The following is a 72,089-nucleotide window of genomic DNA, read 5'->3' on the forward strand; positions in this document are numbered from 1 at the left end:
GATTTTGTGACCTCGGAAATATAAGTAGATTATTTTTTTAGTTTTTTTTTTTTTTTTTATTTACTTATTCATCATAGTCACACAGAGAGAGAGAGAGAGAGGCAGAGACACAGGCAGAAGGAGAAGCAGGCTCCATGCAGGGAGCCTGACATGGGATTCGATCCCAGGTCTCCAGGATCATGCCCTGGGCCAAAGGCAGGCACCAAACCGCTGCGCCACCCAGGGATCCCTATTTTTTTAGGTTTATTGGCAAACCCCTCACTGCATTTCCAAGTAAGGAAAATGTTTTCACTTTACAGAGATTAAATTCTAACAAAGAAAAGAATGAGAAGAAAACTGTCTTCTACAGGAATCAAAATAAGCATTTGGAGAAAATGATCCCTTGCTAGTTTCTGGGAAATATTTACATCATAGTTACATTTTTCTTTACAGACTTCAATCATGAACATGAAGACCACTCAAGCATCTTTTAAGTTAGATGTTAGGAAAGGTGACTACAGGAACAAACTGATTAGAAGGCAGGACAGTGTCATCATTTTTAGATTATGACATGGCCATACAAATGTTCTTTCAATTTCCTGTGTTTCAGTTTCAACCAATATTACAGAGAATTGATTCTTGCTGGGAAAAAAAAAACAACAAAACAAAACAAAACAAAACAAAACAAAACAACAAATACATCTTCATTGAGCTTTATGCCTCCAGACTTTCCCATGCAGGACTTCTCCCTCCATTCCCATGTTCCCAGGTAGCTTGGAAATGGCTGTGTCTTCACATGGTCATCCCTTTGTGTCTGTGTCCTAATTTCCTCTACTTATAAGGATGCTGATCATATTAGATTAGACCCACCCTAATGACCTCATTTTAACTTAATTGCCTTGTTAAAGACCCTATCTCCACATATACTCACATTCTGAGGTATTAGGGGTTAGGATATCAACATATGAATTTGGGATGGGGGAACACACACTTCACCCCAAAACAAAATTTATTGGGTTTGACTCAATGCTGCTATTTTTTTAGAGTAAGATGTAAGTGAGTAAAAACAAAAAAACAAAAAAGCAAAAAACAAAAAACCTTGGTACAACTAGGTACCTTTTTGGTCTTGGATCAGTCCTCTCTTTCTTTTCTTTCCTCCATACTCACATCCCTTAACCTTCAGTTTATCACATTTAAGCCACCTTGGACAGTTTCAGTTTGGGTTAAAATTTGTTTTTAAAAATTAATCCTTCTCTCATGCTTGAGGGTTCTGGATTTTAGCCTCTGGACAGCTTATTATTAAGGTTTTTATTTGGCTTTTGACATTTATCTAGCATGATACACCTTTAACTGTCAGCTTACTGTGCATCAAACCAAAGGTTATATTTGCCCTTATAAATTTCCTGCTCAAGCCTTTGCTTCTTTTCTCTCTTCCAGCAAAGCAGAGAGGAAACAGAGAAAAAGATCATGTCCATGTCTGTCCATGAACAACATGTATTTCTATGATAGTTTTCCCTCAGCAAAGAGTTTTCAAGTTATAATTTGCCTTTTCTCATTGAGAAAGGACTTCCTCTAACATGGGCCTCTATGCTGGTCTCTTGCTAGGCACCCATGGGACATGTTACCTTATAAACAGTAAATAGTGCCTCATTTAATAACATATAACTTGAACTTGTATTTTTAAAACTAGTTTGATGTTGCTAAATTTCCAGACCATAAATAAATATACCTTTTAAAATGTTATAGATTATAAGGTTGGGTCATCTGTGTGAATATTCTGGAGATGGGCATACGGAAGATTCCCAGGATGGGAAAGGACTAAAGATAGGCAATTTGTCAGATCAGAACACACTCATGACAAATGAGATGAATGGGGACTCTGGGGCAAAGGGTTTTCTGCCAGAAGAGTACTGTGCTGGGTGGAAAGCGCTAGGCCATGTACCACCATCTTGCTGAATTACTGGCCAGGACAACCCTAAGAAGAATGTGACTTCAGCTACCAATGCCATGCTCTGTCATTGGCAGAGGGCTTCAGGAGACAGACTCTAAAGAAGTCTGATAGCTAGGGTTTGTCACATTCCTCATAGCTGAACAGCATGTCCTTTTTCAGGGGAATCTGAGCAGCACAACTCAATGTCTGCCACACACACCTTTGAAAAAGTAAATCCAAAGTGATATCTTATTTTTCTATGTATTTTTACTTACACAAATGGTCATATTACTTACTATCCAAGGTAGCATCTTTTGAGAAAAAAGGAGTAGCTATTTAATTACACCAGGACTATGAGTATATACAATCAGTTTACTTATATACATGTCTACCTTATAACTCACAAACTTCTATCTCCATTCCTAGGAGACTCATCCATGAATCTGTCACAATCAATTCTCTCCACATTTACCAAATATTTAGTATTAATCAAAAAGTCAAACTTGGATATGTTATGGAGGTGCATTAAAGGAGTACATATAAAAAGACAGGCACTCTTGTACTCCCACCTCTCCCCTCTCCTCCTTCAATAGTGGTATTAGGACTCAATTATGCAGTCTCAGGCCTGGGATGCTGTGGTTCTGTGAAGAAAATTCCTATTGGCCCATATAACTTATATGAATTCATTTCTTAATTTTTTGTTTTCATTTGTGTGTGTGCACATGTGTGTATGTGTGAAATGATATCTTGTTTATCCTGAGTCTGTGATAAAGATCACTTGATAAAGTGATCAATTTCAAACTCCTGGAGAACTGATAAGTATAATTTTAGTCCAAATTAGATCAGTTTTTTTCAGGACTTGCTAGCAAAGTCACAAACCTCAACCTTACTCATTTTTGCCTAGGTACTCAGTCTACTTTTGTTCATCTACTCCAGGCCAGTCTATCTTCCCAGGCTATTTGCATTTCTGGAAAGTGAAGGGAGAAGGAAAAGGGAACACATATTCTTTTAATATCTATTTTCTAAGCCACATGACTTCCCTTTCTTTTAGCCACAGGAGCTGGAATACCTTTTCCTGTCAAGCTTTTCAGGCAAGTAAAGGGATCAGTGAAGAGAAAGCGTGATTAGTGAAGAAGCAGTGTTCTATGCTTCCCTAAAGCATCCTTGAGAGCTTATCATCTGTGTTTTCTAGCCATGCATTTCACTCTCTTTACATATCTACTGTATTCTAAATGGCAGTGAGTTCCACTTAAAAGTTCAAGGTCCATTCCTAACACATAGAAACAACACATTGAGTTAGATATATATGAGGAAACAGAGGAGTATGTCCCACCTGAAAGAATAGGACAAAGTCACAGCAAAAGAGCTAAAAAATGAAGATAAGCACTATGCTGGATAAATAATTCAAAGAAATGATCATAAAAATACTGGATTCAACAAAAGGGTGGAGAATTTCAGTGATACTTTTAACCAAAAGATAGAAAATATTAAAGTCAGTCAGAGATGAAGAATTCAATAACTGAAAAAAAATACACTAGAGGGAAACAATGGCATATTAGAAGATTCAGAAGAATGGATCAGTGATCTGAAAGACAGGGTACTAGAAAGTAACAATGGTGAACAGCAAAAAGGAAAAAGTATAATAATAAAGGAATTGGTTAAGGAATGTAGCAACATCATCAAGTGTAATAATGTTTATATTACAGGAATCCCAGAAGGAGAGAGACAGAGGAAGTGGCAAAGCTTATTTGAAAAAAAAAAAACATAGCTGAAAATGTTCATAATCTGGGGAAGGTAACAGACATCAAGATTCAAGAACAGAGAGCCCCTAACAAAATTAATCCAAAGAGGTCCACAGCAAGACATCATAATTAAAACGGCAAAATTTCATGATAAAAGAGAATGTTAAGAACAAGAGACCAGAAAAGAGTTATATACAAGGGAAACCTCACAGGGCTTTCAGCTGACTTCTCAACAAAAAATTTTTAAGCCAGAAGGGAATGGCATGATATATTTTCAAAGTGCTGAAAGATAAAAAAACCTCCAACCAAGAATACTGTACTCAACAAGGTTGTCATTCAAACTAGAAGGAGAAATAAAAAGTTTCCAAAAAACCCACAAATTTAAAAAAGTTCATTGCTACTAAACAGCCCTCCAAGAAATGTTAAAGGCAATTATTTGAGAGTAAAGAAAAGGCTGCAACTAGAAGAAAATTATGAAAGGAAAGAATTCCACAGGTAAATGCAAACATGTAAATAAAGATATTTACAAGTAAATTACCTACTCATAAGACCAGTGTGGAGATTAAAACACAAAAATAATAAAATCAAGAGGCACCTGGGTGGCTCAGCAGTTGAGCATCTGCCTTCAGCTCAGGGCATGATCCTGGAGTCCTGGGATCAAGTCCCACTTTGGGCTGCGTGCATGGGGCCTGCTTCTCCCTCTGCCTGTGTCTCTGCCTCTCTCTCTCTCTCTCTCTGTCTCTCATGAATAAATAAATAAAAACGTTTAAATATAATAAAACAATTATATCTATGAAAAGTAAGTAAAGGGATTCACAAAATAAAAGGGTGTAAAATATTACATCCTATACATAAAATGTTAGGGTCGGAGAGTGAAAATTTAGTGCTTTTAGAATCTGCTCACATTTAAGCAATCATCAACTTAATATAGGCTGCAATACCCAGAAGATGTTATACATGATCCTAATAGTAACCACAATTAAAAAACTTATAATAGATCCACATACAAGAAAGAGAAAGGATCCAACCATAATAATAAAGAAAGCTAATAAAACACAAGGTAAAAGAGCCAGAGAAGAAGAGAGGAAAAATGAAGAACTAGTAAAACAACCAGAAAACAAGAAACAAAAGGGCAATAATTACAAACCCACCAATAATTACTTAAAATGTAAATGAACTAGAGGTGCCTGGCTGGTCCAGTTGGTAGAGTGTATGACTCTTAATCTCAGTGTTGGAAGTTCAAGTCCCACATTGTTTGTAGACTACTTAAATAAAAAATAATAGTGCACCTGAACGGTTCAGTAGGTTAAGCGTCTGCTTTCGGCTCAGGTCATGATCCTGGGGTCCTGGGGTCAATCCCAATGTTGGGCTCTCTGCTCAGTGAGGAGTCTGGTTCTCCCTCTGCTCCCCATGTTTGTGCTCTCACTCTGAAATAAAATCTTTAAAAAATAAATATAAAATAAATGTAAATAGATTAAATGCTTCAATCAAAAGACACAAGGTGACTGAATGGATAAAAAAACCCAAGATCTATCTAACTATATGCTGCCTTTAAGAGACTCACTGCAGACTTAAAGACATGGAGACTTGAAGTAAAGGGCTGGAAAAATATTTGCTATGTAAAATGAAGCAAAACGGAAGCTGGCATAGCAATCCTTATATTGAACAAAATAGATTTTAAAACAAAAACTTTAACAAGAGATGAATAATGACACTTATTTGAAACAATTATTTGGATTGAAACAATCCAACAAGAGCATACAATATTTGCAAATAGCTATGCATCTAACATGAGACACCTAAATACATAAAGCAAATACTAACAGATTTAAAGTGCAAAATTGACAGTAATACAATAATGGTAGAGGACTTTAACATTCCACTTGCATCAATGGATAGAAAATCTTGACAGAAATCCAGAAAAAATTCCAGAAATCCATACAGAAAATTAACAAGTTCATAGTGGCTTTGCATGACACATTAGATCACACAAACTAAACAGATATAAAAACATTCCCTCCCAAAAAAACAGAATACACATTATTTTCAGGTGCACAATATACATTCTCCAGGATATATTACATGTTAGGTCACAAAACAAGTCTCAATAAATTCAAGACTAAAATTATATCATGCATCTTTTCTGACCACAACAGAATGAAATTAGAAATCAATTAATAGAAAAAATATGTAAAAAATACAAATACATGGAGGCTAGTAACATACTACAAAACAATGAATGGACCAATGAAAAAATCAAAGAGGAAAAAAATACATGGAAAAAAATTAAGATGAAAATGCAATTGTCCAGGCTTTGGGATGCAACAAAAGCCATTCTAAGAGGGAAGTTTACAACAACATAGGCCTACTTCAAGAAGCAAGAAAAATGTCAAACAACCTAACCTGATAACTAAAAGAGCTAGAAAAAGAACAAAGTCCAAAGCCAGGAGAATAAAATAATCAAGATAATAAGAATGGAAAAAGAAGATGTGAGATATATATGTATGTATAAATATATGTACATATAATAAATATGACATATATTCATTATTTTTGATGGCTGAGCTATACATTTATAATGACATAGAAGGAACTAGCTAAGTGAAATAAATCAGTCAGAGAAAGACAAATACATTAAAATTTTACTCATATGTGAAATTTAAGAAAAAAAAACTGATGAACACAGGGGAAGGGAAGGAAAAATAAGATAAAAACACAGAGGGAGGGACACCTGGGTGGCTCAGTGGTTTGGCACCTGCCTTTGGCCCAGGGTGTGATCCTGGGGACCCGGGATCAAGTCCCACGTCAGGCTCCCTGCTTGGAGCCTGCTTCTCTCTCTCTGCCTGTGTCTCTGCCTCTCTTGTGAATAAATAAAATCTTAAAAAAACACAGAGGGAAGCAAACCATAAGAGACTCTTAACTATAGGGAACAAACAGTTGCATGAGGGGAGGCGGGTATGGAGATATGGTAACTGGGTAATGGTCATTAAGGAGAGAGTTTGTGTAATGAGCACTGGGTGTTATATGCAAATAATAAATCACTGAATTCTACTCCTGGAACTAATAATACACTATATGTTAACTAACTCATTTTTAAATAAAATCTAAAAAAAAAAAATTTCTTTCTAAAAAAAAAAAAAAGATTGCATCATAAATAAATGAAATAGAGACAAAAAAAATTTAAAAAGATCAATGAAACCAGGAGCTAGTTCTTTGAAAATATCAATAAAATTGATAAACCTTTAGCCTGATTCATCAAGAAAATAAAAGATTCAAAATCATAAATGAAGGAGGAGAAATGACTGACACCACAGAAATACAGAGAGAATAAAAGAGTATTATGAAAAATTATATGTCAACAAATTGGACAACTGAGAAGAATTTGATATGTTCTATGAACCAAATAACTTTCTGAAATTGAATCAGGAAGAAATAGAAAATGTGGGACGCCTGGGTAACTCAGTGGATTAACATCTGCCTTCAGCTCAGGGTGTGGTCCTGGGGTCCCAGGATCAAGTCCCACACTGGGCTCCCCTTGAGGAGCCTGCTTCTCCCTCTGCCTGTGTGTCTGCTTCTCTCTCTGTGTCTCTGATGAATGGATAGATGGAGTCTTTAAAAAAAATTTTTTTAACAAGGAAGAAGCAGAAAATGTGAATAGACCAATTACCAGCAATAAAATTGAAACAGTAATCAAAAACCTCCCAAAAAATAAAAGCCCAGGATCAGATGATAAATTCTACCAAATGTTTAAAGAAGTGTTCATCTTCTTTTCAAACTATTCTTTTCAAACTTTTCTCTCCAAAAAATAGGAGAGAAAATTTCCAAATTCATTCTATAAGGCCAGAATTACCCTGGTAGCAAAACCAAACAAAGCACTACAGAAAAAGAAACTACAGGCCATCATGTCACTTACAAACAAAGATGCAAAAACCTTCAACAAAATAGTAGCAAACCAAATTCAAAAACACACTAAAAAAGTCATTCACCATGATCAAGTGGGTTATATTCCAGGGATACAAACATGGTTCCATATTTGTAAATCAATCAACGTGATACATCACATTAACCAGATGAAGATAAAAGCCACATGATTGTCTCAATAGATGTAAAGAAAAAGCATTGACATAGGACCTCCCGGGCTTCTATCTCTACCTCTCTGAGAACATTGACCACATTCTGCCTCTAAACTGGGTATTTGTGCCTTTAATCAACTCATTTTTAGGGGGAAGTATTTTACAAAAGCTTTTTCCCTAGACTGTGTGCCCAAGAAAAGTCATCTGAACAAAGGATTCTATGGTCAAAGCAACTTACATTCGTGTCAAAAATCTCTAAACAAAATAGGTTTAGAGGAAACCTACCTCAGTATAATAAAGGCCATAGATGAAAACCCACAGCTAACATCATATTAAATGGTGAAAAACTGAGAGCTTTTCCTTTCAGATCAGGGACAGACAAGGATGTCCACCCTCACCACTTTTATTCAACAAAGTACTAGAAGTCCTAGCTGTAGCTCTCACATCATAAAAGGTATCTAAATTGGTAAGGGAGAAATAAAACTGTCACTATTTGTAGATGACATGATACTAAAGAAAACCCTAAGACTCTATGAAATACTTCTAGAAATGACAAATGCATTCAGTAAAGCCACAAGATATAAATTAATATAGAGATATCTGTGACATTTCTATACACTACCAATAAAGTTGTAGAAAGAGAAATGAAGAAACAATCCTATTTACAATTGCATGGGAAAAATAAAACAAAGAATAAACTTAACCATGGAGATGAAAGACACGTACTTTGTAAAATATAAAATACTGATGAAAGAAACTGAGGAAGGACAACACAAACAAATGAAAAGATATTCCATGTTCGTGGATTGGAAGAAAAAATATTATTAAAATGTCCATGACACCCAAAGCAATCTACAGATTTAATGCAATCTCTACCAAAATTCCAACAACAGGAAGGCCTGTTAAGCAAATGCCTTTGGCTGGAGTCCTGATCCCAGGGTCCTGGGATTGAGCTGGCATTGGACTCCCTACTTAGTGGGAACCTGCTTCTCCTCCCGCTGCAGCTCCTCCTGCCTGTTTTCTCACTCTCAAATAAACAAATAAATCTTTAAAAAAAATACCAACAACATATTTCACAGGACTAGAACAAATAACACTAAAATTTGCATGAAACCACACAAGACCTTGCTTGAATAGCCCAAGTAATCTTGAGAAAGAAAAAACAAAACTGGAAGTATCACAATCCCAGATTTCAAGACTTACTACAAAGTTCTAGTAATCAAAACATTAGAGTACTGACACAAAAATAGTCACATAGATCAATGGAAGAGAATAGGGACCCCAGAAACAAACCCACAACTACACGGTCATCCTATCACGAAGGGGGCAAGAACATACAATGGGGAAAAGACAGTATCTTCAATAAGTGGTGCGGGAAAGCTAGACAGCCAAATGCAAAAGAATGAAACTGGATCATCTTCTTATAACATACACAGCAATAAACTAAAAGTGGATTAAAGACCTAAATAAGAGACCTGAAACCATTAAACTCCTAGAAAAAAAATAAGCAGTAATTTTTCTGACATCGACCACAGAAACATTTCTCTAGATATGTCTCCTCAGCCAAGGAAACAAAAGCAAAAGTATACTACAGAGGCTACACCAAAATAAAAATCTTTTTCACAGTGAAGGAAACGACTGACAAAACAGAAAGACAACTTAGTGAATGGGAGAAGATATTTGCAAACATTATATTAGATACGGTTAGTAACCAAAATATATAAAGAACTTATACAACTCAACACCAAAGAGACAATCCAATTAAAAAATGGGCAGAGAACCTGAAGCGACATTTCTCTAAAGAAGACATACGGATAGATGGTCAACAGACGCATGAAAAAATGTTCAACATCAAAAATCATCAGTGAAATGCAAATGAAAATCACAATGAGATATGACCTTTTACCTCACCAAATGGCTATAATCAAAGAGACAAGAAATAATAAGTGTTGACAAGGACGTAGAGAGAAAAGGAACCCTCATGCGCTGTTGGAGGGAATGTAAATTGATACAGCTGTGGAAAACAGAGTGGAATTTCCCTAAAAAATTAAGAATAGAAACACCCTATGACCTAGTAATCCACTATTGGGTATTTAACCAAAGAAAACAAAAACAATAATTTGAAAAGATATATGCACCCCTAGGTTTGTTGCAGCATTGTTCGTAGTAGCCAAGATACGGAAGCGGAAGCAAGAGAAGTGTCCATCAATAGATTAACAGAAAAAGAGGTACATGTATACAGTGGAATATTACTTAGCCATAAAAAGAATGAGATCTTGTCATTTGTAACAACATGTATACATCTAGAGGGCAGTATGCTGAGTGAAATAAGTCAAACAGAGAAACAGATGCCATATGATTTCACTCATATGTGGAATAGAAGAAACAAAGGAACCAAGAGGAAAAAAAAAACAGACTCAAATGCAGAGAAGAAACAGTTTCTAGAGAGAAGGTAGATATGGAGATGAGTGAAATAGATAAAGGGGATTAAGAGGTACAAACTTAAAAAAAAACTTAAAAGAGGTACAAACTTCTAGTTACAAAATAAATAATTCATGGAGATGAAAAATACAGCATAGGGAATACAGTCAATAAGGTGGTAGTAAAGCTGGGGACAGGTGGTGACTGTACTCGCTGTGGTGAGCGCTGAGCAACGTACAGAATTGGTGAATCACTACATTGTACGCTTAAAACTAATAATACCATATATTAATTATACTACAGTAAAGTAGTTTCAGGATCCAGCTCTATTACATTATCAGCTATGTAATATTAGTTACCTGCCTAACCTCCCTGAACTTCAATTTTAGTTATTTGGCATTTCTTTAAGGCTTACATTTTTTTAAATTTATTTATTCATGAGAAACACAGAGAGAGAGAGACAGAGAGAGAGAGAGAGACAGAGGCAGAGACACAGGCAGAGGGAGAAGCAAGCTCCGTGCAGGGAGCCCAACGTGGGACTTGATCCCAGGACCCCAGGATCGTGCCCTGGGCCAAAGGCAGGTGCTAAATCCCTGAGCCCCCCAAGGATCCCCTAAGGCCTACATTTTTATTGCCATAAGTGATGTGAATGTTTCGATTGCCATTATGGTCAGTTGCTACCGGCAGACAACCCTTCTACTGTGGTTTAAAATATAGGGGCTGCTTGTCTCATATAGGGATAGACAAGTGGGTAAGATAGTTAAGCATGTCACGGATGACCCAGGACCTTTCTGGGTTCTTTCACCACCATCACTGTTGACATTGTCATGATATCAAGATGTTTTTTCCTAGACAAATAATATGTGGCTTAGTGACATGATAAATACTACACAGCCGTAAGAATGAACCATTTATAAATATAAGCAACAAAAATCTCATACGAAGAATGTTGAGCAGAGAAGCCAGATACAAAAAAAACACTTCACGCTTGATTCCATTCATATTATGCCCCCAAATGGACAAAACTAATTTATGTTCTTAAAAGTCAGGATAATGCTTATCCGTGGGGAGGTAGTAACTGAACGGGAGCATGGTGGGGGCGCTTTCTGGATGCTGACAGTACTGTTTGTTGATCTGGGTGCTGGTAGTGTGCACCTGATCCATTCATGAAAAATCTCTCACTTATTATATATGTTACACTGAAGGCACTGACTCATTTTTCCTTTTAAAAGGGAGAACACCATGCCACAGGGGAAAATGATGAGATATCCCTGACTGCCCTACTCTTGTTTTCTGAGAAGCCTAACCTAGCAACTTCTATTTATATTTCATTAGCCATTCCATGATATTTGGTCATCTCCGGCCTCAAAGGAGCCTGAGGAAAGGATGTTTTAACTGGGCACAAGACCACCTTAAATAAAACAAGGGTTCTACTAACAAAGAGAGCAAAAAAGGAGTCAACTACGGTATTATATAAGGTATTACGTAAAACACATGGTACCAAGCCTGCACAGAACATGTTAGTTTATCCAAATATGCTCCTTCATAAAAAGTAAAATCCCACCTCATCTTTGAACTTTTCCTTTTTTTAAAATATTTTATTATTTATTCATGAGAGACACAGAGAGAGAGGCGGAGACACAGCCAGAGGGAGAAGCAGGCTCCATGCAGGGAGTCTAATGAGGTACTCGATCCCAGGACCCAGGGTCATGCCCTGAGCCAAAGGCAGGTGCTCAACCACTGAGCTACCCAGGTGTCCCTGAACTCTGTCTTACATTGTTTCATTCATAGGAATATCCCATATTTTCTCTTTTCCTGCAAACAGTATATTCATTGACTTTTGGAAGTTGGAAAAAAAAATCATCAATCAGGTGGCCCAGGTTTCACAAAAAATTCTGAAACCCAAGTGTGATACACAGTTGCACATATCACAGCTGGTTCCTGTTCACCCTTCTAGATCCAGCATAGCTGGACACGTCTGTAGCTATCACTTGCTAGCCTCAAATTTTACCTGAATTTTACCTTCTTCCAACTGTTGTCTTTAGAATCAATCCTATGTTATCTACCGTAAACACAAGATATTATTTAAATCTCTTGGACTCTTTTACAGCTTAAGTTAGGCACATATAAGGACAAGAAGTAAGGAAGTGTTAATGATGTATTTTACTTTTGTCACGATGTTTATATTCTTGAAATATTTATACATTGGAAAACAGAAAAGGAAAAGAAGTAAATAGATATGTTGCACACAAGCGGGACACAATGGCAAATTATGTAGTGTGTGAAAGGAAGGAAATTTACAAATCTCAGGAGAGAAAAGCGCATCTTTTGGAATCCACATCCGAATTCATTCACACACAAACACACACGGCAACTGTGACATCAGAGGGCAACATTTCTCAGTCTCCTAGAACATTGAATTACTTCACGTATGTTGCAGTGACATATTGTTTCACCCTCGTGAAGTGCTAAATGAAAGGTAAATGTATAATAATAAGAATTTGTATTTGTATAACTCACTTTCAGTTGACTAATTCCCTCTTCACACTGCTCATCTTTTGATCTTCACAATCCATATTAAAGTCACGTTCCCATTTACAACTTAAGCAACTGAGGCTTAGAGAAATAAGAGACTTGCCCAAAGTTATATACCTACATGTGAATGAGAGAAGACTTACAGTTTCAAATCTGGTCCTCTCTCTCCCCACCTCACCAATTCTTGACCCACTGGTAAAGACTATTTCCTTGAATTGAAAACTTCCAGGATTTACAATCATGAAATGGGCAAAAGACATGAACAGGAATCTCACAGAGGAAGACATAGACATGGCCAACATGCACATGAGAAAATGCTCCTCATCACTTGCCATCAGGGAAATACACATCAGAAGCACCATGAGATCCTACCTCACCCCAGTGAGAATGGGGAAAATTAACAAGGCAGGAAACCACAAATGCTAGAGAGGATGTGGAGCAAGGGGAACCCTCCTGCACTGTTGGTGGGAATGTGAACTGGTGCAGCCACTCTGGAAAACTGTGTGGAGGTTCCTCAAAGAGTGAAAAACAGATCTGCCCTATGACCCAGCAATTGCACTGTTGGGGATTTACCCCAAAGATACAGATGTTGAAACTCCGGGATACCTGCACCCCGATGTTTCTAGCAGCAATGTCCACAATAGCCAAACTGTGGAAAGAGCCTCGGTGTCCATTGAAATATGAATGGATAAAGAAGCTGTGGTCTATGTATACAGTGGGATATTCTTCAGCCATGAGAAATAATGAATACTCACCATTTGCTTTGATGTGGTTGGAACTGGAGGGTATGATGCTGAGTGAAGTAAGTCAATTGGAGAAGGACAGACATTATATGGTCTCATTCATTTGGGGAATATAAAAAATAGTGAAAGGGAATAAAGGGGAAAGGAGAGAAAATGAGTGGGAAATATCAGAAAGGGAGACAGAACATGAGAAGCTCCTAACTCTGGGAAATGAACTAGGGGTGGTGGAAGGGGAGGTGGGTGGGGGGTGGGGGTGACTGGGTGATGGACACTGAGGGGGGCACTTGATGGGATGAGCACTGGGTGTTCTTCTATATGTTGGCAAATTGAACACCAATAAAAAATAAATTTATAAAAAAATAAATAAAACTTTTAGGATTTATACACCATTTAGGGGAAAAGAGTGGCTTTGTCCACTTTTTACAAGTTAGGAATATGATAGTAATGGAAAGAAGAAACATTTTCAGGTTCAGTGGTATGGCTAAGGGCTCAAAGCAATACATTTGCAATGAGCCTGAGATTTCTAATCTGTGCGTTGTAGCTAGCAGAAGAGGGGAAATTCATCATGTCACTCACCTTCAATGAACCGCTTCAATTTTCTCAAGGAGCAAGCCAAGGAGACAAAAATCACGTACTTGTGATTGATACATTGGATTCAGAGCTGATCACTTTTTTCTAGATTGCTTTCCTAGGCTCACTCACTGTATTAAGGCAAAGATCTTTGACCTCATTCTGGCACGTTAGTCTGTAGGCTAACAAGTGTTGGGATAAACCAAAGTCTTTGAATCTATGAACTTTTCATTTACTGAATATTCTTTGAAGCCATGAGTATGGGTCCTGAAGTGTTCTACATGCTGAGAATACATGAAAGCAAAAAAAAAAAAAAAAAAAAAGACCAACACCGTAGGCCTGGTGGTGCTTACATCCCTAGAGAAGAGACAAGTGAAACGTACAAAAATCTGTCACAGGGATCATGACTGTAATAGTGATAGGTCATAAGTCAAGAGAGAAGAATGTCCTCTGTCTAGAAGCCCACAGGACGCAGAAGATACTCTCCAAAGAATGATCCATGAGGCCATGTGGGAAGAGGGAAAATGGAATGAACAGTAATCAACTGTAAGAAAGTAGAAGGACAAGAGGTCTCAACGAGATCTGTGAACAGTTGGTGTAGAAATAAATAGAAGAGGGAAAATTCTTGTGGATTAAGGATTGTTATTTAAGATTTTTTTTGTAACTTTATTTTGATAGAATTTCAAACTTAATATAAAAATTGCAAAAATAGTCCGTATGTCCTTTACCCAGATTCATCACTTGTTTACATTTTGTCCATTGGCTCTATTATTTCTCTCCTTGTGTATGTATTTTTAGGTATATTTTTCTGAAACAGTTGAGGATAAATTGGATATTGTATCTCCTTCACCTCTTAAAGCCTAGTGAGCACTGTGTGATGTATGGAATAGTTGAATCGCTGTATTAGACCCCTGAAACTAATATAACACTGGGTATTAACTAACTGGAATTAAAATTAAAACTTTACAAGCTAAAAATAAAGAGGAAAAATGCTGGAGAATTATGTTATTAAACATTACGTTTTTACATGATCTCAAGTGCATTGCATTTCTTCAGGTATCAAAACGTCCACGAAGGGGCCATGCACCTAGTAGAGCCTGGACAGAGGTCCTCCCGTGGGTGAGTTCAGGCGACTGATGGGTTTATATGAGTCATAGGACGATTAAGGTTGCCAGAGATGCTGGCAGTGATGGTGACACAAAGACTGAACCAAAAATAAAGTCCTCAGTAGCATAAATTAGGGGGGTTTCAGGTGATCTGGAGTACATTAGGTAATCAGTGGTACAGCGAGGTGACGCATATCACTGGGAAGGAAGAATTATTAGACAGCCAAGGAAAAAGTGTAGCCTGTAGCTAAAAGTGCTCTAGGACCATCCCTAGATCTCTGTGCATGTATGAGGTGGGAACCCGGACCACCTCCTTTACAGAACACTGAAAAGGAAGCAGAGTCTTTGAGGAAAAAAAACAAAAACAAAAAACAAAAAACAAAAAACCAACAACAAGTACGCTAAGGTAAGGAGTTTAAGGCAGTGGCGAATCTGTCTGAGGTTGAACATGGTTACCCGGGCATAGAGGAAGGAGGCCCACCGTGACAGGAAGAATCAGAGGAGGCAAAGCACGAACAGTAGAATGAACGTGTGGCTTCATGACCTTGTACCAGCATCAGGGCACAGGACAAAAAGATCATGGTGCCTGGTTCTGAGGTCCCAGGACCTCACACTGTTTGGTCCACTGAGGACCACTGAGGTCCTATCAGAAGGATACCTGCACCCACTGTGGATAAAGGTACAGGAGAGCCATCCTGAGCTTCAGGATCCCAGAGTCCTCCTGACTGGTAAGAAGCACACCACACTTTTTTTTTTTTTTTTTTTTGAGGCCAACATTATCTTTATGCCTTATACTGGCGAGTAAACATGTCTGCCTTTGCAGAAGAGAGTCCCTGTCTCAACCTTCAAAGGCTGTTCATTAAATATTCTTGAAACAATAGTCTGGGCCAAAGGGCAGTCGGTACCTCTGCTGACAAGATGTGCAGAAGCCCAAGGGACTCTTGGAGAATTGTCTTCAGTGTTGGCTTGTGACCTCTTCTCCAGGCTCAAGGATGCCTGAGAAACCGACCTCGGGTTTAATCCCCCCCAACACTAACTCAAGGGATTTATAAATGCGCGGTGTCTAAATGAGAATCTAGCTGAGGTGACGAGATATCAATCTAAGCACAAGTACCTCATTCTCCCAACCAAAAATGAATAGCTGGCAATCAAGAGAACAGCTGCACTGGAGACTGAGTTCTAGTCATGCAGCCGGAAGGAGATGCTTCTTCCTAAGACAGCATAGCCCGAGACCCAGGAACTGATGGTCTGATCTCACTCAAATTTGTCTTTTTGTGACCACACGTGCCCCAAGTCTGCAGCAGCTGGTAGATTGCGAAGCCATGAGTCACAGTCATGACACCATCCCTGCCTGCTGCTATCGTGCTAGACCCCGCCTTTCTCGGAACACTTTCTTAAAGCTGTGAGCAGCCTGATGCACGGCGACAGTTGTCGATCTGCTGGTGAGCACAGTGGGCACTGCCCTTGGTGCACGCTAGAACCCTAACAGCTCACATCCAGGCAGTGCCTATTACGCACGTTCTTCAGTGCACAATCCTCTTCTCTAACTAAGGAACAGATGCCCAGTCTTCAGCTCTGTTGGAGGAAACAATTTGCCCACCTGTGGGGGACTAGAGAGGGGACGTAACAAGTAACCTACTTCTCATACAGGCCGCCTACCGACCCTCCTGTTGCCATTCCCGTCTGTATTACCACATCAGGTGCATACCTGTGCCATCTGAGCCCTTGTGGATTCATCTCCTAGGGGTCCTGTTCCATTAGTGTAGGCGTCTGCTCTCTAATGTCTGCTCTCAGGTATGATTTGTTATTTACACTATGTTACTATTGTCCACTGTAATTTTCTTGGTCTTAGTGGATTTTTCTCTTCTACTTTGAAATAAATAAAATCTTAAAAGCCACTGTTATTTCAGTAGGGTTTGAGAGATTGCAAAAGTAAGCACATATATTCAATTGATCGCTATGCCACAAGCCCTCAGAAAAATGTTGAATCTTCCAATTGTTGAATCCTTAAACCACCAAGGCCAGCTTTATTATTGAAAATACACTCAGACAGGACCTCTAGAACGTTATCCTCCACCTAGTTTGACAATTCTGATTCAATAGATATTTATTATAAGTCTTACGCAGTCTAGAGAAAGGATAATTTATGTAGACTTCATCTGTAGCAATATTTTACCATTTTCTTAACAATTACCCATGACATATATTTTTGAAGTCACGTTTATTTAGGGATAATTTACATACTATGAAGTTCAACCATTTTAAGTATAGATTACAAAGAGTTTTCACAAATGTGTACAGTCATTAAACCTCCACCAAAATCAAGATGTAGAATGTTTCATTACCCAAAAGAGTTCCTTCATGCTCTCCTGTAAACTATTGTCTTACGTTGTCTCCAGACCTCAGCAACCATGACCTGTCCCTATGAATTCATCTTTTTAAGACTGTCATACAAATGAAATTCTACTGTGTGTTGCTTTCTGTTTTCTGGCTTCTTTTACTCAGCATACTACTTTCGAGATTCAGTTACGATATTCAATGTATAAATAGTTCAGTCTTTTTGTTGTTGTTACTGAGAAGTAACCCATTGCACTGGTGCAATACATTTTTTTTTATCCAGAAAGTTACAGAATTTATGTTTTTAGTATATACAAGACTGCATGGCCTTATTCTTTTTAATTCCAGTATAGTTAACATATATTGGTTTCACGTGTATAATACAGTGATTCAACAATTCCATTCATTATTCAGTCCTCATCATTCCTTAATGCCCAGTCCCTATATCTCCCATCCTCCTACCTCACCTCCCTACTGATAACTATTAGTTTGTTCTTTATAGTTAAGAGTCTGTTTCTCGGTTTCTCTATCTCTCTCTCTTTTTCTTTACTCATTTGTTTTGTTTCTTAAATGCAATACAATAACTATTCACAATTGATGGATATTGAGTTGTTTCTAGTTTGGGGCAACTATAGGTAAAATTGCTACAAAATTCATATATAGGTTCCACGTACATATAAATGTACATTTCTATTGAGTATTTCCAGATTATATATAAGTGATTTATTAAATTTTAAAGAAATTACCCAACTATTTGCTAAAATGGCTATATCATTTTGAATTTGTGCCAGCAATTTATGAGAGCTCCAGATGTTCCATATGCCTTTGTCAATTTTTTTTTCTCACCGTATTGCACTGGCTAGAAATACAGCAAATATTGAATAGAATGGAGACAACAGAAACACTTCCCTGGTTCTCAATCTTAAAAGCAAAAACTTTCAGTCTTTCACTGTCAGGTGAAAGGTGGTTTTTAGGATATCCTTTGAGTGAGAAAGTTCCCTTACATTTGTATGTTGCTGAGAGTGATCATAAATCGGTGTTTAATTTTGTCAATTTCTTTAAGCATCTGTTGAGATGATCACATGTGTACATGTATATTTACTTTGTGGATATAAGTGAAATCCACTGATTTTCAAAAATTGATACCAACTTTGTATTCCTGTTATAAATACCACATGGTCATGATGTATTAACTTTTTTATATGTTGCTGGATTTTAATTGATAATATATTATAAAGGATTTTTGTTTGCATCTAGGCTTGTGAGCAAAGATCTTCTGTGGATTTATTTTTTTAAGCTTTTTTTTTTTTTTTTTTTTTGATAGAGAGAATGAGAGCAAGAAGGAGGGGCAGAGGGAGAGACAGCCTTAAGCAGACTCCACGCTGAGCAAGGAGCCTAATGCGGAGCCCAATCTCATAATCCTGAGTCCATAACCTAAGCCAAAACCTAGAGCTAGATGTTCAACTGACTGTGCCACTCAGGCACCCTGTTCTGTGAATTTCTGTTCTTGTAATGTGTTTGACGGGTTTGGAGTTAAAAAAATGTTTCTTCTCTTCTGTTTTCTGGAAGAGTTTGGATAAAACTGTATTATTTTCCCCTGAAATGTTTGGTTTAATTTGGTAGTGAAGCCATCTGGGCCTGGAGTTTTCTATGTAGGAAGAGTTTTAACTACATTTCTATAATAGCTTCTTTCTTTTTGAATGAGCTTTAGAAATTTGTGTCTTTCAAGTAATTCAACCATTTCATCTCTATCACAATTTTTATTGACAGAAAGTTATTAATAGTATCTTCTTCATATATATTTTCTGTAGGTTCTGTGTTGTTTCCTCTTACAGATAAATTGTATCTCTCCCACTTCCCACTTTTCGATTTTGATTGTTCTGCCTAGAGGTTCATCAACTCATCAATCATTTCAAAAAGCAAGCTTTTTTTTATTTCATTAATTTAAAAATTCCTATTCAGTTTAAAATATTACTGATTTCTGATTACATATTTCCTTCTTTCTTCACTCTTTGAATTAACTTTCTCTAGTTTAAGGTGCTACCTGAACAATTAATTTTAGACTTTAAGATTTTTAATAAGTATAAAATTCCTCTAAACTGGCTTTCACCATATTCCACAAATTTTAATGTTTTGCATTTCATTTGTATTCAAAATATTTTTATTTTGATCCATGGGCTAAGTCGAAACGTTATGTTTAACTTCCAAATTCTTGAGGGCTTTTCAAGGATCTTTCTATTACTATTTTCAATTTTAACTTCATTGTAAGCATAAAACATATTTATATGATTTTTTGAAATTGGTGAGATTTTTGTTATGGTCTAAAATATGGTCTATTTCGGTGAATGTTCCCTGTGCATTTGAGAAGATGCAATTCTGTTATTGTGTGGAGTGTCATATAAAGGCCATTTATCAAATTTGTCTGACAGTATTGTTCATGTCTTTTATACTTAATGATTTTCTATTTGTTCCCTCAGCTACTGAGAAAGCAATATTGAAGTCTCCAACTATAGTCGTGGAGTTTTTTTTCTTTCAGATTTCCTTTTCTTTATGTATTTTGAAGTACTCTAAAGCATGTTTGTTGTCTGCATACCTATTTAAGACAGTTATGTATTTTTTGATACATGGATACTTTACACATTGTTCCTCTTTAACCCAAATAATGTTTCTTATTTTGAAACCTATTTCAGTGATATTAATAAGACATTTCCACTTTATTTAACATTTACAAAGTAGATCTTTTTTCTATTCTTTTACTTTTAATTTAATTATGTCTTTAAAGTGTTGGAGACTCTTTTAATACTGTAGAATTGTCTTGCATTTCTATCTAATCTGACAATCTTTGCCTTTTATTTGCGGTTTTGGCTATTTACAGTTAATGTAATTATTGCTATCTTTTGATTTAAATTTCTGATCTTGCTTGTTGCTTTGTTCTACCTACCCTCGCTTTCCTTTTTTCCTGACTTGTTTTAGTTTTGGGGTCTTGATTTTTTGTTTGTTTATTTAGATGATTCTAATATTGGAATTATTACTTTAGTGGTTGCTCTAGAGTTTACAATGCAATTGTAACTCATCAAAATCTACCTTCAAATAGCACTCTACCTCTTCACATATATTAAAATATTTTAATAGTGTACTCTTTTATTTTGTGCTACTGGATACACACATTTTACCCTGACATTTATTATAAATCACACAACACAATGTTACATTTTTTTGGCTTTAAATACTCAACTTTTCAAAAGATTAAAAATAAAGAATCTACATGTCTTATTCTCATAGCTACCATTCTCTGTACTCTATTTCTTTTATACTTCTATTTCAGGTTCAAATTTCCATCTGGTACCATACTTTTTCTTCCTGAAGGCCTTCCTTTTTAAATATTTCTTTTAGTGTAGGTATGCTGGAATTAAATCTTAGATTTTAATTGTTTCAGAATATCTTTGTCTTTATTGTTAAGGATATCCTGAACAAAAGTGGAAATTTTGATCTGTATTAGATACACAAAGTATCATCAAATTTAAGAGCCTTAAAAGGCCCTTAAAATCCTCTATGACAGTGGTTGTCAGGCATTTCATGTCAGTAGAATGCTAGAATTTGTGAAAACATGCTTGAAAGGAATAAGAAGTGAACAGGAATTTTAAAAATCAAGCTTAGAAACAATGAATGAATCTTTGAAAGTTATTATGCTATTTATTACTTACTCTTTATCGCTGGTTAGCTATTTATATTAAACTGTTTACCACCCTAAGTATTCCATTTTAAATACTGAAAAGGCAAAGTGGTCACACGTTCCAATAAACACAAATTCTACCTTGGACTATGACTTCACACTGAACCATGTCCTTCACTCACAGTAAATTATCCTCCATTGTGGGCTGTGTCAAAAGTCCTGTCAAGCTCAAATTCATACCATTGTATTAACGTAAGGTGCACATACTCATCAAAATCTAGCAGTGCAGTTCTGACGGATTCTAGTGACCTGACATGCCAGAGTATTCACTATTCTGGTCCATACAATTTATAAATACATAAACAAAAGGCAGGTTAATATTATATTATAATAGAACCAAGACTAAAATTCAGGCCTCATGATTCTAGTGCCATTGGTTTATAAAGCCAGTGTTGTATAGGAGTTAATAGATAGTATCTTTGTTTTTTATTCTGTTCAAAATTTATTGAGTTACTTCTGAAAATGCTATGATGTTTAATTGAAAAGCAGTTAGCCATGAGGCACTAATTATCAACACGTATGTTAACATATGTATTACATATTTCACTATGTTTTTATTTCTTAATTCTATTTCTCTGGAAAAATGGGACTGAATGGAGAATGAGAAAATTAATATGGCATATTAAACAAGCCAAATCAGAAAAAAGTTTATTTTTGTTATTATTCTATTAATATTTTGTCATTTTTCTATCTATAATCAGTCTGTAGATTTAATGAAAACAGGAGACATGTTATCAGCTCTTTTTTCCTGCATTTCCCAATGAGCCTAGAATATTGTTCACATCAGAACTTAAAAACAAACATGCTAAACTAGATTAATTTTTATCAAATTAACATAGACCAATTGTATCATGCATAATATGTGCAAGAAGATACATATTCACATATGTTCATTTTCATATCAGTGTTTTGTTAGCACCATCCAACAGAGTTTGAGGATTCTATCCCATTTTGTTTTGTATGTGGGAATCAGAGTGTGACTCTGATCTTAATCAAAGGAAGCAAAGTCTGTGCCTTTGCAAGTATCTGTACGAAACACACTATATTATCAGGTAATTACTTCATATACATCATTTTTAATGATTTAGCACTGACTTAAGCATCCACTAGCTAATAACTCAATCATTACTAAAAAAATAAGGACTGGTTAATTTGGGGCAAAACCTACTTTCATAGATTCATCCCTGACACAAGTATGGTTTTGTCTTATAGTATGAAGTGATGACTTATAATTCCCAGAGAGGATAAACAGTAGCAGGATAGGATACTTTCGACCCCCTCTGCAGTTGTCACAAAGAAAAATCTTGGCCAAGATGCATACTGCCGGGGATTACCTCACACCTCTGCCAAGTGTGGATTATAAAGAACTAACAAAGGAATAAAGTAACAAAAATCACCTCCATTCCTTTTACTAAATACAACTACCACAAATTACTGGAAATCTTTCCAATTATGGCTCTAAAATTGAGCATTCAATTGCAAACTAACAAAGCCTACTCTACTGCTAATCCTTAGATAATTACAAAAATTCTAAATTGCCTGTCATGTGATTGAAGTAGACACTTATAAGGCAACAGGGTGGTCTTGGTCACTAAAGGGATGGAAATTCAGATGAAGGATGTGACACTGTGGATGTTAACAAATGCTTAAAAAAAAGACACCTCTCTTTTTCTGTGCCTATTGACCTTTTTGCTTCAAATGTTTCATCTCTGAGGTTAAACTCATTTACATTTTTTGCCATCTTTTTTGGATTTTGTCTGAGAAATCTTCCTCCTATATGTTCCTCTACTGTCCATGCATCTCCAAGATCAGCAGACTTGATCCTTAAAAAGACTACCAACATTGGCTCAATTCTCCTTACTAATTTTTAAAATATTTTATTTATTTATTTGGTAGAGAGAAAGAGACCACAGAGGGAAAGTGAGAGGGAGAAGCAGATTCCCTGCTGAGCAGAGAGGCTGATCCAGGGTTTGATCCCAGGATCCTGAGATCATTACCTGAGGTTGAAGGCAGGCACTTAACCTACTGAGCCACCCAGGTGCCCTCAATTTCCCTATTTTAAAGATTTACAATCATTGGATAATTATTTCCAAATTTCACTTTAGCAGATGTTAAAAAGAGCACCATGAACTATACATAGGGAGGATTTTATACAGATAAAATAATTATAAAATAACAAACTCATAGAATATGGATCTTACATATCTGATATTCCAACTTGATAAGATATTTACAGAAGCATTACAAGTCAATCAGTTCATACTTCCAATGCTAAAGACATGAAAACCAGGGCCAAAGAAGAGTTATCCATGGTTACATAGTACATCACTCAGAGTCCAGCCGAAAATAGAATATTTCTATGCATTTTAAACAACAAGAATGTCATATATAAAATTGATTACACTGGTGAAAAAAAGCTGAGAAACCAAACAGGGGATGATTAATTAATCCAGAGATTAACTGTAACAAAAGACTGCTTTCCCCCAAAGGGTGGAGACACACAGGGATGAAATGAGAGGGAGACACGTCCGGACTTCCCGCCCACCCACACTCGCCGGTTCTCTACTTGTGTCTGGCACTGGCTGAAGCTAACTGGAAGCTTGTCAGCAAGGCTGTCTGTTAAATTGAGTGTGTAAGGTCTTAGGGCAATCAAGCAGTGATTCACTCACATGGTTAGTGACATAAACAGCCCTGGCTAAGACTGTGATCAGGACACCACAGATCTTCCACAGCTCTTTCAGACTACCAGTATTTCTCTTCTGCCTGACATTCTACCCTTGCAATTCCTATAACTCCAGGACCTTGATGAATCAACTCAAGCAAACATGAGTTTGCTTCTCCTATGGTCCTACTTACAAAAAAGAGTCATTCTAAAATTTCCTTTCCATCCTTTTAATCATACCCATAAAAACTTTCAAAGGTTCTATGTTTCCAGTGTTATCAGTCCTCTTTCAGGCCTACAAAGCCATCCATAGGCTGTCCCCAACCTAAAGGTCCAGCAACTTTTACCCTGTACTTCATTGGTAAATCTCTGATACTTCTGACTTCATAAAAAATGTCCTTGTATCCACGCTTACACCATCCCCATCCAAAGTTTCTATATCTCAGAGATAGCCATACCACTTCTGTGAAGGCATCTATGATTTCTCCAGCCTTCTTGGTCTCCTTTCTTGGGAATTCATACAACACCTTAGAATTAGCCACACTATTTAGCAGCTCATCACTTGTTATTACGTAATTATTTTCTAACTGTTTCATATACATTATTCTCGGTACCCCAACACACTTGTAAGCTCTTGATGAAAATGACTATACCTCATTCCACTCCTTATGCCCCGTACTTTTTGAATTTATGTTGATCAGATAACAGGCACTGAATTCTAACTTATTTTCCTCTATTTGTATGTGTCCGCAGCACCTAAAAGAAACATGCTGTCATTTTCACTGTCCCATCAACTGTACTTGAAGAACCTTCACCCCCTTTGTCATGCTGGACTCTCTAATTCTACAAGGTTTAACTCAGTCATCTTCTTAATATCCCAGAGTCACAAGATGTCATATAAGTTCCAGCATTAAGCCAGTGCACCCTTATATTGCCTTATGGATGCAATCTCTTTCTTCTCTTGGTCTATACATCATCTTTAAGGCAGGAAACATATCTTAAGCCACTGCTATATCCCCACATTGCCTAGAACGCCTGAGCTCTTATGAGAATACTCATTGAATTTTACTATTTTCCTGTGTCCTGCACCCAAAGACAGATGGGTTGAAACAATTTAAAAATATTATTCTTTATTAAAAATGTAGATGTAAGAATCAACTCAGTTTTCAAGATAGTGTGGAAATGATAAACACAATCTACTGATAAGTTACTTATACTGCGGTAACCTGATTTTGGTTGGCGGTTTCAAATTCTTTCCTTATCAAAACTCTAAAGGGTTTAAAATTAGCAAACTATATCAATTTCCATTTTTTTCCCCAGGCTTCATTTTGGGGACTCTCTGGAGATCTCCTTTGAGGAAGTATGGAGAGCAGAGAAATATCTAAAATGCAGGAAACCAGTGTAGCAGGAGGAGAAACAAGAGCCTGGACAATGTACACAGTAGCTAACCACATAACACATGAGATTTTCAAATCCATGTTTTAAGCAGAGTCACTCTTATGGTTAGAAGAGGTACAATTGTTTTTCACTACAAGATCTGTCACTTTCTCCCCATTCTGCTCCCACATATCTGCAAATTAGTCTTTGTGAGATCAGCATTACTCCCAAATGGTAAACAGTGAACAGACAGGAGGCACATGAGAATTTAGAGTTGTCTCTCTCTGGAAGAGAGGAGGATTATGGTGGGAAGGAATGCAAGGGAAGAAGATGCGGAAGAGGAGAAAGAGTGCAAAAATGGGAAATGTGATGCAGCCGGAGTTAAGTGTGGCGGAGGCCTTTGTATATGTATTGACATGGCTCAAAATGTCCTCTTTATGACATTTTAAGAAAAAGGAATCTTATTACTTCTTCCAATATAGAATACCTGTGAGGCAAAGACTGGATATAATATCACAGAAGCCATTTATGCTTAGAATATGCTTATATACCAGCAAATCAGCTTCACACTTGGCAAGGAAATCATGAGATGATACACACACAGCACTTAGGAAACCAAAGACATGCCACTTGCCTTTGTTCTGCCACCAGTGGAGCTCTGCTCCCTGGAGGCCTGTCTCCAAACAGCCCCATTTCCCCCCATCTGGACGTTCCAGGGTCTCACTGGGTCCATGGGAACTGCTGATCTCCTGTGGCCTTGTGGAATAAAGCATGCTTCCTTTCTTTAAACAGCCACATGTTGGGATCCCTGGGTGGCGCAGTGGTTTAGCGCCTGCCTTTGGCCCAGGGCGCGATCCTGGAGACCAGGGATCGAATCCCACGTCAGGCTCCCGGTGCATGGAGCCTGCTTCTCCCTCTGCCTGTGTCTCTGCCTCTCTCTCTCTCTCTGTGACTATCATAAATAAATAAAAATTAAAAAAAAAATAAAAAAAAATAAACAGCCACATGTTCCACCTGTGTTTTACTCTACATTATGGATACATTCACATGTGGCTGACTTCAGCTAATACCTTGTTTCCTTTTTCTTTCCTCAAAACTAAATGATTTTGACCTTTTGGGATCACTTAATCTGGGCCCCCCAAAAAACTCTAAATTCACTCCTACAGAGTCTAGTTGACTTTTGCTGGTGTAAATCATCACGAATTTGTCCTCAACTTCAATGTTTACTTGGGAGCATTTTGATAAAGACTCCAGTCCACAGAGAAAAGCCCCTAACTCTAATAATTCATAATTTGTGGCTCCCATCTTAGACCAAGTCAAAAAAAGAAACCTGTTTAATAAGTGTTCAAAACTCTGGGGGTACATTCTTTTCCTTAAGAAACCACAACTTCATTTAACCACGTCAGTAAGGACTTGAAAGTCAGTGGGTTCTTACTTTGGAGTTTTGAGTGAACTTAAAAGAGATGCTGTAAGAAGTTTATTCCTTGTTACTGAAAAAACTGAAAGTATGTCAGAGTTCATCTATTCCAAACTCCTAAATGAATGCTAGAACTATCTTTATAAATATCCTGATAAATTTCCATGTAAGCTCAAACTCTGTTATTTACACTGTCAGAGGAGATCATGACCTCAAAAACAAACAAACAAACAAAAAATCTACCCAGCTTTAACTGCTCTCTTTTTGAGGATATTTGCCCTTTTCATTGAAAAGAAATCTGCTTCCCTGAAGTCTCCACTCATTACTTCACATCTATGGAATAACACCTACTAAGTCTAATCTTGGTCCTAAATGGCTACCTTCAAAAGATAGGAAGCGCTCTCCCCTTAAATACTTTATCTTCAGTTTATACATTTCTAGTTCCTTTACCGTAGCTTCCAGGCGAGAGAACACCCTCAGCAATCAATACCTCTGGATGAATTGAAATTTGAAAGCACAACTTTAAAATACAACCTTGAAACAGAGTTCAGTAAACACATCAGTTGACTTCTGCCTTCCATGTAGGACACAGAAAGCTGAAAAGAACAAGAGTCTTATTTACCAAAACAACAAGAGAATACACACACACACACGTAGACAATCTGCAAATTGACAATTGCCTTTATTCTATCAGAAAACTGCTGCTAGAGCGCAATTCAAGGCAAACATCACCCAGTAAGGAGAGGAAGGATGCACACATGCGCTTACCTGGAATTGATGATCCTGGACCCTGTACACACCCCTAAAGAGAAACAATCCAAAAGTTTGAATAAATTGCTAAAGGCTGAATGTGGGATAGTATGAGAGTATAATACCCCGGTAGCCACAGACCCAAGGAAAATGTGCACCCACTCACAGGTCCCTTCTCCACGTACCTTAGGGTATGCAGGAGGCAGGTTGAAGTAGTGGATGGAAAGGGAGAAGGCTCACTGCTAGAGCAGAGCAGAACCTCTCCTGAACACTTTCCTACAGAAGAAATGCCTTAAGCCACTGGAGGAAGGGCTGCAAATCCTGTCACTGGAGACATAGAAGAAGACTGAGTCTGGACAAGGAAACAAAAACTGCTCCCCTGGAGGGGCAGGTACATGCTTTGGGTCTTTGGAGATCTCTTGCCATGGGCACTAGAACAAGATCACAGGAATGAGAAACCCCGGGATTTGCAGTCAGGGAACTGTTTATGCTCTCATCATCGAACCATCATTCTCATTACTTGTATTTGTCACCCCAATAAAGAACATTCACCTTCTGATATCATTACTGAATCCTAGGAAATTTTTCTAAGAACTCATTCTTGGTTTTCCCCTAGTCATGCTACAAGATGAAGGGTTTTTGAATGACTGCCAATGAATGGGGTTTAGACAATCTCTTTACTCCGGGGCTCTGAAAATAGATAATAAATAGAGAAGGGGGAGAAAAGTGTTAGGCGATAACAAATTTAACAGCCCACAGCAGCTTGGCTGTTCTTTTCTTTATGCCAGGCTTCCTCTAAATCTACTTTTTGAATATTGAGATGATTGAGACAGAACAGAATAACAAAGAACGTGGAAGAAAGTGCCTCAATCTTCAATAATCTTCCCCCTTCCCAGGTTCTTAGCTGACAGGCAAAGAAGTACAAGGAGGGTAAGGAAAATGCTAGTTTCCCTTCTGCTGTGGAGGCATGCACTGGAGGGGTAAGCTTTCTCCACTGAAACGCTGGTGATTGAGTCTCTAATGAGGGGGGCACAGCCCCAGCTTCCTGCATTGCTCTCATCCTTCCGAATCAGCCCCACCTTGCTATTCCTCATCTACTGATTGACAGAGACTTGAGGGTTTTGTTGTTGCAGTTGTTGTCTCAATCAATCCTGCAAGCTTCTTTTAATCTTGCTTTCCATCCTCCATCCCTCGTTGCTGCAAACTGCAGAGGGATTTTCATGGTGCAAGGCAGACACTACTCCACATGCACTGCACTGCATTGAATGAGGGTAATGACTCTTCTAGAGCCCCATAGGAATGAAAAAAAAGGAAGGAGATAATTATGGTACTGTTAAATGTGTTCTGTTTTCATCTATCTAATCCTCAATGCTTCCTAAGCATGCAAACCCCAAGAGAAGAGGTTTTGAAAGTCACTTAAGAAAAAAGACCAATGTGGAGAAGACAGGTTGAGGGGTCACATCATCAGGGAACACTCCTCTCTAATGGTCTAATCATGCTTAGGCTGTTTGCCAGGGATTTGGGGTTATTTTGTTTTATTTCCTTCTTTCCCCTTATTACTAGATTTCATGTCAGTGTTCCAAGAGTTTGCAGTAGCATCTTTTTTTTTTTTTAAAGAACAGAAGAAGATCATAAAGTTGATCTACAGTTAGAATCAGAAGCTTTAGTTTGATTTAATAACCAAGAGACATCATTCTCTTCCTCTTTCTCACTCTTTCTTTCCCCTTTTCTTCCTGTTTCCCTCCTTTCTTCTTTCACCAGTTATGTGTATACTGAACACCTCTGTGTGCGAAACAAGTCTTTACCCTTCTACCAATGGTTTATTAATGCTATAAAAATCAATAACAGAAAATGTCATTAAATAGAGTTGGGAGGTTTCAGCAGAGGGAGCTCTCATGCTCACTCATAGTCAGTTGGAGACCCAACAGGATGCGACCTTACGAGAACTTGCACGTGGATACTACTACTCAGCTGGAGGAAGAGACTCTGTCCTTATTCTCCCAAACGCCAGCTCACCCAGCAAGAAGTCACCATACTTTGAACTCCCAGTTTACTCCAGTGGACTTCCAGTTCACGACAGTATTCCTACCTTACCCGTTTTACTCCTCAAAAAAGTGTACTTCTCCTTTGTTGCCCAGACTTGCTATGGTCTTGCCGCAGATTGTCCAAAAGTACATTCTCTTTTGTTCCTGAATAAATCCATCCTTTGCTGGTAAAATAACTGGCAGTTTTTACTTTTAAGGTTAACAATACAAAAGTGAATAAAACACAAATCCTTTCCTTTTGTAGCTTGAGAACTAGTCATGTAGCCCCAGAACGGATGCGATCAGCAAAGCTCCACTGAAGCACAATCGTTTTCAGTGCACTAAAGCCCCAAGAGGACAAGTGCCAGAGTCTGAGTGCTTACCATGCTAATTCACCGTGCTAGCACAGTGCTTGGCAGAAACCAGACTCCATAAATGTTTGTTGAACTGAGTGGACATATGTTAAAACATCCCATTCACATTTTCTGTCACCAGAACTGTGTTCCTCCAAGTCAACCATGCTAATAACAATCTGCATTCTGAGATTAGACACATGGAAACCTGTTCACTCACCTCCACAAGCACCAAAGAGGATTATTCGGTTCCTGGAGAGTTTTGGAAACTCTCCAAATCATGGTATAACAAAGAGAAGTCACCACATTACAGGTAGAACCACTGTTCTTGAAATATGAACAAACCCTGTGGAAAAAAAGAAGAGAAGACTATTATTTACACAGCATGGGAGTATGTACAGATGTGTTTGCCAGTTTGCAGGGATTGAGATTTGTCTATGAAGTCCTTCCAGAAATAGTAACATTTGAGCTAGTTCTCAAAAGTTGGGTGTAAAAAAAAAAAAAAAAGTTGGGTGTAGTTCGGCTAGAAAGAGGTAGAGAGAGGAAAGTGAATTTCAGCAGGACCCTAAAGCACAGAGAGGTGGCAACGCATTAGAGTGTTTGGAGAATGCACTGCTATCGGGGAATAGAAAGTAACAACGGGAGACAGAAGAAAGGATGAGTCCACCCAGATTGAATAACTGGTTGCCACACAGAAAAGTGTACTTGCTACAGTAGGTGAAGTGTGCATGGAAGGATTTTAAATAGAGGAGTAACAGGCTCCAGGGTAGGTTCTTGAAGGGTAATTTTAGGGTGCTAGAGGACTCGGGTGAAGGAAAAAAAGACACATGGATATAAAACTTCTGTAAGAGTCCAAATGTTTTGTGGGTTATCAGAATGATTGGTTAAAAAATCTCAGCCCCACTTCACACCAGCAAATTCCTCTCCATTAATCTATATTTCCCACTGAAATGATGAAGGTATGGTAAAGGATTGTTATAATCTTCATTGATTCTAATTTACTTCCCAAATAAACATGAAAACCAAATAGCTTCTAATGCCCAGATGGTCTAAGCCATCTCTCTACTTGTACTTGACATTCCTCAGCAGCAGTTTTTCCACCTGAGTTCAGGTAATTCTTACATTATGCAAATTATCTTGACCTCCAAAACAATGTGCTGTTGTAATAATGTGTTTGGGAATATGGTGGTTTTCAAGTCTCTCATTAGCATAGAATGATAGCCCCGTGTATCACGGACATGTCTTCTGGTGAAGATATTTGAGTCAGGCAATGGGGCCAAATAGAAGACAAAATATGACTCAAAAGAGGAGAATATCACTATTTCCTTGGGAAAACAATTAAGTCATAACTATACTCCACCTATGTACATGGCTTACTTTTTGAAAAAAAAAAAGTTTTAATCCTGGAATATTTATCTTTGAGAGTTGGGCTTAATTCAGAGGTTGATAACCTAGTGTGAACAGGGAAGAGCAACCCAGCAATCAGTCCAAGGCCATATCAGTTCTCCACTCCCTTGCCAGCCCTTCCCCTCCATACACTAGGAGGCAAGACTGGTGCAGACAGTGGAGGCTATCAGGATTGAAATCCATCTCTACTACTTTTGTGATCTCATTGACCTTTTTATGTTTTCTCTTTTTAAATTTGTTGTGTTTTTTTTGGGGGGGGTTGGATCTACAAAAATGGCTATACCTATTTCACAGGGTATATTTATCTGTTGAGAATCAGATGAATTTCTAGGCTTAACATACCATTCAATAACACAAAGATTGCTGTCCTTGTGTTGTTTACATCCTGGCAGAAGGGCAAGACAGTGAACATATCAACCCAACTGATATGGAAACATATGATTGTGAGCCAGTGATTAGTACTATGGTAATGCAGAAGCAGCAGAGCATGGTAAAAGGGATGGGGAACACCAGGTGGCTGGAGGGGCAAAGGTAGCATTGAACATGGTAGGTAGGGCAGCCTCATGAGGAGGTAACATTTGGGGAAATACTTTGAGGGAAGGAAATTACCCAAGTAAGTACCTTCCATAAATACCCTGAGACCCTTGCTTCTAAGCCTCTTAGAAGCAAGTGTGATGGTGCACTGGAAGAAGAAGAGGGTTTGAGGTCCGACAGTGTAAGGACAGGTCATGAGAACCTTCTAGGCCATTTTATAACCTTTGGTCTCTTGGATTTATTTTTATTTTTATTTTTTAAATATTTTATTTTTATTTATTCATGAGAGACACAGGGAGAGAGAGGTAGAGACACAGGCAGAGGGAGAAGCAGGCTCTATGCAGGGAGCCCGACCTGGGACTCAATCCCAGGTCTCCAGGATCATGCTCTGGGCTGAAGGCGGTGCTAAACCGCTGAACCACCCAGGCTGCCCGGTCTCTTAGATTTAATTGGGCTGAACAAAGGAATGACAAGGTCTGATTTACATTTTAAAGGGTGCTCTGGATAAAAGGTTAGTATCCAAAATATATTAAGGACTTATAAAACTCAAGACCCAATAAACAAATAATCTAGTTTATAAGATGGGTAGACGACATGAAGAGACATTTTTCTAAAAAAGGCATCCGGGGGGGATCCCTGGATGGCTCAGCGGTTTAGCGCCTGCCTTCGGCCCAGGATGTGATCCTGGAGACCAGGAATCGAGTCCTGCGTCAGGCTCCTGGTATGGAGCCTGCTTCTCCCTCCGCCTGTGTCTCTGACTCTCTCTCTCTCTCTCTCTCTCTCTGTGTGTCTATCATGAATAAATAAATCAGATCTCTTAAAAAAAAAAAAAAAAGAAGGCATCCGGATGGCTGACACATGGAAAGATGTTCAACATCGCTCATCATCAGGGAAATACAAATCAAAACTACAGTAAGATAATACCTCACACCTCTCAGAATGGCTAAAATTACCAATACAAGAAATAACAGGTGTTGGCGAGGATGTGGAGAAAAATGAACTCTCCTGTGCTGCTGGTGGGAATGCAAACTCTTCCAGCCACTCTGGAAAAAGTATGGAGGTTCTGCAAAAAGTTAAGAAATAGAATTACCTTATGACCCAGCAATTGCACTACTAGGTATTTTCCCAAATGATTAAAAAATACGGATTTGAAGGGAAACATGCACCCTGATGTTTACAGCAGCAATGTCCACAACAGCCAAACTATGGAAACAGCCCAAATGTCCATAAACTGATGAATGGATAAAGAAGATGTGGTGTGTGTATGTGCATGTATGTATTTGTGTGTATAATGGAATATCACTCAGTCATAAAAAATGAAATCTTGATGTTTGCAATGACATGGATGGAGCTCGAGTGCAGTATGCTAAGTGGAGTAAGTCAGTCAGAGAAAGACAAGTACCATATGTTTCACTCATATGTGAAACTTCAGAAATAAAACAGATGAATACAGGAGGAAAAAAGAGAGAGGCAAACTAGAAAACAGACTCTTAACTATAGAGAACAAACTGAGGGTTCCTGGAAGAGAGGTGGGTGGGGGATGCGTTAAATGCGTGATGAATATCAAGGAGTACACTTGTCGTGAACCAGTAGTTTCTACACCTAAAACTGATGTTACAGTGCATGTTAACTAAATGAAACTTAAATAAAACTTGAGAAAAACAAAAAAGCTGCTGTGTTAAAATCCACCACAGGGGAGCAAAGCAGCAGCAGAGAGGCCTTTGAGGCTTCTGATACAATCCAGGTGAAAGATGGTGATGGACATGCGCAAGGTAGTAGCTGTAAAACCTGTAAAACGTGACCAAATTCTGTACATGTTTTGAAAGGTCAGGATTCTCTAATAGACAGGATGAGTCTTATATTCTTGGGGTGAACAACTACAAAGATAAAGTTGCCACTAACTGAGAAGTCTATGGGTGGAGAAGGTTTAGAAAACAAGATCCAGAGTTCAGTTGTGATGATGTTGAGTTTGAGTGGCCTCTTCGTTATCCAAGTGATGCAAGTCACCCAGGAGATACTGAGAAGACACTTACGTGGGATCCTGAAGCTCCAGAGAAAGGAGAAAAGAAATTGGGCTTCGTATGAATACAGATTATACTTAAGACCAGAGGCTGAGCTGCAATCAAGGGAGGGAATAAACAGGTCCACCACCACTACTCCTCCAAAAAAAAAAAAAAAAAAAAAAGAGGAGAGAGAGAGAACAAATTGGTTTAAGCTCTGAACCCTGGCACATAGGGATGCTGGAAGATCTGATACTCTATTTTTTATTTTTTTTTTAAGGGGGGAGAGGGGCAGAAGGAAAGACAGAGAATCTCAAACAGGCTTCATGCCCAGCATGGAGCCCAACGCAGGGCTTGAACTCATGACCCCAAGATCAAGATCTGAGCCAAAATCAAGAGTGAGATGTCTAGCCCACTGAGGCACCCCAATATATGGTACTTTAGAATGTCTGTCATCAGAGGCAGCTTGCTCAAGAAGCTAATAAAGCTTGAGCTCTAGGGCCTGTCCAATAGGCCTAGTAAGCTTAATAATATGTTCACACAGATCTATATTTTTGTAAAATTTTCAACTTAAATGTTTTAATCATGCCTCCATTAAGGGCACTGTCTCTTTCCTGTACAAACTCTACCCCTTGCATGAGGCCTTCCCTTGTGACAAAGGGTCCCTTATTTGGATCCTCTAAGGGAAGGCAATATTGGGATATATTTGGTTCAAGTTTATTGGCTCTATTATATGATTTGTAGTCACCTGATATATAATTATTTGCTACCTGTCACAGTCCAGGAATGGCTTCTAAAAGGAGTCCTAACTCCCATGGTGCCAAATCAGCTGTGGTCATGACACCAAGGTGCAGGGTCAGCTCTCAGTACTGGATGCTAACAGATAATTAAAAAAAGAAATCAAGGTTCTACCAAAACACAGGGAAGTTCCACCAATCATCAAATGTGTGAACTAGAAGTGGAAGATTTAATTCTCTTGGATACCAATTCAAAATAGAAGTTCTAGCTTGTGAAAATATTCTAGAAAATGCAAAGTGCATATAATTATAAATACCTCAGACATTTTCTTTCTTTTTTCATGGGAATTGGGATGAACAAAATTTATCAGAATTCCCGTGGTTGTACAAACTTGTAGCAGTATCACAAACACTGAGCACATCTGTAATACCTTATTTCTAAATGAAACGTGATAGAGGTTTTGCCAAGTTTGGCAACAATCCTAAATTCATAACAATTTGTACAACTGAAAAGACAAATTTTAGAGGAAAAATATTCTTGAGGAAAGAATTACTTTGCTATTCTCTTTATAGAAAATAATATTGCAAAATCACTTCAACCAAATAGGTGATCAAAAATATGCAGCCAAAAATATATAACTTAAAAAAGGATTATAATGGTTTGCCTGGAAGGTAATAAATACTCATTTATGTTTTTCCCCTAAATTTGTATCTTTATGATATTTGTTGCTTTTATACGTTTACAGTTTTTTGTAATTTTTTCTCATTTCAAATAAATATTTAGTTTTTTACTTACTTATGTATTTACTGTTTTGTATTCTTATTCTTAGAAACCCCTAAATCATATAAGCTTCAAGCACCACAAAAATCTGAATCCATTCCTTCCTGGCAGAGAGAAAGCACACTACAAACTAGACATTTGTCACTTTGTTCACAGCCAACCCTCCTCACAACCCAGAGCTGAAAACTTGTCTTTCCTTCTTTCCCACATGTCTCCTTGGTGGCTATTGGTCAGCCAGACTGATGAGGATGTTGATCTTTGCACCACTCTCAGTTCTTCCCCTTTCTGTTGTCTTTCCTTCAAACATAACCTGTTCTTCAAGGTAACACTACCTTCTACGCCATGAAGTTGACAAGTTAGCATCCATGGGGGTGTTGGGGGTGAAGAAGGAAGGAAGGGAGGGAGAAGGCAAGGGTAGTGGGGCTTCTCTCAATTCAATAATGGCTTCTAAGACGCTAAAAATATACATCTTGTCTCACCATGGCAATATATAGGCTATTTCCCCTTTGTGGACCCAAGATTAAATCCACCACATTTTTTTTTACGTATTTGTATTTGCACTATTTGAATGCCAGTCTGCCCTTAAATGCTGCGCATTCGTTGCTGCAGAAACAAGCACGTGTCCTTTGTGTGGCACAGGGCTGTTTACATTGCAGGCACACACAATAAACACTTCCTGAGGATGAAACCGCAGGTCAAAGTTCTCTAGAAATCAATTACCATAGCAAAGGAAAATATGTCTACTCAACGCTATGAATAAGCTATGTTTAGCAAATAAAAAATGGCATTTTGAAAATCATGATACACTTGCAAGACCTTTGTTTTGCTACATTTTTCAGATGTTGCAGATATAATGAGTAAAAAATTACTAAACACCTGAATAGGCAGTAAGTGAAATCATTTACGAACTCTATGAAATATGTAATCTTTCCCAGTCCTCATTACTTCAGAAACCTTAAAAACCAAACAAACAAACCAAACCTTGATCTAAGTTTTAGCCATCCAAGATGAGCCTGAAAAGAACAACTTAAGTATAAAAACTACACAGCATATTGGGTCATCAGACACACATCTCTCTGAGAGTACAGTGATACATTCACAATTTTGAAGGGTGTTAGATCTAAAATGGGACATCTGGGGAGCCTTCTGCAATCTTCCTCTCTGATGCTTTAGGTAAAGAGATCCATGTCTTTTAAAGGCAAAAGGAGGGCAAGATGGAAGTCCACTTGAGAGCACAATGATGAGTAAATTGAGTTTAAATCCATGCTCTGGGGTGAAGAAATACAGGACTTTCAAAGGGAGGGGGGGGATAACTTGAAGACAGCAGGAGATGTTTTTGTTTATTTTGTATAATCTCTACCTGAGGATGTTGTGTTATCTTCCCTCACAAAAGGTGACCTGAACTAGAGATTGCCTTTAGCTTAATAAGATGTTAAGCTTCATTAGAATTTATCAAGAATTTGGGAGAATAGTGATGTGAGAAACAAAGGCAAAGAAAAATTATCAAATTTCCTACTACTTACAGCCCACTGACAAGTTCCTGAAACAGGCAGAGGGGCATTCCTCGAGGGCCTCAGCTGCCTCGATGTTATACTTTGCTAAGGGCAAAAGGCAACCTGAGCCTGACCCCCCCAGGATATTTTAAGTCTACTTTAACGTATACAAATTCTTTTGGAAACTCCCTCTAGCTCTCAGGAAACATGTTGGCAATCATCCCCCAAGCATACAACCCACCCGTATACATCCGAAGTATCTCATGACTAAGACAGTCATAAATGACCTTTCCTCAACAGTAGCTGGGCCCTTCAAGGTCTTGGCAATCTTGCTTCCAAATTCCTCAGAGACATACATCACCCCACGCCTCCACCAACTTGAAAGTATACAATGGGCCACACCTCATGAGCCTTGTGCAGCTTTCTGCCCACTGGTCCTGTCCCTGTGCTTTAATAAAACCACCTTCTTGCACCAAAAATGTCTCAGGAATTCTTTCCTGGCCATTGGCTCCAAACCCTAATATCTTTTCTATATCAGTAGTATTTTGAACCCTGGGTTCCAGTCTTGAATTTCCAAGTACTATGTGGCTTTGGAGTTGGACTTTAACTTCTTTGAGCTTCAGTTCCTTTTTCCATAAAATAAAGGGATTGGATTTCATCAAGAGTTCTCAACCTCAGATCTCAGATTCCCTAAGAGGTTTAAGAATGATATTCAGGGAATCTGACTCCCTGAGAACTATTTGTGGGTTTCTGCATGTCTGTGAATCTTCCTTGTTAAGCTCAAATTTTCAGATCTTCCAAGCATATATTTTATGAATAAAAAGGAAATTAGATGATATCTGAGGGTTGTTTCGATATACATACCTAGAGTTCTTTTTATGACACTGTATTTTACGTGTTATGGTCAAGTATTGTATCAGCAGGGTTTTAGGCACTATGTTAATTATCAATACTGATAAACTGACTTTATCCAATTCTTACTCTGCACCAGGAGACATTGTGCTCTTTTCATAGATTAAGAAAGAGTCCACTAAAGACGGAGCAAGGCAATGAGAAACAAAGAAAGGAGATCATGCTGACTCAGCTATTTGCTCCACCTTCGAGCTCAAGTGATCTTTTCTCATTTTCTGGACCTCTTGGGATGAGCCTCTCAATCACCCTCCTTCCCATCTGAGCCTCCACTTCCTCTTAGATCTATGCATTTAACAAGTCACCTTCCTATTGTGACTATGTATTGCTTTCATAAACTCACATTTCCTAAATGATCTTCCTGAAACCAGTCCAGCTCCTCTTTCCTACTCTAAGGGCAAAGTCACCTACTAAGCACAGACTGGATCACGAATGTGTCTGATCATTCCCCATCCCGGTGGCTTTTCAAATCTCACTCCAATCAAGTTCATGTCCTTATTGCTTATTAAACCCAACACTCCAAATTTGCCCCCCACACTCTAGGCATCCATAATAGATTTTTAGTACCTCAAATATCCCGAGCACTCCCCAGTCCTTTCACTTTCCCACGGATGCTCATTACTTATACCGTCTCCTTCCGTGTCTACTACTCATGGCCTTCTCCTGCTCATTCCTCAAGGATCAGCTCAGGTGTCATTTTCTCCAAAAGGCCTTCTTATAAAATCCACCAATTTGTTTTCTTACAGCATTCCTTTCATAGTCCTTTCCACAACACATTATGATTAATTATACCCCACACCTCCCAGGACTCTAGAAAAGGAACGATTGTTTGTGTATAGATCCGTGGTGTTTAGTATAGTGTCTGGCACATCATACTTCTGTAATAAATAAATGTGTCAAATAAAAGGAATTCCAGCTCTCTTGCCTATCATCCAGATTTCCCTTCTGCTTAACCCCCAAGAACTCCAGAATCCTACTCCTAGTTTGCTATCCTGATTCATGTCAGCTTATCCTGCCACGGCTGCTTATGCACAGACTAGACAAGAATGACCTACCAGGCAGTGACCTCTACTCTGACTCCTGTCCTTCAGATGCCTGTCTAAGGCATTCCAGCCAGAGCCATTCACAGAACACGTTCAACCCGAAACTCCTTATATCCTGTCATGAAACCCTATACCCAATCCTTGTTCTAGAAGACTTTACTGAATCTTCTAATAATAACCAAGGCCTTAATCACTGAAAAACAAATACTTGCTCAGCATTAATGAACTGAGAAGTATCTACTGCAGCCCTCATGCGTGCTAAATTTTTGTGTTAGATGCTGAAGATGCAGTGATGAGCAGAAAGAGTTCTTCCCCTACAGGAGTTTCTAGCTTAGTCAAGAGAATGGCATTAATCAAGTAAGTGCATTAATAAAAGTTTAATTATAAATATTGAAAAGTACCTTCAATGAAATAAAGATAATTCTCTGCTAATTTCAAAGAACTATACTTAGGAGTGGAGGGGAGAAAGTTTGATGAGGTGGAGGTGAGATGCATTAAAGAAGCATCTGAAGAATGAATAGATACTAACTTGATGGGAAAAGGTGCAATAATGAGAGAAGGAGGAAGGGAGAACACTGAGACAGAGGTAATATTACGTGGAAAGACCCTAGGATAGAAGCACCACCCTACAGTAGAAGGGCTTTCCCCAGACTTCCAAGATGGTGAGGAGGCTCAGAGAACTGGAACACATTTATGACGAGAATGGAGAGGTGACGAGTAGACTTCCTGGTGGACCCCAGTGAAATACATGGATCTGCAGAACAATGAGAACTTGAGGCACTTTCAGGAGATGGGGGTTCAAGGGGGCAAGCACGAGTCCAGTAATTGCCAGACACAAGGAAGACTACCCACGACATGATCTGTAACTTCAATGAGCTTAGAACTTAAAATTTATATATCTCAACACACAAAAATGTAGGTATCAAGTAACGGCTGAACAGTGTGTTAATGATTCAAGGAGCAACAGGAATTTAGAGATGGGCCAAATCCTTCTCTTCCTCTGAAGTTTGAAGCCTGGCGAGTATCAGAATGGTTAAGACTTCTAATAAGAAAATGCACTTTATTTCAACTGTATGTTCATCTCCCCAGGAGATCTTTCATGGGTATTTTTCTTGAATTAATAAATAAATGAAAGAGTTCTAAATGGGAAGTGGGGAATTCTCTGAAAGGAATCATAAAATAGAATGTGTCCCACTCTGAAAAGCCCAAACAGGATTTTTTACAGAAAGATTATGTCTAATTAGCTCCCAATTTGCTTCTAGTAACAGAAGGGATTTAACAGTTTATGGTAATAGTATGCAAAAGGTTGAGATGCTCTTGAAACATATGCCAGAACCTGCCACTGAACAGAGTATGAGAAGATGCTGGCATTATTGATGCACAAGGGGAGTGCAAGAGTGCCCTGCTCTCCTCAAGTCTCCAGAAGGTCATCTGGCAGTGACCTTTAGGGCTCTCTGCCTAGACAAAGGGAGATGACTGTCCATAGTCAGGCTTCTCTGTCCTTGGTGGAAATATCCTATAGCCATGGCCAGGCTCTGCAGGTGAGGATACAATTTTTAAATACACTAAATAATTGTAATAATAACTAATAACTAATGAATGCTAATTATATACCTGGATGTGCTCTGCACAGTTTATATGTATTAAGACATTTAATTCTCAGGAAAATTGTACAGGGTAAGTGTTATTAGCTTCATTTTATAAATGAGGAAACTGAGACACAGAGGGATTAAATAACTTTCTAAAGGTCTCATAATTAGTTAGAGGAGCTAGGATTAGAGCCCAGGCAATCACCCTCCATTGTCCACACTCCTTATAATCACTCGACAGTATTCTCATTCGTGTCCCTACTTCAAATGGCTAATTCCAGAATTAACTGTGTTTATGTGTATAAGGATCTCAGGGCAGTTCCGGGGTATAACAGGACCCAGTCTGCTCTCCAATTCTTTCCATCTCTTCCTTCTGCTCGGGTCGCCTTTCAGTCCAACTGACTCCCAGTAATCACAACATAATCAGTTAATGTTTGTCAACCAGCTGCTTTTTGTCTGATTCTTCCAGACGACTGTGAGGACAGGAAGGAGGAGGAGCAGGAATTTGTCAGCGTGCTAATGATGGAAGACTCATAGGAGTGAACACTTGTGAAAACACAAAAACTCCACATAGCAGCCAACCCCAGGATGGTGCTGTATGGACAGGGAACACCGCAAAAAAGCAAGAAGCTTGAAAGTGTCAAATCCCCACGGGTCACAGACAGGAGTTCCTATACTATTTCCCAGTGGTGGGGGCTCAGGCAGCTAAGATGGCTAGACAGGTACCACAGCATACGAGATGCGGGTTAATGAAGAGGCAATTCAGAGATGTGGGAAGAGAAATCAGAAGCAGGCGTGGGGCAGGTTCACGCCATGACACCATCACCATACAGTTGATGAAAAGGCTGTGGTATGGGTGACAGATGAGGCTGCGACATATTGACTTGAGGACCACGACTTGAAGGCAGGGGATGGTTATCTAACCAGGCTGGATTCCAGGAGGAATGAAATGATCATCTCTCAAATTCAGATACCTGGCTTTGATTTCTCTCTGCCAAGAACCAATTAGTTCAGAGCAACAAACTGCAAGTACAGCTGCTAGAGGTGGGTAACAAAGGATACCTTGGAGACTTGGGATGAGGTCTTCTGAGCCGTGGGGGCCGAGACCTTGGGAAGCCTAGAGTTCTGGGGATAGTTTTTAATAGATTGCCACAGTGCTTTTGTGCCATGTGAGGACAGATTGGTATTCGGCAACGGACCCTGTTGGACACGCAGCTGGAGAAGAAACAGCAGCCAAAACTAATAATAGAGCTGCCTGGAGTACAAGCACAATGGCTGTGGAAGCCGTGGTGAGTGACACAAACCCACAGGGAAGACGTGATTATCACTCCTCATGCCTCTTCGTTCTCTCTCCCGCCCTGATTAGCTGAGATGGCCGTGATCAGCATTCCAGGGAGTTCAGATACTGCAGAGAGAGCTGAAGTGGATCCCTGGCCCAGGTGCACCTCCGCTCCAGCACTTGCAGGAAGGCTCTCACCGTATCTCCTCATAACCTTTTCTAAAAGTGAGAAATCCCATCAGCTAGCATTTATTACGCCCTTACTATGCAGTCGGTACTTTGCATCTCATATCTCCATTTATCTTCCACAATCTAACGTGGAACTCTTTCTTAAGAACACTTCCATCTTATCCATAAATAAGTGGAGATTTTGAGAAAAAAAAAAAAAAAAAAAAAACAAGAGACTCCACCATGTCACACAGAACTGTAATTGAAATAGAGTCCTATTTGATTCTGAAACGGGAACTCTTGTCCTCTCTGCTCTATTGTTTCTTGGATGGATGTTTTGAATAATGAGTGTGTTGGGGTAGCAGATTTTCTAATCTAGTCTCTCACCAAAGAACGTATAGTCATAATTCTATTCCATCAACGGTTTCTACCCCTGCCCTTTGTATACCACAGTATGTAAATGTTTGCAAACATTTGTAAGCTTACAACCCTCTAGAGAGTAAAATATAAATTTGAGCAGGATTATGCTAGCTAGATCCTATCCAAAGTGACTTATTTTTACCCTCCCGAGGATGATCTCCCTGGACAATTCAGTATTTATTAAAAGCCTACTATTTGCTTGCTGTTGTGCTGGGAGCTGCAGATAAATGACTAACAAGCCATAGAACTTGGACATCATCAGAAGACTAATGTTGCTTAATCACAAACCTTCTTTTAACGCAAATACTTCCCCTCCCACAGCCTCGCCTCAAGAGAGACTGCTGGAGCTTTCTTAACTTTCCCTGCTCCCACTGGGGACACTCAGAATCTTCATTCCTTCACTTATGAAACACAAGGTATCTAAGGCTTGGGGATTGAGCCCCCCAACACTTCCTCTCCTCCTTTCTTCCCTTCAGTCACCCATATCCCTAGGATCTCAGATGCCGTTAACCTCCACTGTGACCTGGTACAAAGGAGAGGAGTTATGCTGGGAATGGGTATGCTCATGAAATGTGACGCTGGAAAATTTAAATGGGTTCTATAAAGAAATAGCATTGTGAAGGAGAAAACAGTTTTTTTTAAATTTAATTTTATTTATTTATGATAGGCACACAGTGAAAGAGAGAGAGAGAGAGGCAGAGACATAGGCAGAGGGAGAAGCAGGCTCCATGCACCGGGAGCCCGATGTGGGATTCGATCCCAGGTCTCCAGGATCGCGCCCTGGGCCAAAGGCGAGCGCCAAACCGCTGCGCCACCCAGGGATCCCGGAGAAAACAGTTTTAAACAGATTTTAATATTCATTGACATTCTCTAGAGAACCAAAATGGTCTAAATTAATAACCTGCCTGTGCTTTATAATATTTTTCCGTGGGAAAATAAATTTTGAATTCCTAACAACTGACTTCAAGACAAAATAAGTGAGGCTCCTTCATTAATTGTGGACTAGCTACACATGTTACATTTTTGAAAATTTATTTATCCTGTGATAGTACACAATGCCTGAAAGTGGTATAAATAGCCAATTAGAGAATCTAATAGAAAACTAAAACAAAGTTCAGCAAGAATAAGCAAGTTGTCTCGCATCACTGGGAGTCAGGACTGTTTATATCAGGATGAAGTTAGCTTTGTCAGTGGAGCAATGCTCGGGCCCCCATCTTCTACTCTGCAAAAGACACCAAAGCACAGTGCAGCAATTTATGAAGGTCAGCAAAAATGATAAAATGAGCAATGTCTTGTAGCTATTTCTAGAACATCCTCCCTTATTTGCAAAATACAAAATTACTAAGTCAGATTCATTAGGTTGGGATCATTATGCAGTTATTCAAGAGAACTACTTTTCTTTCCACCTTAATTTCTACTCAAATACTGGCCAAAGAGGCCATGAAAATATTTGGTTAGAAGGCTTTGTCAAAGTGATCCTGACACCTCTCCTTTTCAATTAGCAGAAAAGTTGGAATCAGGAGTCCATCTCTTGATTACTTTTTCTTGATGGACAGGAACAAGGTTAATTTGTTTTTTGTTTTGTTTTGTTTTTTGTTTTGGAAAATAAATCATGACAGTACCCAGCACATGATGACTAGGGCCAATCCTCTATAAGAGACAGCAACGGTCTGCTTAAATCCCTAGGATCTCTCCAGAACAATGGTGATTTAATCCCCTTTCAGTGGATTTGTTCCAGCCTCCTTACTAAAGAATTACATAACAAAATCAGCAAGAACACAATGTCCACCAAAATTCCAAATCATGCAGAGTAGAGAGAAAGGGGTGACAGGTGTGACAATGTGAGAGGAAATAATAAGATAATTTATGTAAAGTGCCCAGGATTCCTCGGGTACTTTAGTCCTCACAACAATCCTGTAAAACAGATATTTTCAAACCCATTTTAAAGGGGAAGTTGAATTAAAAAAAAAATAAATAAAGGGGAAGTTGAGAGAAGTTCTGAAACTTGTGATAAATCATAAAATTAAGTGCTGGAGCTAAGACTTGAACTCAGATCTTTTTATCTCAAAATCCTAATCTTCCTACAATATCACAGAGAACAATCCAAAGATGCTTGGAGACTTTTGAGTTCCCTACTGGAACTTTATGGTAAAGTTCACTAAGACTCTAATGACAGAAACTGGAAATGCCTCCTCCTGGTCTTTTTCTGTAAAGAGACAAATAGTTTTGGCTTTCCAGGACAGAAGATCTCCATGCCAATTACTGCCATTGTATCATGAAAGCTACCACAGACAAGAGATAAAAGAAATGGGCATGGTTGCATGCCAAAAAAACTTGCTTACAACAGGCAGCCAAGGCGATTGAGCCAGTGAGATGTAGTGTGCAAACCCTGTCCTAGTATATAGTACGTGAAAAAAGAAATTGGAGATGTTTTTCTAAATCAAGGCTTCCGAATAAAGACAGTGAAATGAATGCACTAATTTTCTCAGAAGCAGTGCTAGCAGAAAGAAAATCTCAGGCCAGCCTATGTTCAAGCTGACTAGCCTTTTTCTGACTCTGAGCCTAAGATGTCAACTATTTTGTTCTAACGCCTTAATGGGGGCATAAGAGCAAGAGAGGAGGAAAATCGGATTATAACCATGAACTCTTACCCATGTGAAGTTACTTTTAGGTGATCTAAAAGAACCTATGGGCAAGAAAATGCTATCCTTCCAGAATTGGCAATGGAAAATGAGTGTTGTGAGTATATATCCGTTTACCAGCACTTTGTACATTTTTACCCTCTGGCTTGTTTTAAACACTTGAAATCACTAGTTTACTTGTATTTTGTTTTCTATCTTCTTTCTATTTTGTATTTTGTATGAGCTCTAGAAGTCAGGATTTTGTTCACTATCTGCAAACTAAGCGCTCTTCTGAAGAAATGATGTTTCTTGAAAAAAAAAATCTGTCTTATTGCTTCCTCAAAGCTTGTTTTACCCTATGTCTATGCTCCTCCCACATATTGGCTAAAATCTGTCTATCCTCTGATATGCCTGCATAGATTCACATTATTTCCAGACCGTCTTGGTAAGAGATCTCTGAAATAAACTGGTCCTGCTCAGAGTCTAGGCAGTACCCAAACAAATTCCATTTTACAACAAAAAGTCTTATCTTTGACCATGGGATTATCCTCACACAGAGTGCAAGCCAGTAGTACCGAATTATAAAGCCACCTGATGCAACCTAATGAAATTATGATAGTTTGAATTCAGACATCAATGTTGGACTTGAAATGGGAAACACACACCTGAGTTTTTTAAATGTCTTAAAATGATACTTCTGCTCAGGAGAGTAGGAACAAGCCCCAACATGACTGTTAGCTCTTGATATGATAGACAATCTTGACCTAAGCTTGACTAAGAAGAGGCAATTCTATACCCAAATGATCCCATAAGAGGGAGAACCTGAGAAGCATTTCTCAGGAGGGCTGAAGGCAACAGTTGCTCATTGTCAGCGCAGATTTGCTTTCTCTTCTGGAAATCTATTTCTCCTCTAGTCAAGAAAAGCCCCAGTGTCCTTAAGGACTTGCAGGTTATTGAGATATATTTGCCGGACCATTTCTGCCATTAGAACAAACACCGTACCCCTCCTGGAGTGGGGAAAAAACTCCTCTTTGACAAAGGATCCTTGTGTTTTTCTCCTCACTGAATCTTTAAGGGCTAAGGTGATAATACATTGTACATGCACATTTTCTGTGAGGCTGGCTGACTGTGTCCCACTCTACTAGTGAAAAAAAATCTCCTTATAACTTTATCCTTGTAAATGGAAATGTGATACATAATCAGACTAAAGCAAAGCCCTTCCAATTAATTAGATGCCCCATGTTAACTCCTCCTGGCATAAACTGACCTGCTCTATTAAGTCATGGTATATGCGCTAATGGAATCAATGAAACAATCATAAAAGAAAGATATTTTAAAACTTTTTTTGAAAAGAAGAGGGGAGGGATTTAACTAGAAGTTGAGTATTTTACTGCCTGGAGACTGTCTTAGGATTCTTAATCTCCTTCTTATATTGATTATAACTTTGCATTTCATCCTATCACCTTTTCTTTTTTCTACGTATTGGGTAGGTATGTGTTTCATCTTTGGTGAAGAACTTTATATATTCTTGGCACACACATATGAGGAGTACATAATTTCAGGTAATTTCCTAGACAGTTGATTGGCTGAAGCTCCATATCGCATAGACATACTAAAGGAAACGAAGATCTTCCCCTCCTGCCTCCTGTAATAATGGTCCCATGAGTTATCATGAGACAGGAGTCTGACTTGAATCTAGAAGCATCTTGAATCTGCTTTCAATGTGAAAGAGATCTGGACTATACAAATGTTGTGATGGAATCCTTCTAGGAGTGTCTTCCAACTGTTGTAATGGCTACTCATGGGATGCTGATGTCATGGGATCCAGATCCACCTGTTAACATGAAAGCCAAGTCAGTCTCGACCTATTTTTTCTGGCCCTAGAGAAGCCAGGCTTACTGAAAGTATGATCCTAATACCTACAGGTCATGGCACTATACTTCTGGTACCAGGTGGTAACTTAGAAAAAAAGAAACAAAAACAAAAAGGAATGGTGAAGTTAGGAGTTATTTTCCTTCCTTCTGTTTTCAGTATTTCCTTATACTGTCATATTACAGAGTGAATATTTACAAAACATCAAGATCATTGCTCAGAGGGTGTCCATCTGCTCCAGCACCTTATTTCCCACCTGAACTCCTGATCTCCCTATAGTGACGTCACAGGCATTTCCGCCTGGAGCCAGTTATAATTAGGGCTCCAGGTAAAAAATTAACAGCAGAAGCAGATGGGCCTGTAAGAGGTAGAGTCTGTTCAGATGTAAATTTCATCAGTACTGGAAGATTGAAGAAAACTATAGAACATAGCAAAGCACTGTCCCCAAATGAGATTTTCTGCATGATGTGGAGTTGCTGGTGTCACATTCCCTTTCTTGGGCTATCAGGGAACACTCTCCTTCCTATTCATAGGGGAAGGTGGGCTGGGGAAAAACACAACAACTGGGCCATTACAATTTAGAGCTTTGGGTTTTGAGCACAGGGATCTAGATAGATACAGCACTGCCTAGGCATAAAGAAGTGGGTGTTCACTTGTTTACCTCAAGGGAAGAGCAGCAGCCAGGCGCTGTCAATCTCCATTAGCTCCTTTCAAGAACTTTTGTGTGTGACATAAAATAAAAATGATATAGTAGTGTGAAGTAGAAGGAGGCAGTAATTTCAGATTCTTCTCAATGGGTGTTTTATGTTATTAAGGCCCTGTATTACTGAAATCACTGCATTACTAGTTAAGTGTAAAAAATATATGGTCTTTTATTTGTTAATTTATATGGTTCCAGGAAGCCTGTGGAATCACCTCAAGACTTGTAGGAATGGGAGCTAAGGGAGAGGGATAGAGTTGCATGTAAGTAGGCCCTGAGGTCTTTCTGCATTGGCATAGCCTATCTGAACTCATCATCCTCATCCCACTCAAACTTCTATATACAGACTGTCATTATGATTTCTCCCTTACACAGGGTTAGCAGATTCTATGAGCACAGGGTGATACATATCCATACCTTTTCCTCTACTCCATTTAATATATTCTAATCTCTTACTGTCTTCTTTATCTCCTTCTTTCGGTCTACTATTTTTCTTTTAAAAATTTATCTATTTGGGACGCCTGGGTAGCTCAGTGGTTGAGCCTCTGCCTTCGGCCCAGGGTGTGACTTGGAGTCCTGCAATCAAGTCCCACATCGGGCTCCCTACATGGAGACTGCTTCTCCCTCTGCCTGTGTCTCTGCCTCTGTTTCTTTGTATCTCTCATGAATAAACAAATAAAATCTTTTAAAATATTATCTATTTATTTTAGAGAAAAAGAGAGAGAGAGAGAGAGCATGAGTGGGAGGTAGGGGAGGAGCAGAGGGAAAAGAGAGGGGATCTCTAGCAGAATTCTTGCTGAATGCAGAGCCCAATATGGGCTCCATCCCCAGATCCTGAGATCATGACCTGAGTCAACATCAAGAGTTGGCTGCTTAACCAGTTGAGCCACCCAGGCAACCCTCCAATCTATTCTTACAAAGAATTTCCAAAATTATTTTCCTAAAGGTCAGTCTTGGTCATAGCTTTCCCTGACTCAGATCATACCCACAGCACTGAATAAAAATTAAATTGGCAGTAAAATTTCTTTGAAAATAGTTTTAAAGTAGCTACTGAAACTGAATATATGCTTAACTTCTGACTCAGCAACTCCATCCTTAGTTGGGTAGATACCTAACAAAGATGCATATATTTATTTGTCTGAGACGTGCACTAGGATGTTCATTAACAACCACTATTCATGATAGTCCCAAATCAGTATACAAATGTTTATAATCAGTAGAATGGATAGATTGTGGTATATTTATTAACACAGAAATGAATACTATAACTATACATGGAAATAATGATGATTATAACAAGCATAATTTTGAGCAAAAAAAAAGACTCAAAGAAGTACGTATCATATCATTCCAGTCACATAACAAAAAATGAAAAAAGCTAATATACACTGTTAGAAGTCAAGAGAGTGGTTATTCCTATACTATTATAAGTCAGAGGGTTGGGAAAGGAAGAGGATAAGTGGAAAGCTGATGGATACTGATAATATTATGTTATTTAATGTACATATTAGCTACATGGTTTTTTTCAGTATGTGAGAATTCATTGAGCTATACATTTAAGACATGTGCACTTTTCTATATGCATATCATTCTTACAAAATAATTTAAGTTAAAAAACTAATGACATAGCATTCAAAGCTTTTTCTCAATTTTGCACTAGTACTTCAACAGAGGGGGTAGCACTTTGTTCATTTTATATCTCTGAATTTCTACATTATGGTAGCTATTAAATAACTTGTTTTAATAAAAAATAAATGGATGGGGTAATTCCAGAAATATGACAGTTGTGGTAGCCACACAGTCTCTGGTCTTCCTGAATTCTCACATAAAAAAAGAGAACCTAGAGATAAAAATTAAAAACCTATGTACAACATTCTTAACAAAGCTGGGTGATAAGGTATCTAACATAAACCCACTTAGGGAACAGAAGACTGACAGTGCAAAGATCTTACTGGCTGAATGGAAGGAAGCAGAAGGAACCAATGGGTATGTGATGAACCTGAGAATATGAAAACTCCAACACATGAAACAGGACTTCGCTGAAAAATGTGATGAGTAAATTTAAGGACTCCAACAGTAATGAGTATGAGAGACCCTTAGGAAGAACTGAGGGGGCTGGGACAGTCTAACCCTTATAAACTCATGAAACCCATTTGCCTCACATGGAGAATAATCTGTGAGGAATGAAGACTGAAGAGGACTGGCACAACAGAGAAAAAGGGGTGATAATATTCAAATAAAAGTGAGTGGAAATAATAGCACCAGGAAGTCTCAGAATGTGAGCCATAGTATTTTTGAACATTCAACAACAATAACAGAGGACAGAATTTTGTGGGGGAAAAAAAACTATTTGGATGTACTTCTAAAATTTCAGGAAAACTAAAATCCATTAGTCTGAGCATTGGACAAGCATAAAATCAAATTCCATACAAAGTTACTATGAAAACAAAAGGAAAAAAAAAAACAGGATAATATCCCTATATATAATGAAATCATCAAACATGCTCAAACAAAAAGAGAAGGTAGGTGAATTAAAACTGTAAAAATAACTCAAAATTAGCACACATATATAAATTATTAAAACAATAAAAACAAATAAGAATTAGAAAATTCAGAAATGAGTTATAAACTCAAAAAGAGAAATATAGAAAGGAAGATTAAACTAGAAGGACAACAAAAGAGAATGATCACACCAAATAATGCCTTAAATGAAACAGCAGGTGTAAAGAAAGAAAATGTCAAAAATATAACAGAAAGAGTTAACAAAAATTTGAAAGAAATGGCAATTATTAACGATAAGCAAAGACGCTCCAACATACAAACAATAGCATTTTCTGAAGAAAACAAAAATAAATGCTAATGAACACTAAAAACTTTAGTTCATGAAAAATTTCATGGAAAAAAGAAAAGAGATTCAAGAAAAAAATTATCATCAGATATTCCAAAAGATAGGTCTTATGCCAGAAGAATGCTGAATAATATATTTTACACATACAAGGAAAAAAAATGGAACAAAAACTTTATAACAAACAAAACTGACTTTTAAGTTAAAAGACACAGATTGTGACTAGCATGCATGAATTCATGTCGTATTGTCATACTGTCCCCAAAAGACCTTCTAAAGGAATTTACCACAGAAAAAAACCTCAGAGAACCAAAATTACTAGAGACACCAGTATAATAGCTGGTACTATTACATGTATAGCTACTTGTAAAACTAAAGCTAAATGGGGTATAAAGGAAGAAAGTCATGATTATATAATCTGAAAATGTAGACTTACTATGACTTTAATGTAATAAGAGGAGACTAGGGATAAGATATGCAAAAAAAAGGGAACTGTTCTTTGGTAATCACAGTAAGAAGTGATGTCATTACTCCTGCTATTCTAAGACAATAATGTGGGTAAGGTGGATAAAGCAAACCAAATAACTACAGAACATTCTACTATTCACTGTGATTATGTTCTTGAGAACCAAAACTCTTACTGTGAAAGGAAAAACGTAGAGATGTAATGGTCAAGAACTGTGACAGGTCTGAGATTTTGCCCTAACTTGAAAGCTAAGAGGAAAGCCATCACAGCTTCACGGATGCTGATGGAATGCACTTTTAACTCACCACCTGTTACTTTATTATTTATAGCAAGAAGCATGAGCGTTAGTGTTACATTTTCATTAATTCTCCTTGTTCCCTAAAACCCATAATAGTGACACAGAGGAGCCTAGATCTTTGCACAATGCAGCAAGTCTGCATCACAGTCAAGTAACCTGGAATTTGGGGAAACTGAATCTTTTACAAACTGGTCTGTAAGCAAACCAGCTTAACATCAGGTGATCATTTTTAGTGATTTAGTCAAATACTAGTGTAGGTGTTGTATAGATACAATTCACAGCTACAGTCAATTCACCGTAAGTAAAAGAGCTCACCCTTGATAATGTGGGTCGGCCTCACTCAATTAGTTGAAGGCCTTAAGAGTAAAAACTGGAGAACAAGAAATATTGCCTCAAGACTGTAACATCAACTCCTGCCTGAGTTTCTAGCCTGCTCTTGGCCTGTTCTAGGGATTTTGAACTTGCCACCCCCAGAATCACATGAGCAAAATTCCTTATTTTTTTCTTAATATATCTATCCTATTCATTCTCCTTCTCTTAAGAACCTTGGCTGATTCACTAGCCTTTATCCTAGTGATAAAGATTTTTTTTTTTTATCCTAGACAGTACACAAATCCACCCTTTGTTCAAGAGAGAGACATTATCTTTATCTTTTTTTTTTTTTTTTATGGTAGTCACAGAGAGAGAGAGAGAGAGAGAGAGAGAGGCAGAGACATAGGCAGAGGGAGAAGCAGGCTCCATGCACCGGGAGCCCGACGTGGGATTCGATCCTGGGTCTCCAGGATCGCGCCCTGGGCCAAAGGCAGGCGCTAAACCGCTGCGCCACCCAGGGATCCCACATTATCTTTATCTTTTAAAGCTGCGTGCTATACAAATATCCTTTAGAAGATAGTCAAGAACACATATGGTCAGTATCTCTGCTCTCAACATCTTCAAGAACAAAAGAAATCCATGGAAAATTATCTCCTAATAGTAATAGGGAAGTTAAGCAAAAGTATTATAGTCCTAAACTTTAATTGGAAAGATCTGTATGAATTCACAACATATCATATATATATATTTTTCCCCCCTATTTCTGTCCATGAAAAGGTTAGAAGACTGTGACCAAACTAGTACCAATAGCAAGTCCAGACTCTGTTCTTAAAACTCTATTCCATTAAAGGAAACTGAAGCTTCTTGGATAAGTGGCTCAGCCTTAACGTTGGCCTCCAATATCTTGACATAGCAGAGAACATGGAACATATCAAAGACTACCAGGGTGATTCCAAAAGTACATGGGAACCAATTCAAAAAGACACCTAAATGGGACCGATAATTTGAGCTTTAATAAGAATTACAGTGGATTCATATTCTAGGTAATTGGTTGCCTTTTGAAGTTGACAGGGAGCCAATTCATTATTTTGAAAACTGGATAAATAAAAGGAAAGACAGGACATTACCCTGCTTTTCTTAAAAGAACTGATAGTCGCATTGGATAATCAAGTGATGTGCCACAAGTTACAAAACTAATCACTAGGAGAAGTAGAACTAGGTCCAGTTCCCTTTCTGATGAGTAAATCTGCATCTATATGCTATATTTAAACTTCTGATATGCCCCTGACAGTTTCATTTTTTTCTTAATGGCCTGAGGTAAAATATCTCAAATTCTTTCTATGTTAGAAAATGGCTTTAGTGTCAGGATAGACTAAATTTTGGAATAGTAGTAAATATCCCCCAAACTTCAATGGCTTACCAACAAAGGTGTATTTCTCACTCCTTCTATCAGATTCCCCAAGAGTTCTGTTCATTGTGAACAAACAACTAGAGAAACAACAACCTTGAACAGTGTTAACTAGTTGTACTGGAGGGGAAGAAAGCTTTAACAGTTCTCACACATACAATGCATAATTGAATTCTTTAATATGGAAGTAAACTCATCACTTATATTTTTAAAAAACTAGTTGTACTGGCCCAAATAACCACAAAGAAGCCAAAAATGCAATCGTGTGTGCTCAAAAGGGAGGAAAAATTAACACTATTGGCAAACTGCATTAATGATTCCCAAAATATTTAAATTACCACTTCTACATCTCCCACAATTCTATGTCCAGAAATAGGAAAAAAAGACCAGAGTCATCAATGTAATACATCTCAAACAGGGCAAACCACAATGGTTTGTGAGCAACCATACACGAAAAAATGAAGATCCCACCCCCGTGTACCAGACGAGAGACCCAAACTCTCATGAATTCATATGACATTAAACAAATGAAGATCTGAGGACAATGTCTACTCTCCAGTTAACACCTGTCTACCGTTCTGTTGTGTCTCACTGACAAAATCACACGTTATATGCTTTGCCTGGATCCCATCAGCTTTTCTCTGTGTGCTCCTGGTATTAGAAGACCCAGTCCTTGTCAGCAGCATATTTTCCTCTCAGAATGTGCTTAAAGCATACAGTAAGTAAATATGCCCTTCTAAAGAAATACTATAAAGCAGCTTTCTCCATAGAAGCAAAGGAGGTGAGCTTGGTAGGTCAAAGTTATTTCCTACAAGTGGTTAAGAAAGGCCAAGAGGTAGCTGGCTGTTACGTACCTATTTTGGATTCCTAAGGAGAATCCCACTGTTCCTGTAGCCATAACCTACTTTTTTTTTGTTAGGTCCCCATCTTTGTAATCACACAAAGAACTTGGACACACTGGTAAAGGAACCAAGTTTCACACCAGGACACCAGGATTATGCTGTCCCTCTCTCTCCAGCCTTCTGTGACAATTTCATTCAGCCATTCCCATTTCACTTCCTCTTACACCTCTGTCTGCCAAATAATAATAACCTGATTATGGTGAGGGAATTAACCAGGGCACAAAATAGTATGCATGTAAGATTGTCTATAATCATGCAAAATTAGATATGTGATGGAAGACAAAGGACATTTTTTTTCAAATTTTATTAGGAAACCATTGACATGAGCCACTGTATACACTTAAGGTGTACAGCAGATGGTTTGATTTACATATATTGTGAGGTGGTTACTGCAATAGTTTCAGCTAACATTCATCTTCTCATAGATATAATGAAAAGGGGAAAAAAACAGGTAAAATATTTTCTCCTTATGGTGAAAACTCATAGGATTTACTCTCAACTTTCCTGTATATCATCCAGCAGTGTTAGCTCCAGTAATGTTGCACCTCACATGCCTAGGGTACATTTAGCCTATATCTGGAAGTTTGATACTTCTGACCACCTTCCTCCAGTCCCCACCTCCCTTCGCCCTCTGGCACAAATCTGTGTGATCCCACTGATGTGTGAAAAGGAATTTTTAAAATGAAATGCTAGTCTTTAGATATTTTAAACTTCTTAAATTGAAAATCATTAAAATAATTGAAAAATAATTATGTAATACTAACATGTGTGTTACTTCTCTTAGGAATATTTCCATCTGAACAGATGTTTTCATTTTTCCCCTTTCCTAGAATTGTCAAAACAGCATTATCTTGCTGGTCTCCTCCATTTCCTTCTGGGGATGACACTGTGCTACCATGGGAGGACTCTATTACTGTCTGGAGAAACCCAGAGAGGCACAGCATCAGTGTTTCCTCCAAACCTTTTCTCCAACTCCTTCTCCAACCTGCACCTAGAGTATCAGAGGACGCTTTCCTGGGGAGAACTTGCATAGAAACCAGGAGCTTCTATACACGTAAAAGCAATGCCACATACTGAATTCTTTCTCCCTATTCAGAGATTCACAAACAGGCAGAGCTGGGAGAGGTCTTCGAGATCATTTGCAGCACACCCTCTGCCTTTTTGAGGCACTGTAGACACTGTGGGTTGGCTAACTCAACACATAATCACAATCCCTTTCTTCTCCTTGCCTCCACCATGGTGACTGCAACAACTAACTGCTTATGCCTCCCTCGCAGCTGGGCTATTCATGTGATTTTGTCAAATGAGTAAATGTCTTCAGGGAACTTCTGAGATGGCTTCTCCTTTTGCTGATGAAAGGTTCAAAAGCAGAGGGCTGCTTCCCTCCCCTTCTTCCTGCCCTAAATGCAGACTTAAGGCCCGGAGCCACAGCTTACATATTGAGACAATAAGGCCAAGGCCGGAAGAATTGTAGATGTGCTGGCCCTAGTGCTATAAAGCTACTGAAACAGCAGCAGAGGCTACCAATGGTCAGATACCTGGTTACAGGGGAGAGTCACCTCTATTTGATAAAACTATGACTGCTCCATTTTTCTGTTTCCTGCTGCCGAAGTATTCCTTCAGGAAATTAAATTCCAAACAGGTAAAATGATTTAACTAAAGGCATGCGGCTAAGTTATTTGCAGAGTGAGGGTTGGAATCCAAGAATAGAGACTCCCAACTACACCTTCCCTCCACAACACAGCCCCTCTGGAGACACCATTTTGCTGCAACTGCAAGTGAAAATGGGTTAAGCTGATTCATGAGCCCTCTGCCTACCTCGATTTTTGGTCAGAAAAATTGAAGATGCACTTAAGGAGAAGAAAACATAAGAATGCCTAAGTGCGTATCTGACATAAGCTATACTCCCATAATGGGAAACTAGCAAAGATTATTTTCCTTCTTTCCCTCAAAGCCAATGAGGATATTTAATTTTTTTTCAAAATAATTGACTTAAAAATGGAGGAAGTTTAAAATTTGAGTCTAGTCTAAATTCTCTGCTATTTTCTCAGTACAAGCAAAGTGAGAAAGAAAACAGAGACACTTAAACTCATAAATTCCCTTACTTTATATTGGACAGCCTGGTTTATCAGAATGATTTGATAAGGCTACTAGGGATGTGAGGAAACACAAACCTCGTCAAATTTACTAGAACAGAGTGGACTGCCCAGGGAGGAGAATAGTGGGGGCAGGCGAGAGGCTGACATTTGGGTGGAATCTGGACTTTGATCAATGAGTATATGGTAAAGAAAAAGAGCTACAGGGATCCACAGGAGTAAATAGGAATTAGGGCACTTGAAAGAAGCCTTATAAGGGACTATAAGGGATGTGAAGGGACTCTTGATAATAAAACTGGGAAATATCTGGACAATATGTCTGTAGGCTGAGGCTTATTATAAAAAAGACAGTGAAAAATCCTCCAAGGAGGGAGGGCTGAAGGCTTTTTAACAGCATGGATGCCCACTGCTGTGTTCCATTTTTAAGTTACATCACGCTGTGCTGAGAAATTACCACTTGTATCTCACCTGGATATTTGGGAGATGTATGCTACAAACACATCCTTAAATTGATAGCACTTTAAAGAGTTGGGAACATGATATTAACAAAGTCCTGGAAGACCTCAGCATTTCCAAGAACCACTCATTTCTTAACCTAAGGCTGGAACCAAGTCATGAGAGGATATGAGGAAACACAAACACTTTTGCCCAAATACAAGAGAAGGAGAGAAACTAACGAGAAGGAAGATGGTGGAGAGTGGAAGGGAGGCTGACACCTGGGTGTAATCTGCATGACATTGGCCAATCAGACAACATCTCTGGCCTCACAGTCATCATCTTTAAAATAGAGAGTTATTAATGATTTCTAGGATCCCTTTACGTTCTGCAGCTATATAAATTTACTTTTTGAACAGCCCTGCTGTAAGCACTGTTCAGTAAGGGAAAGTTCCAAAAGCTTAGTAGGAACCATAAAAGCCTGGAGATCAAATTCAGAGACAGGAAGCAGAAATAAGCCAGGTCCAGAGGACTGGGTCGTAGTTCAGAGTCCAGGATCTCAAAGTTCAAAAAAACAAGTGTGAGTAAGGAATCTGCCTAGAAAACTGGCACATGGAAGGATCCCAGCTAGGAAGAGTTAATGTCATAATTGGTTAGGAATCCAAGCCAGGGTCTTGGTGACAGCAGTGGGCACTAGATGGGAAATGAATATTAATTTAAGCATCTCTGAAATATCTCCCCAGCTATTCAATAGCTTCTCAAGGGGAAAGGCTCTGCATCAGCTAAAGCAGAACAAGACCAAGGGAAAGAGGAAAAACACTGCAGGGAAAAATAAATGGCCTGAGTCGGTCTCTCATCTCCAGAAAGGTGCCACTGAAGGAGTCAAATGGCAATGTATTCATATACACACATGCGCATTCCATACCTATAAAAATATCCCTGTGTCTTAAAGGAAAGGCGTGGGCTGTCTTAGCACCTTGAGTTATCAGGAGACGGAAACAGATGTACAGCAAGTTAATGGGTTGGTTTTGCCGCCTGCATTGTCCTCTCTCTCTTTCTGCAGTTGGATTCAAGGGAATATTTAGCATAATATATAGCAACGACTCTCTGTCCTACAGTACAGCAGCAGAAAGGGGATATTTACAATTGAATAGCAGTCAGTATGGGGCCCTATGGAGCAGAACTACTGCAGTCGGTTCATTATTTACAGTTCCAACAACAGAGCTCATTATTCCCCTTGTGGCTTCTCAGCTGTCCTGGCAAGGAAGCAGTCCCGGAAAGGCTTCAACAGGGACCCTCAAATGCTAATGGCTCCCTCTAAGTAACCAGGTTGACCTTACCTATAGACAGGGCAAGTAACTTCCAACCTGCCATACTCTCAGGGCCCTCCAAAGATCCTTGAGTCAAAAATAACCCCACCGCTACCTGCTACCTGACCCCGATGCCTGAAAATCTTCTGTAGCATTGTGTCCCTTTGAGTTCAGATACTCACTGTTCCCTGTTCAAAAGCAAATATATTTCAAGCCAGTATAATCTATTAATATCTCAGTGAAAACTTACCAGATCCTATATAATTTTAAATCATAAATCTTCTGAGTTGGGCAGGTGCACAACGGTCCTGTAGAACAAGGGTTAGCTAGAAAGTAAGGCCCACAGGCCAAATCTAACTCGCCATCTGTTTTTATGAAGTCGGACTGGAACACAGCCACACTCTTGTCTACATATTGTCTATGCCAGAGCTGAACAGCTGCGACAGAGGTTGTTTGGCCCACAATGAATGGCATATTTACTCTCTGGCCCTTTACAGAAAGTTTGCCAACTTTGATGTAGAACTACCCTTCTGTGGGTAGAGGCTTGGAGAGGGCGGGGGCTTGAGGAAAGCGGAGTCTCAACCCTATCTCTGGACTCCCACCTTTTCCTTCCATGATGTCACATTGTCTCTTAGAGTCATCTATGAAGTCAGAACAAATAGCACGTAAGATGTAGGAAGGCCAGAGGGGCTCTCCTGGGAACAGAGCACACTATCATATGGTTCATGGATTCTGGATTCTGTGAGTCAGTTTGCTTACTGGGTGGGGTTTTGAGCGATTTAGCAGTTGGACACTTTTTGTAGATCATGAGTTTTCACTGCAATCCAGTCAAGGGTTTTGAGACTGGAGAATGATTCTTATATAACAAATTGAAAGGCTGTGCATCAAGGAACCTTGTCTTTAATATCTGATTGTGTTCTCTGATCAGGCCTCATAGAATCAGAAACTCTGCTGGTGTAGAGCGTCTTTTGTGTGTCAGTGTGTGTTTTGTTTGTGAGTATGCATTCTAAGAAGTGAAATTTGTTTTAAAAAATTAAATCTTATACAGAAGTTCAACAGGTAACACAAATAAAATTAGATATATTTTAGGTTTTTCTTGCATGGATATCCCTAAGCACCTAAACAGAAAAATAGCACCTTATGGGTCACTTTGAGAAAATTCGAACTTATTCTAGTTGTTACCCGAGTCACATCATCCTCAACAATTGGACTTCCAGCCCACATCTGATTGACCCCAGGGAAAATGAACTCATTAATTCATACCCATAGCCACACACAGACATACTATATACATACTATATATACACCCCTCATCCTTTTTTATACCAATTTTACTTTTGGAACATTTCTTTAACTTGAACTCAAATATCCCTCCCTATAACTTCTTTAACGTTATTCTTGCTTTCATTTCTCTATGTTTTACAAATCACAACGTGATCCTCGGACAAGCAACGTGGGCATCAGCTTAGAACATGTTAGAACTTCAGAATCTTGAACTCTAACTCAGGCTTAGAGAATACAAATTTGCATTTTAACAGAAGTCTTAAGAAATTTATGCAATACAGTTGAAGAAACACTGCTAAACCACTGTAGATTTAGTCATATTCTCCAAGAAAAATTATGAACAATGAACTTCAAGTACATTTCAATCAAATAAGGACTAAATTATGCAACTGTGAAAAAAAAAAGAGAAAAAAACCTACACAACTGTGAAAACAGCTATTATTCAGAACAATATTTATTGAGCACCAATTCTATGCTGAACACTACCAGAGAGGTACTGAGCACAGAAAAGGTGTTAATAAAATGTTGTGGGATTCCAAATATTGCTTGACCAGACAGCCTTGGAGATCAGAGCAGGAGCTTATGGATGAATTCTCCAAGCAGATCGCTTGGACCAGCCCGAGGGGAAAGCACACACTAAGGCCCACAGCCATGAAGGATCATGTGAGGTTTGCAGAGCTGAGGTAGATAGGTTCTGACATGGCTCCTGGTGACCCTTGCTCCCTAGTATCCATGCCCCTGTGTAATCCCCTCTGTTGAGCATGGGGTGGACCTAATGACTTTCATCTCATGAATGGAACAAGGCAACTGATAGCATGTGACTTCCACAATCAGGTAAGACACCTGTGTCAATCTTCCACCTTGCTAACACCCTCCTCTAGGCACTTCTACTTAGCCTTTCTTCATTTTCTCACTCTAATGAAGCAAGCTGCCATGATGTGAGATGATCTACAAAGAGGTCCATGCCATGTAGCAAGAAGCTGAGAGAGGCTTCCAGCCAACAGCTCATGAAGAACTGAGGCCTCAGTCCAACCACCCAGGAGGAACTAAATATTAAAACAACTACAAGAAGAAAGTGGGACCTTCCAAATTAAGTCCTGAGGTAGCTATGGTATTGTAAAAGACTATGACCCAGAGGCCCCAACTGAAGCCATTCCCATATTCCTGGCTCACCATAAATATGAGTTAATATATACTATTGTTTTAAGGGGGTTATATGCTACTCAGCTATAGATAACTGCAGGAGGCAAAATGATGGCCCCCAAAGATAATTTTACATCCTCATCCTCAGAACCCATGAATGTTATTTCCTATGGCAGAGATTTTGCAGATATGATTAAGGATCTTGGGGTTGGGGAAGAGGGAAGATTATCTTGAATTGCACAGGTGGGCCCTAAATGGAGGCACAAATACCTCTCTGTAAGAGAGAAGGAGCGGGAAATTTGGCACATACAGAAAAGAAGACATTGTGATGGAGGCAGAGATAGAAGTGACAGGTCCACAAGCCAAGGAATGCTGGCAGCCATCAAGTGCTGGAAGAGGCAAAGAAGAGATTCTCACTTCTCAGAAGAAGGATCTTCTGACTCCTTGATTTTGGCCCAGTGATACTAATTTAGGACTTCTGGCCACCACCACCATTACCCTATACACATCTGTTGTTTCAGGTCATCAAATCTGTGGCAATTTGTTATAGGAGCCTTAAGAAACTAATACAATAACTGACAACTCACATAGGAGCTTTGACAAGTTTAGTGTGGCTGGTGTCCTGGTGTGGACGACTTTCACAGAGAAGATGCCCCTGTGAAGGTAGGCTAAGGCCTGACTCTCAGCAGCTTATAGTACTGATTTTATATAGTAGGTTATAGACAGCTAATTCCATGGGGTGGACTAGGTGGCGTTAAGCAGAGGAAATGTTCTGGTTATATTTAAAGATCACTCCGGTGGCATTCTGGAGCACAGGAAGGGCAGGGCAGGCTGGTTTTCAGGGAAATTAGTGCAGCAGATTGGGCTGGATCAAATAGAAACCTGAGCAAAAATACTAGAAGGACTTAATTCCCACCAGGTATTTTCTTCAAGATTAGGGTGGAGAGAGAAATACAGTTAAAAAGCAAGGCAGCTGTGGGATGGGTGTGGGGGTGAGAACACTGAGCAGCCTGAAGCAGCCAGGGGCACTTGTAACCTCCAAGCATTCCACAAACAATTATGCCCAGGGTTGGAGCTCTAGACAGAATTTCTGATCACAACAAAGGAAAAAGGCTTATTTGCAAAGACCCGAAGTAGTGACATTGACTTTCGCTTGCCAGGTCAGCTAAATCAATTTGAGAATTTGTCTTTAAGAGCTTTGAGGAAGCAAAAAATGCACATTAGAATTGCAAGGAATCTCATCAGAAAGACATGGAGAGCACAGTCAGGTAGATGATCTTGACTAAGAGTCAAACAGTAAGTTTGATCCTAGACTGTCATGGGGTCAGATAGATCTTGCTCAGCCAGTCACTGGTTGTGTGGCTTTGGGTTGATGACTAAGTCCTTCTGTTTTTCAGCCATTTAATTTTTGCATCTAACCTGGGACCAATGACAACATAGTGTGATTATAAAGATAAGAGAAAGTGGGGTAAAACATTAAAGAAAAAACAAACCTCTGTCTCAGAATGATAGCTATTGATATGCAGATGAATTCCCAGAAGTATAAGAAAGTCATATAGTATCAATTATTTCTTCATCTAATTCTTTTCTTAATTAATGCATTCTTAGTACAAAACCATGACTTGCCAAGTAGATATGCACAGTGTAGGATAAGCTACTTATAACAAAGAAAAAAAAGTTTAAATAATTGTTTTCAGACATATGTCTTTCTAATAAAAATATTTATAAATAGTTGTATCTAAATCCCATTTTGTAAGATAAATTATCTAAAATACACAAAGGTTAGATTAATATTTAACTGAACGTTATGATTCTATTCATAAAATGTATATTCATCCCTTCATTCATCTTTGGAAAAAGTAAAATACAGCTATAAAAAGCTTCTAACATACTTCCAATTAAATATAAGTGACTAGCATCTGATAATATTACTCTAATTTAGGAATTTAATCATACAAAGAAGCTTAGGTCATTTTTGAATAAATTATTCAATTCACTGACCTAATGGCTGATTTCAAATAGTTGATTTTTTAAAATATGAAACAGTAATAATAGCACATATTTGCTTATAGTCTTTTCCAATTTACAATACTTGCACAAAATGACAATTCTTAACTCTATGTTATGCAAATGAAACTCAATTTGTTTTTTGTTTTTTTTTCCTAAATAGTCTTCTAATGGAGAAACTAGGATCAATAGACAAACATTTCATGGCAGATTTTGGCTCATTTGAGAAAACTATTAATTACTGGAAATGCATCAAATAGGACAGACTACACTGCAAGAGTACCCTGGGAGGGATCAAGTATCACCTGAATGATTGTATCCCTTGGAAAAGATGGATGACAACTCGAGGAGACTTGGGTAGTTAATCTGGTAGACTGTTAAAACTCTTCCAGGCTCAAGAACATTATGATTCCATGTCTATTTTTATAATGATAGACTATAAATACATACTATTGGTTTGTACACATAAACAGAAATAGAACATTCCAGATATCAGCCTCTCAAATAAAAATCATCATCATTTTTTAAAAGAAAAAGAGGAGAAAAAAAAAAAAACTCCCCATTCCTACTTTTCTCACCCATTCCTGTAACTTACCTCCACACACATCCCCATTTACCCATTTCACTTTGTAAATCCTAAGCCAATTGTAATTACAAATGCAATTTTAAATTAATAGACTTTTATAAGGTGCTAACAAACACATGGAAACTGCTCAACAGGAAAATTTTCATCTTAAACTGCCTTAAATACCAGACTATTATTACCCCAGTATAGTTCAAACACAATAAAAGAATAAAACGAATGTATACCTCCCGGGGACACTGACATTTTCACAGGAGAAAGAAGGAGATTTCACTGCCTTCTTTGCTTACTAGCTTCCTCTTGTTGCCTTTTGATCCTGCAGTTAATGGCGATGTTTCAGTCTCCTAAATGCCTGAGCTGGCCCACTAAGTAGGCCAGGCACAAGGGAACTGCATCCGAAAAGAGTATGTAAAGATGGGAGGTCCCAGGTGGTATTAAATGCCAGGAAACATCTCGAGGACACTGTGCCACAGGGGACAAAGAAAAAAAAAATTCAGTCATCTACTATTTGAGCTGTCTGAAACTGCCATTTTTTACAGTTCAAAAAGATTGAAAGTTGGCGAGTTCATATGGCTCAAATTAGATGAATGGAAAAACGGTTAGATGATTTGTCTTAGAAGCTACAGTTTGCACAGGATCCACACAAAATTTATTCAGAGAATATGTTAATTTGAGGAGTCTGATATAGTTCACGGGGTGCCACGAATAAGCTTCTTGTTGTCATTTCTCGGGGTAATCAGGAAAGAGCAAAGATCAAATCTCATAAAGCATCAAAATTAGAGATACAAAGGTAACCCTGGGAAAATGTGGTTGAATTCTTAGTAACAAACAGAAAAATGAAGCAAATTCTAAGTAGGTGGAGTGTGTGGTCAAAATCTAAGTTAAGACTTTAACATTTTTTTCAAACTGCTCAGTGACACATTTATCGGCATCCTAGTATATTCGATAAACTAAGTTTCCATGGTACCCTAACTGCATTAACGACCACAATGAAGGGACTTTTTATATCCTCACCTTTTGTGTTGAAACTCTGTGGTCCCTTCACGCTCTGAATCTAGCCTGGCAGACATCATGGTATTGCTCTACACTTTTCTCGTCTTCCTCTTGCTCAACTTGAAATTCTGCTACTGTCTGAGACCGCAGTGAACTAGTCTGCTGGAGGATGAATGACCATCTGGAGCCGAGCCTCGTGTCACAGCCAAACTTTCAGCTAATGGCAGATGCACGAGAATGCCCTTTTAAGAAAACTCAACCATGGGCAGGATTTACACAAGCTTCTCATGTTTCTGAAATTGGTCCCACAGTCATAGCTGAGTTTTGCTGCTGTTGTTTAAGCACTTTCTTCCATTGCCCATTCCTTATTACCACTGCCTTAAGCAAGCACCTTAGTTGGCCATGTCTCCTTGCTCCTCAAGAGTCTACACATTAGTGATCCTGACTGTATTAAGTTGTCTAGTTTTCCAAGGGCTTTACTCATAGGGCATGGGAATACTAAGTGGCACTCCAGAGATACCATTTGTATTCCAAACAGAGTTCTTCCCCCACCCCATGTGAAGCAGCCGCTCAATTTCCCCATGATAATCAATTACACCAGCCAGTACAAATATCCCTCTTCTTTGCCTATTGATTACTGGTATGAGGAGCCCAAAGCATCATGTGGACAGTCTCAACTTCCAGTTTAACTATTTGGCTGAACCATTGTTGTCTCTTGTGGTGAAAGTATTCTCCACTTGGGAACTACCTTCTAGACCAACAGAGCCCTAAGTTGCAGGGAGGGGAAGAAAAATATTTTGCTCATCTAGCACAAGGGAGTCATAGTGAGAAGATCAATTTCCACAGCCATTCCTTTATAATCATACCCATGAATCTTGTCTATAGTAGAAATAGTACCGTGTGTTGGTCACTGATTTGGAACATTAACATCCTATATGACATTGCCAAGCCCTGCCAGGTGATGCCACTCCAACTAACATTTGAAGTATTTCTGAGACTTCAAAAGCCATCCTACCAATCTGTAAAACCAGCTCCTTCAGGGCTGTGGGGAGCATGGTAAGACCAGTGAATTCCATGAGAATGGACACAATGCTATACTTCATTGTCTTTTAAATAAATGTCCAGGTCAGAATCATCTGTGAAATACAATTAATAAGATATTCCACAAATCCAGGGATGTTGGTTTTGGCAGAAGCATTATGAACAGAGAAATCCACATCCAGAGTATCTATTCCAATGAGAGCAAAGTGCTGCCCCTTCCATGATGGAATTGGTCCTGTATAATCAAGTTTCTTCCAGGTGTCTGGTTTATCCACTCAGAGAATGTTACCCCAATCGGGACTCAGTGTTGATATTTGTTATTGGAAGATTGGATACTCCGCAGTGAATGCAGCCAGTTGGCCCTGGTAAGTGGAAAAACCAGGTTGCTGAGCCAATGCATGATCATCTCTGCTATTATGGCCACTTTTTTCAAGAGCTCATGGGAAGAATGGGTAACTAGGCAAATAGGCTGACTGATGTCCACAAGATGAATCATCTTACCCACTTGATTATGAAGATCCTCGTTGCTCTTTGGTGAGCATTTGAATTGGAAACACATTTATATCTATTTTCTGTCCATTTAGTGATGTCTAACTACATACTTGCCCAGATTTTCTTGTCACCCATTTTCCTCTAGGACTATTTCTAGTTCCAAATTCTGCATTAGATAAGATTTGTTCAAATAAACAAAAATTCTAGTAGATGAAAAGCAGAATGAAAGCAAGGAAAAGAGGAAATTTTTAGGGATCTGACCGATTGCAACTGGCTACACATTCTGTGTGAGGCTGTGTATGTACCTCGTGCTGATTCCAAAAAGCAGGCACCTGGGAAAATAATGTGAATGGGAAGCAAGAGGAAGCAAAGATAGACTGGCGCCTGTGAGGGTGAGCAGGGAGGACTGGGACTCCTCTCAGTTGCTCATCCCACCAAACCTTCAACTTAGAAGATGGGGGTCCCTGAAGGAAGAGCTGAGCTCTTACCTGGCTCAGAGTCAGGAGAGCTGGAGGATAGACCAGCTCGGTTGCCTGTTGGTTCCAATGATGTGATCCAGGAGACAAGGGGGTGTGCTATGGCAGTGCCGTCACATAGACAGCTTCTGACCACACAAAAGACATGGTTCAACTTCTACCTTCTGCATCTGGAGTAAAATGCCTCTCCTTGCCCACACTGGTCTGGAACCACCCAGGAAAGGGAAACATGAGCTACATGCTTCAAGCCTACCTAAGCTCCCCCAAGTTGATACTCCATATAATCCACCACCACAGATTCTGTTGTTTTGTTTGTCTTTTTTCTTTCTTTCTTTCTTTTTCTTTTTTCTTTTTTTTCTCACAGCAATTGCTAACTGATGCAGACTCTAATTGATGATGGGCTCTGCTTGGGCCAGAAAGAACAATAAGAAGGAAGATTCTGGTGACAGCATTAATTATTTCCCTCTGAAAATTAGAAACAGAGCTGCAGGTTATTGAACAAAATTCAGTAGTTTTTGGTTGGTGGAAAATGATTTTAAAATTTAAAAATAACAAGGAACTGATAAATTCTAAGAGCAGAAATCAAGAAATTAGATAAAAGCAAATCAGAATCCATGTAATAGTTTACTTTTAATAACTTATTTTCAAGTGTTTCCTCCAAAATTTTTCCTCTATTATTGCCTCCTTGAAAATGATTACTTTCGGTATCTGCTTGTAGCCATGAATAACACCAAATCCAAATAAACGAAGTGATTTTTCTTCCTTTGTATTAATTTTATAAGTCTCGTTCTTTTTTCTCTCCCATCCCCTTTCTCCTCTGAACTTCAGATGCATGCAAGTTAATTTTTCCTGCCCTTAGTTCATGATATCTCACCATTTTTAAATCTCAGCTACTTTTTATTTTTCTTAGTAATATCTGGGTTTGTTTTGTTGTATATTTCTAAGCTTACCCCTCCTTATGCTGAACTAGCCCCATAAGGAATCCAGAAAAAAGGAGAAAAAAATAATCTAGAGTTGGGAGGAGGCAAAGTATAAGTAAAGAGGGTCATATGAAGAAAGCATGTGCACCAGCATTTAGCATCAGGTGCTTGGGTTACACCTGACAACTTATCTAAGTGACGTTTTATGCTTTTTAAGATTTTAAGATTTTGAACCTTACAAATTAAAAAAAAAAAGAGACATGGGGGGGTGAAAAGGAGAGGGAGGGATAAACCATAAGGACTCTAATGATAGAGAACAAACTGAGAGGGTTGATGGAGGGAGATAGATGAGGGAATGGGATACGTGGGTGAAGGGTATTAAGGAAGGCACATTCTGTGAAGAGCACTGGGTGTTGTAATAAATGATGAATCCTGGATTCTACTCCAGAAACCAGTTGTACTATATGTTAACTAAAATTAAAATAATAATAATGTGTTTGAGGGGGACAGGGAGGGAGTCAAAAAGAATAGTAATTTTGGAAAAGAAGCTTATTTAGTGGTCTGTAAAAAGGCTTTTCCTGGGGACACCTGGGTGGTTCAGCAGTTAACGTGCCTGCCTTCAGCTCAGGGCGTGGTCCTGGGGTCCCAGGATCGAGTCCTGCATCAGGCTTCCTGCATGGAGCCTGCTTCTTCCTCTGCCTGTGTCTCTGTCTCTCTCTCTCTCTTTCTCTGTGTGTGTGTCTCATTAATAAATAAATAAATACAATAATCCAGCCCTTGAAGACCTTAGATGGTTCTCATTGGAATCAGCTGCCCTGTCAGGGTACGTGTGTTTGCAAAGCATACCCAGAGTGGTGAGCCCTTTAATTCTCACCGCAGAATTGTGTTGCAAGATAAGTATGGAGAGCAACTGGCAGATGGGGTACAGGGGCTGTGGGGTATGCAGCCCAGATTCCTCTCAGGACTGAGGCACTCATTACTCCAACTGCAGATACTTGATAGTTGACAGTTCACAGTTGAGTTCCTCAATGGCATTGGACTTCAGTCCAAGAAAGCCATCTCTGTCTTACTAGGGACACAGCTCCTCCCAGAGGACGACTTTTTTTTTTTTTAATTTTATAAAGATTTTATTTATTTATTCATGAGAGACACAGAGAGAGAGAGTGAGAGAGGCAGAGACACAAGGAGAGGGAGAAGCAGGCTTCATGCAGGGAGCCTGATGTGGGACTCGATCCCAGGACTCCAGGATCACGCCCGGGCCAAAAGCAGGTGCTAAACTGCCGAGCCACCCAGGGATCCCAGAGGACAACTCTTATCCAATGCCTGATACATGGTAAAGTAAGAGGATTAGGAACAGTTCTCCCTTACAGCACAGATGACAAAGGTAGAGACCCAAGGGCCTATGAGATTACCCCAAGCACATGCTATGGGAAACTTCTTTTAGTCACTGGTTTTCCTATTTGTATGTAGGTTTTGCATTGCACTATAGGATATGTTCATTTTATGTGAAGATATTTTAAACTAGGTGTTAAATAACAGTATCTTCCTTCCCTAAATTGTCAACTAAAATTAACACTTCGCAAATACTCATTATGGGGGCTTTCTGGCCCCAATTAAACACCAAGAGAAGGATCCACATTTTGAGAAGTGCAGATCTCAGATCAGGCCCTGTGATAAGTGAGTCACATGGAAGAGGTTGACTGGGAGCTCAGTTCTCCTAGTGACAACTGACATGGGTATTTAGCATCATTAAAGGTTTGCATCAGCCATGTTTTCAAGAACCACACATTACATGATGACACAGAAAAGATGCCTGTGAGTTGTTTCTGGATTATATATGATGGTAAGTGAAGTTGGGTTTGGGTAAAAGTGGCTAGTACATTCATATCTATTTTTTATCTCTATATGAGCAGTTTGGCCAGACTGGTTTCTGCTTAGATTACACAACTGATAGTTTGTATTCCAACTCCAGGCTCCTTGCATTGTTCCCCTATCAGGCTATGTCTCCAAATTGCTATTGTCCCTTCCTGGGTACTTCATGCGTCTTCCCCTCCCCACCTGCCTCTACTTTGTCCACCCTCGATACACACATGCACACACCCGCAACTCCAAGACAATGGCTGAACAGGAGAAGTTGCAATAGTCTATCAAACAACAGGTAAACCACTCTCCAATTCCCCTTCCATCTGTATAACATCTTAATCTTTGGGGACTAGACGACTTCTACATTTAGATTTAATGCTTCCTGTCATCTTCTAAAAAGGTGGTGGTAACAAGAGTTTATTTTATGACGCGGAATTAATAAAGCAGAAAGATGAGTAATAGGTGTAACCAAAAGCAAAGCAGAGACAAGTGGGAAAATGCTTCTATTTTGTTCTAATTTCACGGTAAACCTGGATGGAGGTGGAGGGCTCACTGTACCCTGTTTAATATACTGAAAATTAAAAGAGCTGTAAGAGATACTGATCCACCCCAGACACAGTCCCACTGTTTTGTAGTATATCCAAGATTCGGAGTCCAGGATTTGTATGTGAGCACATCTCTCACTTCAATTCATCTGTTCCTCGATAAATAATTGATGATGGGTTGGATATGGCATTGGCCAAGTCACTTCCTCACTCTGAATCTCATCTTTAAAATGATGGCACTGGGCGAAATGATCTATGAGATCCCTTTAATGCTAACATCCGAAAATTCTATTATTTTTATAACATAGTTGGGACAAGCACACATATCTCCTAAGTTCTCATTCTGGGTTCATTTTCTACACTACTTACAATTCCTCCTTAGGCTCTACGGAATTCCCCCAAGGCAGTGACGGATGACCATGACACGGAGAACAGATGATGTTCATCTTTTTCTGTCTACATCTGACGGTGACTGATTGCAGGACACACGTTGCTTAAGATCTGATGATGTGAAGGTGGGAACAGCTTGGCCTCTATTAGTTAGTGATAATAGTAGATAGTCTAAAATCTGCTCTGATCTGTCCAGGAACTACAAAAAGTGAGTCATCTCTTGCTCTGAACAATCTTCTAAGGATGGCTGATGTCTCTAAGAAGTAAACCAGATGCTGCCTTCATGTTGGATATTGCATACATAAAATTTTTAATTTTTAAATTAAATTTCAAAGAATGAAATAGATTTAGAATGTCATTGTCCTTTTAAATATAACCGTCTAGTTATCTCCATGCCCAGAATACTTAATAATAGTTTAACTTCACTGAGGAGATCACTGACAAAATTATTTCTGGTCTTCCATGGATGTATTTCTTTTAATAACTTTGTCTCAGGTCATAAATCTGCGTGATTTGAAAGTTATTTCATGAATTTTCCTGGGTTCTTAAATAAATTAAAAATTTGTTTCAAAGTCCAATTTTAAAAGCACCCTTTGTATAAAAGATAAGGTTTTATTAGAAATATTAAGCATTTTTAACATCATAAACAAAGTTTGTGCAAAAAATGGATCTTTTAAATAAAATATTCATACTTTGCTCTATTTATTTCAAAACTTAAGTAGAGAACCATTTCCAGTCAAGTTTAAACCTTCCCAGGACCTACTCTCTCTCCCCTCAGAAGTAGCTACGCTTCTGAATTTGGTTTTTCTTCATTAATAACATATGGTCCTGTTTTTCACTGTTAACAACTTAGGATCAATGATGAATTTTCCATACTAAGAGGCACTATTGCTTAGAGCTCAGACTCCAGAGTCAGGCTGCCACCTACTAGTGATGTGACCTTAGATATGGTGCTTAACTTCTCGGTACCAGCCTTTCCTCATTTTCAAATATGGATCTAATTCTATTTCCTCTCAGAGGCTTGCTTACAGAATTAAATGTAGAAACACACATAAAGAATCGTAAATAGTGCCTAGCATACATTGGAGATTCAATAAACTTTCACTTTCTTAAGTGGCATTATATAGCATAGCTCTATCATTCAAAATTATTTTTAACTAAGAGAGATTTACTCACTTTCATTAATTCATTCCAAGAGCTATGCAGTATTCCTTTATTTGGTTCTATTGCAGTTTATCTATTTTCCTATTGAAGGTCAACTATAATAAATTTCCAATTTTATACTATCACAGACAATACAGTCTAAACTTTCGCCTCATGTTCCTTACATGGATCCATGAGTTCCTCGAGGTTTTATACTTTGAACCGTTATACCTTTCTCTTTGGCAGATAATATCAAATAACTTACTAGCTTGTTATTCTAAGTCAGGAACTTTTAGTATGTTTTGGTATCACAATTGGAACGAGGATAAGGGAGTCCTATTAAAACACAGATTTTGTGTCCCTAAGCCATGTTTCTGAATCAGCAGATCTGGGACAAGGCCTGACCATTTGACTTTCTAACAATTTACCAAGTGATGCTAATTCTGTTGGTCTGGGGATAATACTTTGAGAACCACTGCTGTAAGTGAATACATAAATTTATACTTCTGTCACTGTGATTTTATGATATTCTACACCTTTATGAACCTTTGGGACTCTCATACTTTTCAATTTGATGTGAGTTAAATGGCTTCTCTGTGGTTTTAATTTGTATTACTCTGATTATTACTGAGAATATTATTTTATTTCATCATTGGTCATTTGTAGTGTACCTCCTATAAATTGCCACAAATATTACATATTGACTAGAAATGAGTTCAGTGATTATCTTGTCATCATTAACACCACTAGTTAATGCAATAAGATAAGAAAAAGAAATAAAAGATATTATAATGGGAACTAAAGTTCTTTTTTCTATGTAGACAGTCAGCCAACTAAGATATTTCAGCAAAACGAGTGAATAAAAGTTCTAATATAAAAATTAACAGTTTGTATATACTATAAAATAATTAGAAAATGCAAAGAAATAAAAGATAATAATGGAGCAGTAAAGCTCATAGAAGATGTACAAATTGCTTATGAAAAAGATTATGAAGTTTAATTATTAACTGTGTTTTCAGTAAGATTTTGATATATCACTTTAACGAAGGTCATTTTTTAAAAATGTTGTCATATCTTCATTTATTGAGATACTCTTAAGATTTTCTCCAGAAAACCACTACTGCTGATATGTCTTATGTTTTTTGATGCTAAATCATCATCACATTTCTGGCATATTATCCCCTTAGTAATTAGGTAATATTTAGGTAATATGTTTGTATTTCACTTAGAATATATGCATCACTGCTCAAAAGTAAAATTGCATGTTATTATCTTGATTGTGTTGTCCTGAACAATTTTGTTATCAATGCCATACTAGACAATTACCTCTTTCTGCAATCATTATTCTTATTTTTCAAAGGGTTGGGAAATGAGTTTGTAAAAATGTCTGGAACTAGTCTTTCAGAGAAGTAATTTGATTATCAATTCAATGTCTATTTTTTGGTTTATTTAGATTTTTGATGCTTTTCTTTGGCTGATATCAGTCATCTATATTCTAGAAAATATTTGTTCTTATTTAAATTTCTAAATGCATTTTCATAAAATTGTTAATAGGAATCTCTTAAGATCTAAAAAAAATCTATACTGTAATATGTAACTATGGTTCTCTCTCTTTTCATTTCTGATATTCTTGTGTTTTTTCTATTTATTGATCAGTCTTGCTAAATGTATTCATTGTTAGTGGTCCCTTTTAGTTTTTTGATAATCTATATAATCGACTTGCTTTATATACTGCCAAAATATGCTTTTATTTTTATTACTTTTTTCCTTTCACTTTGTTTTGCATTAAAGGCTTCTTAATATCCTCAATAGCTGAAGCAGAAAGAAGTTAA

General features: G+C 38.5%; 1 long non-coding RNA gene across 1 annotated transcript; it reads right to left on the reverse strand.

The window, feature by feature from the left end:
* Positions 1-27,051: 27,051 nt before the first annotated feature.
* Positions 27,052-57,966, reverse strand: LOC144281343 (uncharacterized). The gene is made up of 5 exons (XR_013349948.1): positions 57,628-57,966; positions 29,973-30,098; positions 27,561-27,702; positions 27,394-27,427; positions 27,052-27,221 (listed from the first exon to the last, which is right to left on the reverse strand). It is a non-coding gene; the product is annotated as an uncharacterized LOC144281343 (long non-coding RNA).
* Between the last annotated feature and the right edge of the window lie 14,123 nt (positions 57,967-72,089).

This window comes from Canis aureus, chromosome 1 (assembly GCF_053574225.1).
Source record: "Canis aureus isolate CA01 chromosome 1, VMU_Caureus_v.1.0, whole genome shotgun sequence".
Taxonomy (NCBI): domain Eukaryota; kingdom Metazoa; phylum Chordata; class Mammalia; order Carnivora; family Canidae; genus Canis; species Canis aureus.